This window comes from Zosterops lateralis, assembly GCF_965231275.1.
Source record: "Zosterops lateralis genome assembly, chromosome: 12".
NCBI classification, from domain to species: Eukaryota; Metazoa; Chordata; class Aves; order Passeriformes; family Zosteropidae; genus Zosterops; species Zosterops lateralis.
The window spans coordinates 18,345,336-18,417,424 of record NC_139772.1 but is presented as its reverse complement, the minus strand read 5'-3'; the positions used below and the strand labels follow the sequence as shown (position 1 = coordinate 18,417,424).

The window sequence follows — 72,089 nt, the reverse complement described above, 5'->3', positions numbered from 1 at the left end:
CTGGAGCAACTTTAAACAGAGAAGCAAGACTATAGTAGCTTTCACCTGAATTTTGCTAACTATGACATTTTAGAAATCCAGAACCAGCTGTTATTAAGGTCCCTCAATGCATGTTAGGGCAGCACAACTTTTGATATTCTACATTTAATTAGAACTTTAGCTGAAATATATTGAGACAATAGTCAGGATAAAAGGTCTCCCTCTCCATTCAAAAGAAATTATACTCTCCAACATACATGTTAAAGTTATATTGTTGCAAATTCTAATTAGGAAAAAAATAGAAAAACAATTTAATTACCTCACAAGTACTCCAGTAAGTTACTCATACAGAGCACATGAATGCTGTATCTCCATTACAAATAGTACAGACATGCATTTATTCCTAGTATACCAACAATTGCAGTAGATGATGTAACATGTACAAAGCAGACTGCTAAGAGGAGACACTCATTTGGTTGGTTTACCTGGAAATAGGAAAAAGTGCACTAACCCAAGATACTCCCATTAACTTCAGCAGGCTTTGGATCAGGCTCTACTTGCCTGCCTAATTAGGGCTCTTCTGGCTTCCTGGCAGCGAATTTCCCATTGGCCACCCTGCCAAGAGCTCTCCTACTTGCTGCTGACTCTACTACTCCCCCTCCCCAAGGAGGTGGGGGGTTCTGCAGCACAGAAACCAAATACATCCTTTACTAACTGCCAAAACATGTACGAATCCAAATGTGCAATCCAAAATTCGGTTCAGTTTAACAGTATTTCCTTTGTCATATGGAAATTATTGCATGTTCTAGTCCAAGGAAAATACAGATATCCCAAAATCTTACTCCGAGGTCCAGCTCTCAGCACTTTGAAGTAAGCTACAAGAGCCGAAAGCACTGGCGTTACCAGTCGTTTTATCCAGTGGGGTTTAATTGCCATCTAGCGGGAATAACGCGCAACTCCGTCTCTTGGCTTTTCTCAGGTTACAGCCCTTCACAGCGAAGTCCTTCCCTCTCCATCCCAGAAGAATTTGTATATTTACAGGACATAACTACCCAGAATGTATTTCCGCTGGCTCGGCTCACCTGGACAGACACCTTTTTTTCCTGGCCCATGGTGTGTCTATCAAAACAAAGTGGAAGTGAAGCCCTTTTGTCCTCAAAGACAAAGCTATACCTAATCCAAGTAAGCCGCACACTTTTCTGAGGTCTGAGGAACAAGCTATTCCTGTATGCCATTCCCAATGTGAGGTTTCCAAAACTATGGAAAGACTTAAACTTAAATACCCAAAGCCTAGGCTAAGGCATTGGTAAGGAGATACTGCAGTGCTTGGGAATTATCATTAAATTCCAAGTATTTATAGGGAAAGAAAAGACACAAATTTTCACTTGTATGTTTTTAAATCCTTAGGACTAACTCAACAAGCAGGCTAACCCTACTTTACAAACATGTAATCAAAAATATTTTCTTATTTTCCAAGTGTAAAGCACTGAGACTACCAGCAAAATCATTAAGCAAAAGCAATTTCCATTTATAAGAGCTTAGATTCAGCTTTCCAAATACCTCATTTCTATTCTTCCAATTAGCATGCCACATATGGAAGATATTATACCAGCTACCCTTCACCTTTTGTCCTCAAAACTATGAGAAGGACTAAGTGTTCCTTATTTCCTGATGAATCCTTAATTACCTGCAATATGACATATTCCTCCTTTTTTCTTTTTGATCTCCTAAAATCTAAAAGGCAAAGCCAACAAGGGAGAGTATCTTTCTCTGACCCTTTCATTTTATATATTTCCCAGTAACCTACTTTAAATAATAAACACTGGCAAATGCATGGTACCCATGTGCATTTCCTTTCAGTCTGTCAGTGTCTTCACAGACCTGGCAGTCTCTTTGTTAATGGCTCAGCTAAGTTCATGTCCATGACCAGATATTCCTCAAAGGGCAACAGAGATGTGCCAGACAGCAAACTGCTGTCTGCCCAGTGTGGTGTCAGACCCATCAGATCCCAGGCATCCAAGTGGTCATCAGGCATTATAGCACAGTCAGCACTTAGTTTGTTATGTGACTTCAGGTCTCAAATCCCATGTGTTAACATGGGCATCACAGGCTGACAGACACAGGAAGGGGGAAACAAGGAAGTGCTGGTGTCGTCAAATGTACCTTTGCCTAATCCTCACATTATGAATGTTCCAGTACCATAACACTCCTGATAATAGCAAATTATGTCAAATGACATTTTCTATCTAACGAACCCTACAAAACGCATACGCTTTTTCATTTAGCATCCTGTCTTACATTTACACAAGTTGCCAGGTAAACTAAAGATGCCTACTTGCAAAAGAATAGCCAACTAGATGTGGCTTTTAGCTGTCAGCCTGGAGTTCCCATGTTAATGTACCTTAATTAGGGCTGGATTAGCCTTTAAGATACACGTTTTGTGTAAGTTTGGAATCTTGAAGTTACTCTCTGGTCTACGCTGGCAAGGAACTCTTGCATAAAGTTGATAAAGCTCACATTGGCCAATATTATTCTACACCTGTAAGAATTATCAAATACTACTTTATACTTAGGGCAGTGGAGACAATGACACCAGTAAGACTACCACTCTGAAGGGCTTTGCTTCACAGTGGTGTTATTAAAGGAGAATAAAAGTGCAGCCTCAGTGGATGAATTGGGTCTGCATTTTGCTTAGATATTATTGTGGTATGCATCTGCATTCCATATTTAGAAAGTGTAAGAATAGCATAAAGTTATTCGTTTGCTTTTTATCTTTTTGCTCTAACCTCCTTTGGAATAGGATGGCACCAAAGCTGCTCAAGCAGTTTTCCAATAAGTGTGTCTATAAGCAAGGTAAGTTGGTTACACCAGTGATCTTGACTGGCAGAGACTGTCTCTCCAGACACACTTATCTAATTGCAATTAACACAGAAGTCCTGTGTGTTAAAGTCATACTTTATAGTACATGGCAAGTGAGGACAAAAAGAATGTGACCTGCCGATAAAACAATAACCTTATTGAAAGAAGTTCATTATCCCCAAACGATCTGATCTCATTTGTTAATACTGCCTTTCTACTTCAGGCTCCTGAACTCTCAGCTACAAGAAAAGCCCAATCACATGCTCAAATCCATGTTAAAGTACAAGAACAGTTTATAACTCAACATTTTCTGATTTATTATGTCCTTGGGATGTGGAGTTGCTGCTACAGTCAGTTATTTTTACTTCTCGTGTAGCCACGATTCCTTCTGGAAACAGCACGATTACCCCATGTCCACCAAGACAGTGAGCTTCCATGTGCTTCCTGTCATCCTCTGGTGTCTGGGCTTTCCCTGGACTGCAGTGCTGCAGTCGAAAAAAAAAAAAGGAGAAACAGGAGCGGGCTGTTGCTCAGGTATGCCCAGCTCCCCACAGGACTGGCAAAGCTGAGGCGGCACCGGGCACTGATTACTGGAACAATTCTCTGAACCATTGCTCCATGATGCTGTCTGGGTCAGGCCTGACCCGCTACAAGGGAGCCATCAACAGAGACTTCTCAGGCTGTTATTGCTGAGCTAATTCACTACATTTAGAAGCAATATGACCCTCTTACACCTAAGTGAATGATTAAAGGTGCTCAAAGAATCCAAACAGCCAGACATTTTGTGACAATCTGCTAATAGTCATTAACATCCTCAAATAAAACCACCTCACATCTCAATCCGAGTATTACTTTAATTATTTACTGTGCTCCTGGGGACTAACTTTATACCATACAAACTAAACTGAAATGCAGCAAATATAGTGGTTTTGGTGGGTTTTTTCCCAAAACATGGTGAATAAAACAGTAATAATGTATCAGAAAAACACAGACACAACATAATAATTATCCTTCACACTTGAATAGCACATTTCATCTGAGAAAGACAAGGTACTTGAAAGACTAAATTAATTCTAATTAAACCTCGCAGCATCCTGTGTAGTTACATGACATTTACAGAGTGGTAAGTGAAAAGACTCAGAGGTTTGGTAAGTTGCATAGGATGATACAGTTTGTCATAGGTGGAGTCAGAACAAAAATCAAGATCCTGGCTTCAAGTTCTATTTTAACTGCTAAGCTACTCTTCCTCTTTTGTCCAGCACCAAAATTTCTGCTATAGTAAAATGACAGATGAGGCAAAGGGAAGAGCAACCTATTTATATTCCAAAAGTTGAGATTTAATGACGAGCTAAATTGTTTTAATAACTGACTATTTTCTTCAGGCTTTATATATGCTTCTCCATTCCCCAGGTTTTCATCTCATACATAGTCTAAGCATGTTGAATCAAGCACTGTGAGGATAGAAATTACTTCTGGGAGGGAAAGGCTTTGTCTGTCCACACAAGATGCATTTTCCAAATCTAGAAAATTTTCAAAATACACATAATAGCAGCCGTCATTACAAGCAGTGCTTCCCATTAGAAATATTTGTTAAAACATGCATATTTAACTAACTGTATTTTAATGAGACTTTTAATAATTTTCAGTTCTCAGGAAAAAAAAGACAGAAACTGAAGAATCCAGACAAGAGAAAAGATAGTGGGAGATGAAAAAGAAAGAAGGTGCCAATCAGATAATTGCTTAGACTGAAGATAAACACTTTTTAAAGCATAAGAATAACATTTCACATTAAGAGATGTAACATCTGCAAAAGATTTTTTTGTCATTTTTTTCTTAGCTTATAGTTATTTAAACTATAAGGTAGAAAAAAGTGCCTTTTTAAACTAGTGAATCTTGTTAAATATCCCTCAAATCTATTATTTGAAAAATATTAGCCAACTTAATAATTACAGCAATTATTTGAAGGTCATCAAGGAAAAGATTTCCATCTGCAAGAACCAAATATTCTGGATGCTTAGTTTCATCAGTGTAATTCAAAATGTCATTGATTTTCATTAAAAATATGATACATAGCATGGATATTTGAGAAATGAAGAGAAAACTATTACTAACTCCCAAAGAAAATTCAATTTTCGTGGTCCTATATCCTACATAATTCCCACTGGCCAAACAACTGAAGCTGAAAGCATTTACTTGCAGTTTAACACTACTGGTCCTTTCTACATGAAGGAAAGCAGGACAGAAAATTACAGATCTGATTGCAGCCAAGGACAAGATCAAGGAAATGACAATAGAGAGGACAAATCATTATACTTAAAATTACTAAAATACAAAACATGGGCTTAAGTCTATTTCAAAGTGTGTCTGCTGAATTTGTGCTTTTTTTAATAATAAAAAAAACCTTTTCTGACCAGTAGAAAATCATCTATTAATTTTGTGTCACAGTACTTAAAAATCTGGTCTATAATAAGTCATTTCTGGAACTAAGATATGCAGAATGAGATACAGATCACAGAACAGCTGAGGCTGGAAGGGACTTTTGGAGGCCCCTAGTCCAACCCCCCTGCTCAGCACAAATCCAGCTACAGCAGATTGGTCAAGGCTCAGCTTTTGAACATCCCAAGAGCAGTGATTGGCATCTCTTTGGGTAGCCTGTTCTAGTGTTGGAACACCACCCTAGTGAAAAAAAATTCTCATATCTGGTAGAAACATCTCCTGTGACCATTGACCTTGTGTTTTGTTGCATCCCTCTGAGTAGAAAGAGGTATTAAACAATTTCTTACTGAGGCTCCTTTTTCACAATGACATGACTAGTGTTCGGTATCTGAAATCCTGGATCTTGTTCATATAACCCACAAGAGTAAGGATATTTGGGGTTTTTTCTTTCTTCCTAAGTTTTTTTGAGTTGAAGACTAGGTAATTCATGTGGCTTATGAGCAAACTATAATCAACTGGAATCACCAACAGAAAAATCTTAGCATGCACTTCAGCATGAACAAGTAAACTAATACACAAAAAACCAGATGGCAAAATACTGCACCAATAAGAGGTCACTAATATCAAATACTTTGCTGCTACAGAACCCTCAGTTACTCTGCAGACCATCATATAGAATTCCATTCTTCGCTTTTATTGTTTGGGCTCTAGCTACATAAGGTACACAGAAAAACTGTGATCCTGGAAGAACTGTGTTTTGGGATGGGGGGAGGTGAGAGATGAAAGCTGCTATATTGCAGTAGCAGATCACCTTGCCTCACATCTACCAATCTTTTCCTGAGGAAAACATCTCTCAGATGAACTTACACTTCCTAATTTAGCAATAAAACCTTCCTCTTTCTTTTACTCTACCAGCAATGTTTCCCGTTTAAAATACATTTCGCAATTTTCCCAAGTCTTTACATCAAGGGGGAGGGGGTGGGGATGTATTTATTTTTTAAGTGTAGAGTTTTCAACAGAATTCATAGTGTTATGATGGTACCGGACACTATAAGGAGTAGGATAGGATACCATTCAACAAAGGTGAGAAAATTGCTTGTTTGCTACTTGTGCTTGCTACACCTGAACACTTGCATGACAGAGCTAATCCTATTTAATAAGCTGACACTCGTTTTATGAGAGTTCTGCTTTTACAATCCTCAGTTTGTCAGAGTCTATAATCCAATTTTTATTCACTTCCATCTACAAAATAATTGAAACTTCCACACACTGGTTTTTTGTTTGGCTTAGTTTAGTTTTTTTTTCATGGAGAGACAAGGAAAAAGTAGCACAAAAATTGAATTCACTCCACTTGAAAAATCCTAGTTTCACTGACCAATGCTTCTGAGAGAAATCAAGATACAAAAAGCTTTTTTTCTTTTCACTGTCAAAACTCAGGGGATCAGAAAGGAAATTGTGTGATAAGCTTCTGTTCTGCCACAAGGGCCTGGTTTATTACTTTCCATGTAGCCATTAACCTCTGAAGAAATGGACTGGCATGTCAATCATTGGAGCAACACTAGGAGAATGACTCTATGGTTAGCACAGAGCACGGAAAGGCAAAGAGAAAAGTTCCTGTTCATGTCTGATACATCAACAGTCTGTAAGAATCACGGGTAAATTTCATCAGGGTGAGGCTAAGATCCACAGAAGTGTTTCTTCATGGTATCCTGCCCAAGACATCTTGGCTCTCGGAGATACTATGCACCAATAGTTCCTGTGGAGAAGACTGTGTTCCTGATTGTCCATCATAGTCATCACCATTCAAAGCTAGGCATTCAAATCTTATACTTGCAAATATAAAGGCCTCAGTCTTTAGAACTTAAAATGTGTGCTTGAAATGTTTACATGACTCTCAAGTTGATTTAATGCCACTGTGATGCTAGGATGCAAACTGTGTGATAGGATCAGAGGCCATTGGCTAAGTAATCCAGCAATATAGATAAACATGCTTCCTATAAACACCTTGGCTTGGCTCTCAAGATGCTTGCAAATATTAAAAAAAAAAAAAAAATTAAAAAGTGTTATGAAATAAAAATAACCAAGCTCACTACAATAGACATTTGCAGATTCTATTTGTGAAACAATACAGTGTAAGGCCCAAGGAATACACATAAGAGAGCATGGTGTATATTTATATATATCACATGGGTGCAACTGACAATATTGTGCAAGAAAACGATCTAGGTGGTTTTGATCTTTGTGCTGGTTTGGGGTGAGGTAGAGTTAATTTTCTCCACAATGGTATGGGGCTATGTTTTAAGTTTGTGCTAAACACAGTGTTGACAATATAGAGATATTTTTGTTATTGCAGAGCAGGGCTTATACAGAGCCAAGGCCTTTTCTGATTTTTGTACTGCCACATTAGCAAGGACATTGAGGGTGCATGGTAGGCTGGGAGGAGACACAGCTGGGACAGATGACCCAAATGCTCAGTGTATAAAGTGGCGGGGGGGAAGAAGGAGGAAAGGGGGATGTTGGGAATGATGGAGTTTCTCTTCCCAAGTCACCATGGACGTGGCCGTGCTCTCCTGGAGATGGCTGAATACCTGCCTGCCCATGGGAAGCAGTCAATTAATTCCTTGTTTTGCTTTGCTTTTGTGTGAAGTTTTTGCTTTCCTTATTAAACTGTCTTTCCCTCAACCCACAAGTTTTCCAGATTTACAGTTCCAATACTCTCTCAGTTCCTACTGGTAAGAGAGTGAGCGAGTGGCTGCATGAGGCTTGGTTGCTGGCTGGGGTTAAACCACAACAACCTTCTATTTTAACTCTTAGAATTTTGTAAACAACCACAGATCATCTGTTACCAATTGCTTTTGTACCAGTTCCCACTTTCCTATTGTGTAAAACACCATTTATTTAGTATATTTTTTTACAGGAATACTAACCTTAGTTCAATGAGGTCTCAAATACCCTTGTAGCATCAAACACTGAGTTGTTGCCCAGCCCTCCACACACCTACACACTGCATGGCCAAGAGTGTCCCATTTCTGCTGCAGGGTGCAGTGGAGCAGGTGGTTAGAGAGAGATAGTTACTGAAAGCCTAACAAGATTGTTTTTTCCAAGCTGCCAAGGTGTTTAAAAATAACAGTGCTGGTCTGAGAACAAAAAGCAAGAAGATGAATAGAAGCAGGCAAAGATAAAGATCCACTAAAAAAAACCGCTCAGGATTTGAAGAATCACCCTGTCCAGGCTGCTCAGATAGGAGCTCTCCCTTTCTTTACAGGCCTAGACTCTTACTATTACTTTTTTTTAATTCAGTGACAACACAAAAATACTTTTTTCTGGAGTTGAATTAGCAGAAGTAGATTTGTTTTGGAATTTTTTTAACATGAAAACCATTTGTTGACCACGAAGATATCCAACAGCTTTTTCCTTTTTCAGCTTTTCTTAAAACCAGATTTTGCAACATAATAGGATATCTCTGAATAAATAGCATGAACCCTAGTGCAGGGCTAGAGCACCCAGACACTGCATCAACAAAGAACTCACTGTTGAAAAGCCTTCACTAGATTCCAAGAACTGGCTAATTAATATTGCCATTTTGTTTTCAAATGGTTGGTCTCACAAATCTGCTCTCCATACATCCCACCATAGCGACAGTTTTCTTCAGAAAGTTCAAGTTTCTGACAATTTACTTCTTCCCTTACCACAGGTCTGTCCAACTCTCCACTCTTGTCAGAGTTTCACCTTAGAAAATGCACCAGACTAGAACTATTTGAACTCCGGAGTTCAGAACACACCAGAATCCATGGTCCACATGGGCCTTTTTAGAATCCCATTTTTGCTCACATCCTCTCCATTAGAACAGAAAAATGTTATACACAATTTCCACACAAAATCATGAGTTCTTGCCTAACTCATCAGATGACTCATTTAGAATTTATTAGCACTTTTTTGATACCAAGTTGCAAAAAATTATCAGGTGGCAAGAAAAAAATTGCAAGAGCACAAGGCATTAAGCTTAGTTTCACATTTAAGATATATCTGGATTACAAACTCAGAACCATCTCACTGATCTCGTTCAGAAAGCTCATTGTCAGATCCTAGAGCAGACTTACAAGATTGGACCCTGAAGAAGACACATCTGAAAACAAACAAACAGGGTACTGTTGCTGAGCCCTTCTATCCCATCAGTTCAGTGCACCAAAAATTTATCTGCAATGTAAGACATCTGGCACGTGTATCCTAAGCTGTGCAAGGGCCTGAGCTAGAAATACCTTTAAAGGCATAAGGTCCATTAGATTCCACTGGACATCCACAAGATGATGCTCACAATATGATGAGTAAGAAAAGAGAATGAACCCTTAGCCAGTGGTTGCAGCATTAAATTGTCGAGAACAGCAAAGTGAATGACTGCAGCAAAAGAAACCAGCAGTGACAGTGTGTCCTTGGCAAGGTAGCCAGGAGAGCACTGCTGAGCACACTGCCCTTGCTGAATCATTCATCCCTTTCCCAGGGTGAAGGCCCCAATACGTAAGGCAGGGCTATGGGGTTTCCAGCACAGGCACCGGAGGAGGAGACTGTCTTAGTTTATGGTTATGCACAGGACCACAGGTGTGCAGAGGGCCTTTCCCAAGGTGTCAATACAGGTTGCACATCACATCACAGGCCAGGCACCCTACCCCATGTACTGCAGCCCTTCATGAGTGCAGTAAATCAGAGCTGCCACAGAACCTGTGGAGCACAGCCACAGCACAGCATGGGCAGTGGTCCCCAGTTACACATATAAAGACAGAGCAATTTTTGCAGACTTCATTCCAAGATTCTGAAAACACTGAATTAGGTTCAACCTATGTGAGATAAACCAGTGCCTGGATCTGAACTTTTATTCAGAAGCATTCCAACTCTGTCTGTTCTGTCTATGTAACATAAGATCACTGGTCATGCCTCATCACCCAAAAGCAGCTGATGGTTAAATATATAGCATATAGAATACCAGAATGGATCCTGTCATTCCAAAATATTGCCACTTGTTCTCTTCATCTCTGTTCTGGTTGTTTTTTGTCCCAGAATAGAAGTGAGCAGAAATTTAAACAAAACCAGATAATTGGAGAATTTCAGGGAGAAACCTGTCCTATATGGAGTATACATGTGTTTATGAGTACCAGAGTGATCTTCTTTATCCTTGGAGGCATAGGAGAAAATGAGGTTTTATTTTCTTCTAGTGCTGGCCTCCCTGATTCATGTTACCTTTTCACCCCAGTTAACATTCTTGTTGCAAGGAGCACACAAAAATCAAAGAAACACCATGTACAACTAAGGCTAGGGCCCTGTTTTACAACACAAAGGAGACAGCTGTAGGCATTCTTCAAAATTGAAAAGCTAGGAAAAAAGGGTGTGTTGGGGTATATGAATTTTAACTTCATAATTACCCTGTTAATTAAAGCTAATGAATAATTACTACAGCAACCTTGCTGTCATACAGCATACACCTATTCACCCACAGCTCAAGATGAAACCAGAGAATGACATTTGGGGCCCCAATCCTCCAAATACATCTTATTGAGTTTAACACCTGGTTTGCCAACACCTCATGGCATTACCCTCCATTTATTGAATCAGGTCCTCCAGCGGTCTCAAAACAATTTCATATCAGAAATCACATCAGGGGCATTATACTTCAAAATTCTTGACATTCATGTTTACATTCGTTTTTCAATTCTGCTTTGGAATTACTTCTAGCATTTAAAACTTTTTAAGTACTGAACTTCCCCTCAGAGGTGCTGCTGACAAGGAAAGAACAAACCCAAACCCCTTCATTCAGTACTTGCGATCCACAGTAACTGAGAAATCCCAAAAGTGAATAAAAATCCAAGCAAGCTGCAATGAGAACTTTTGCAACTCATATAACACTAGAACTTTGAAAAATTAAGGCACTAGAGATCTATATTCTCCTCTGCAAATCCTCCAATAGGGCCAGTCCCAAGAGAATTAAAATGGCTCTCCCATAAGCAAGCTTTATCTGCATTTGCCATTAAGTAAAACAGATTTTCTGACTACTGTGGGCTCCTATATGGGAATCAGAGTAAAAACAATGTTTGAAGAATAAAAAGATAGAAAATACTAACCTCAATTATGCTTTTCCCCTACTATCCCCTCTGCAAGGAAAGTACAGTAGAGAGCCTGATTCTGGTAAAGAGTGGTGCAAAAGCAGATGAAATCCCACTACAACTCTGGCTTACCAGGACAGAATAAATACTGTATTACCCTAATGGAAAGCAGGTAGACTTAATTCAGCTGCCTTATCAACAGTGAGATCATTGTTTTATACACCACAAAACCAGCTTTAGGCAAATGTGGGGTTTTGTAGGAGGAAGGGTTGGGGTTTTGTTTCAGGTTGGTTGGGGGTTTTTGTTTGTTTGAAAGACAACCATGGAAGAGTGCAGGAAAAGAATGCAAGCTGTCTCACATAGCAAAGTAGTGACCCTAGCTCACTTCTGAGTAGAGGGAAAATAATGTGTGCAATGTCTCTCTTGTCAGAAGATAGGAATAGGCCCGCCCTTCTCTTACCAGCACAGCAAGAGATGCACAGAGACATAGTAAGGAGCAGAACCCAGCATAGAGACTTAAATTCACCCCATCTTTTATGGTTCCTGTCATCACAGTTCCAGAGTTCTGGCAAAATATGCCTATTTGTGCATTATCATACAAAATAATCAGGGTGATGTAATTGTTATTACCACTAAAATTGAAATGTGGATATTAACTAGGACTACCTATACTGTAAAAGAACGTAAGACTAATTCTTAACACCTACAGCTTAAAATCTATGTTCAGCACTCATCCTTCTCCTCATCAATACAGTTTTGATGATATTTTTCAACTAGTTACTGTCTGTTGGTACAGTGTAAAAGAAAAATGATCAGCCATATATATGCTGTATCAACATAAAGCAGAATCAGTGAAAAGATACGAGATGATATTGTTTTCTCAGTCAATCTCAGAAGTATTTTGATATTTCTAATGTAACAAGCTCTTACAGAAGATTTGCAAATATAGCCATTACGGGCATCATAGCAGCCTGCATCACCTGCGGGTCATCATTTCCAAGGTGGCCGGCTTATTTTTAGCAATCTTTCTAGAATCACCTTGACACAGATGTCAAATTTTACACAAAAAATAGTTACATATGATCCCCATTTTAATGCTGAAAAAGAGACCTGAGATTTCCAGTGATCAGAAAGAGAACAAACAAAAATTGGGCAAAGTTCCTGGACTACATTACTACCATTAAAACAATTCCCTTTAACCACCAAATGTAGATCCAAACATCCTCAGTTTTATTTCTCTAACCATGTGAAGTACAGGATAAATGCATGTAAATGTTTGCCATCTTTGGAACTAAAACACTAGCATGATTTGCTTTGGACATGGAATTTATTTGGTTCTCATAAAATCTCAGCCATAAGAAAACTTTACCCTCAGAAGGAATTTCTTACCTGAAAGGTAAACTTATTATTATTTTAAACACCAGAAGAATGTTTGACACTAAGCAGAGTACATGAAGACAGGCAATACATGCATATTGTTAAATCAACTGTCAGTTGAAACCTTTATTTTCTTAACCTCTGTGTTAGGGACTTCTAGTTCTCCACAATAACCTGACTATTCAGTGCTTTGCAGGTCTGAGCCCCAGGACAGGATTAGCCAGAATCAGCTGGACAGATACAAGCCTAAACCACTAAGGAATGAGATGTATATGATATTTCCAGAATGCATAGCAATAATTCTAAGTGGAAACATTTGCTCTAGCTGTCCTTCATTGACAGCTTCATAAAGAGCATGAGCTGTATCCCATCATCAGTTCTCAGTTATACAGACTAAAATAAACCAAATGCCCTCTTTGTTGATGTAAACCAAGCAACTGAAAATTCAGGAAAGGATTGAAGTCCCATCCCTTTACCTGATATCACTTGTGATATGCTGAGGATGGCAGGCAGGTGCTAGCATGGAGGTAGGCAAGAAATCAGTCTAAGCCAAGCAACTTCACTTGTGAGCAGCAAAAGAGCACAAAAACTTCCACATAGGCCTTGGACACTGCTCTAGTCAGGCCCTCTGGGTCACAGAACAGAAATTCATTCTCATGAACACAGCAGACTACATAGGCCACAAAAACAAACAAACAAACAAACACCAACACCACCCCCCCCCAAAACAACAACAACAACAACAACAACAAACCACCCAAAAAAAAAAAAAAAAAAAAAAAAAAAAAAAAAAAAAAAAAAAAAAAAACAACCACAGGAGGAGAGGTCAGGGTGTTTTCTCAGGGGAACACAGTGAGGTAAGTTTACTACTCCAAGCTGTTTTGCTTTTCAGAGAGCAATAAGTCATTATTAGAGTGGCAACTGTTCTGCTCTTGGCCCACTTTTAGGACTGCTTTTCCCCCTAGTCTAAGCACCATGCAGATGAGCAACAGGTCCAAATAAGAGTCTATCACACCACAGATCTTCTCTGCTGGGTTCTGTGCTACTCTTCCCTGGAAACTGTTGCAAAAAAATGCTTGTTGTGCTGCAATAGGACAGTGGAGTAACAAAAGAAAGTCCCTGATAGTTGTCCTACTGTGGACTTCAGGAGGGAAAACACTATCTCTTCATATGCAACTGATTTATCACAGTGTTAGCCCCCCCTGGGTTTTACCACCTCCTCCTTGTCCCTTCCTTGTCAGGAAGAGGATGGAAATTATGAAGAAGAGAATAATAAATGTAAGTCACAAAGACCACAAGAGAGCCTTTTCCACTGAAAAGGATGGAGGAGAAAGAACAGCCTGGGGGTGTAAGGAGCAGCCCAGAGCTTGTTTGCAGGGGAAGAAGAGTGAAGTAAATGGAGAGAGTCAGACCATAGCTACCACTGACCATCAGATGCCTGTTTGAGGTTCTGTCTCAGGAACAAAACAGCACTGGCGTTTGTCACCTTACAACACACATTTGGCTACCTTGCTTCCATTTGCTTTGGGCCCTGACACCATTTTGCACACTCAATTCTCAGTGTTAGTTGCCTTACACACTAGGCTCTCCTGAGATACCCTGTGGAGACATGGGGAAAGACAGGCAAAGAAAGACCAGGGAAGACAGTGATTGTGCATCACAAGCTCTGGTTCTCAATTCACTTACAAAGGAAAAAAATATACAGTTGGATGGCATAAATATTACTGAATCTTTGCTATTAAATGAAACTAACTTTCATTATTCCTGCACCTGCCTTGTAATTGTGACAAGCAGGGTAAATGCAAATGTATACTAGTTAATTTTAGTTTTCTGAAACCACATAAAAATGAAAGAAAATTTGGATTTGGAATATCCTCCATGTTGAAGCAAAGCTTTATAACACCTTTTGAAACAGCTATAAAGCTGTCGCTGAATATCAAAACAATAAAAAGACATCCCAGTGTGTGTTAATGTGGCAGTATTACAGTACATTACACCTCTTAGCTATTTTTATAGATTTATAAGAACTGAATTTCCCAGTTGTTCTCTCTTCCCACAGGCCCCACTGTCATGGATATAAGTCATTCACCCATTCACTGTATGCAAAATGTTAGATACTGAATGCCCAGGACCAGACCAATTACTCACATAAAAAAAGGACCATGAACAGCTTCCCTGTGGGTAAACACCCAGATTCAAAGCTATCATTTTCTTCCCTTAATACACTTCTTCTCAGAAGGCAGAAGCTCTGACAAACCACAGAAACAGAAAGAATGAAGCAGCAAGTATTTCAGTTTCGTAATATGTCCTACAATAACTCAGTACCAAAAAAGGTGGGCATTGGAGCTTGGATGCACAGTTTCAGAATGCCAGTAAGTGGAAGGGGCCTGTAACAAGTCTTGTTTGTACAGTGAACAAACCCATTACTCAATATCCTTCACAGAATATGCTAGATTTCTCTCAACTCATGGATTAGGAGTTTTTATGAAGTCTTTGTAACGTGCTTCCCTCAGCTCTAATTCTATCATCAGTTTTTGTTTCCATGGGAGCTCTCCAGATATTAGCCTTAGAAAAGTCACCTGAATTACTGAGAAACAGGGAATAAAATACCAGCAGGGATTTCACAACTGTGTCCAGAGATTTAAACCATCATGTACATTATTTTTAGATGACTGTCAGTTTCCAGGCATTTAGTCCACATGGGGGTATCCTGTTGATCCATTGTCTCTTTCAAGAGCCAGTTCCTTGGTCTGTTGGGTCTTTTAATTACCTGACAGGAACTTCTATTTATTTCCTAGCAGTGAAGCAGAAAATGTCTCATGATTTAATGAGTCTATGGGTTAAATAATTTTAAAATACATGCCATCCTTGGAGATCAAGTAGACTTGCCACAGTTTAAGATCCTGCATGGTTTATTAAGCGGAGAATAATACATGTCTCAAAAGACATTCAGTAAATCAGAAGAACACTACTGAAATGATTTGTGGATGGTCCATCAGGGAACATCTAATGCATTTCTGATGATGGACCATTATTTAATCCATGTTCAGAAGCAGACAAAGATAGATATATAAAAAATCTACTGGGAAGTCATCCACCACCACAAGTCCTCACCAACTGTTGGATGTTCTATGAACAGAGAGTTGGGTGGCAGCAGAATTTTAGAGTAACAGAAGCCCATGTCATTAAAATATCTTTTTTAATATGGCCTCTATAAGAAAATTCCAGGAAAAAAGCTACAGCAAATCTGTAATAAAGATTTTAGCATCCTCTCCCCACTGAGTAAATAGGAAGACCTTCAGGCTGTAGTCTCTGAAGCACCTGTTCTTTGAAAAGCCAAAAGAAATTAAGATGGCTTGGATAAATGTGTGACAAGAATGGCAGAAAGTCCTGCAACAGAGGCAGATCTTGAATACCAGAGTATAACTAGAGCACAGGCTAAGACTTGTGTTATTATCTGAGAAAGCAGAGACAAAGAGAAGAGAAGAGAAGAGAAGAGAAGAGAAGAGAAGAGAAGAGAAGAGAAGAGAAGAGAAAAGAAAAAAGAAAAGAAAAGAAAAGAAAAGAAAAGAAAAGAAAAGAAAAGAAAAGAAAAGAAAAGAAAAGAAAAGAAAAGAAAAGAAAAGAAAAGAAAAGAAAAGAAAAGAAAAGAAAAGAAAAGAAAAGAAAAGAAAAGAAAAGAAAAGAAGTTGGAAACTGTAGCCAGAGGTGCACAAAGGAATTCTTCAGGTGTGATGCCAGTGGAGTATTGGTTCAGGGCTCTGTTTCTGTGCATTCACCTACATCTAAGGGTGAGACAAAATGGCACAGATTACATGCTGTATTTTGAGCAAGGGGTTCCTGGTACTGGTGTGACCAATAAGTATGATCTAAAATTGAAGATGAAAAGGAATTTCTCAAGCTTCAGTCAAGATACAAACACCTTCATTTACAAAGCCCAAGAAAGAAAAGAGCTCCACACATTTCTCCAATCTACAGAGACAAAATACTTAACAAAAACATGGTCTTGTAGAGTATTCCTTTTTAAATGGAAACAATCTACTTTTCTAATTAGTAAATATAAACAAGCCTTCTGCCTTTTACTTTCTTTTTCTTTCCTTCCCCCAAATCTCATCTTCTACCTCTTTGTGACTGAGGAAAACTTCTCACTTTGCTGGGGCAAAGCTGAAAATTGTTTATTTGCTTGAAAAAGGACAGTAGCTGCAACAGCAGTACCTGGAAAAACAGGCCAGAAGCTAGATATGGGACTTAAAGAGAACTTGATCTGCCTCCTTCTTCTGAGTTGTCTTCTGCAAACCTGCCTTGTCAATCCTCTCTGTAACCCAGCCTGCCCCAGAAGGCCCTTGTACAGCAGCTGTGGTGAAGACTGAGGAATACTGAGGACAAGGGGATGGATGCCAGCAAGCAACTGTTCTTCTGTCTGTGCACTCTGTTCCTTTCCCTTCAAGTTAATAGGGACTGGAGCAAACCCTTTTGTAATGAACATAACTAAAGATGATGAGTTAGCCTTAAAGCAGTAATAAAATAAAAAAAGAACTCTTATAATAAAAAATGCATTCATATAACTGGGTTTTATTATTTCCCACAGTTTTATTTTAATGTATGACTCAGGGTGTGGAGATGAAGGTGTGATTCAGAGCAATAATGGGACTTTAAAAGCTTGTGCCACAGGGGTGGGCTAGGCCCTCTGGTTGCTGTTCACAGGAAGCCTCTAGTCAAACAAAACTACTACCCAGGTCCACTCATACTTTGTCCATGTAAGATAAAATGCACATAAGGCATGGTGGGTATACTGGGAGGAAGAGACAGGAGATATGTATATGAAGATAGAAAATAATGTGGCTAGAAACTAGCAGAAATGAAAGCACCAGCCTTTAGGTGATGTTAAGTATTGGTAGCACTTAACATCAGAGACCAGAAAGAAGTTGATCCTCAGATCTTACAAAGTGTTTATCCATGCCCTTTAGATTTTAGGAGCTGAGCCCCCTGAAATCCTGCAACACAAGGTGCCATCAACGATCACTGATGGGTAACCAAAGAGAAGGAGGTAAAGCATGCAGGTGTTCATCTTGGCTCTGGCCGTCTGCACACACCTGTGACTGCTCCATTGAGAACCTCCAGCACAGCAGAAAATTATGCTTGCTCCCTTACCTTCAAGAGGTCATCTCAGGAATTGTCAGTGGAAAGAAGCAGATGTTTTTGAATTAAAGCCTCAGAAGCAAGTGCAGCATTCAGCCACAACCAATTTAAACAAGATTCTTTGACTTGTCACTGGCTTCCCCAAAGCCCTAAAGATTTGGTTTAAGTTCAGCTTGAATGGCCAACAACTCAGGTAGAAAAACACCATTTTGTCTGATTTGTCAGCAGCTTCCTAAGCTATTCCTAAAACACTACAGGACTTCACTCAATAATTTGAGACTTTCCAGCTGAAAAGGTTCCATATGCCACAGTATGGACCATGGTTCCAGTTCAAGAAAGCACTTAAGCACATTTCATTAGCAGCAGTTGCTGTACAGCAAGTGTCCTGTAGTACCACAGGTGATACAAGGTCTATATTATCAATATTTCCAACACTATGTATCATGTAGTGCCAGATTCCTGCACCTCAGTACTTTCGCAGTAGCTACTCTTGAATACTTTTGAGCAAGATTTCCCAGAAAAATGAGAATTTGTAGTCATGGTATGTGTATGCCTGTCTGTCCACATATTCCAAGTTTGAAAGGAGTATGAAGATGGTCAGGAGGCATGTAAGCATATATGCAGGGTATCAGGAAAGGAGTACTAAAGGCAGAATACTGAAGAAAGGCAGAAAGAAGACACTGAAATGACAGTGGAAAAGCAGTAGCCTTTGCTCTGTTAACGCACAGAATACTACCTTAAGACAGATCCATGAGATTACCAGTAAAAGATGATCTCTAGATTCTGGTCCTCCTTCCCATTAGGGACAAAACCTTTCATAGTTTACAAACTCCCCTTCTCTTTCCTTACTGTGATGTGCCACAGCATGTGAGTACCAACATCCAGCCGAAACTGCGTACTTCCATGAGGCTGATGTGATCACACCAAGGATCATTAGTCAAATGCACAGGCACAGAATATCCCAGCTGCTTCCAACACAATCTTCTCTATTGGCGAGTTGCTCCAGAAAGAAGAAATGTGCTGCCTTGGAGAATCTTCTGCTTCTACTTGCATTTGTGCAGGCTGCTCCCTATTTGGATTGAGGGCCCCCTGCACTCTCAGTAACTCCACAGAGAGGTGCAGCCAAAAATCTCAGTGCACCCACCCACCTCCTGGATTTCATCAGGCAACACCCAAAGAGCCTAACCTCTTCCAAAGGAAAAGGGCAAGCAGAAGAAAAATCTGATGCTATCATCAAAAATGTTTGTGCTGATGCACTCCCCAGCAAGTCCCCTATCCCTGCAATGAAACTGTCAAAGCCTAACACAAAGAAAAGGCATCTTGTGCCTCCTCTTTTTGCAAAGGTCCACCAGTGATAATGTAATACAAGGATAATGTAATACATAGAAGTATCTAGGCAGATTGCAACAGGAAGGAAACATCTGGTTTAGAGGCAGGCAACCAAGTCCAGAGAGGTAAGAAACTTGTCCTAGATCATATTACATACCAGTATCAGAGCTTCATTCACTGTTTTCTGGGTTGGTGCACATAGCAGATGTGAATGAATGGGCTCACTGGCAGTCCTACCTACCCATAGCATCCCTCCTTCCATGCAGCTTTTCCTTAAACACAAATCCTTCCTACTGAGAAACACTCACACTCAAGACTCACAGTTTAAAAATGGCCACCTAGAACTGACAGAAAACCAATAGTGCTGCAGTACTCTTACAGTCCATACTCTTCAAGCTGTGTGAGGAAAAATAGATCTGGTGGTGCTGCTCTAGTGCTCTTGAATGGGACAGGTGCATAGCACTATCTACATCTCACTCCTGCTCTGCTTTATGTGTTGGCAAAAAAGAGCAACAAAAAAAGCTCAAAAGGAACCAATCCTTTTTGTCTGGGTGCACCTGTACCCTGCAGCAACCAGAAAGGAGGGGCAGGTGGATGACCCAATGTACTTGCGAGAGCCTGTCATCTCTGTCTCAGCAAATTTTGGGGCCTGAGTTTGTCATTAGTGGGGAAGCCAAGCCCAGGTTTTAACTTCCTTGCAGCTCTGTTTTCCCTCTTTACCAGAGAAAACTATTTCATAAAAATTATTCCAGCAGGTTTACAGCGTAGTTTCTGTGAACTCATTTAATAAGTAAGGACTGGAGGGGACATGTGTGAACTCTAAGCACAATGCACTTGTTACAATCCGATTTAAACCCAGAGGAGCAAAGAAAACTAAGTCTCTACATATAAACCAGAAAGAACTTTAAAGATTCAAAATATTCCCAAAAACGAGATTAAAATCAAACAAGATTAAACGTTGATGGGAAAACATTGATATACTTTTATTTAATAGTAAGGGAAGCAAAGAGAAAGAAAGAGAAAAGTAGAGAAAAGTTTAGAAAAAGCCAAGGTTACCTTAAAAGATAGGTCACTATCACACTGTACTACCTTTGGTGCTGCTAAGAAGGCATGGGGGGAAGCAGATCAGTTTTTGCCTTTTTTGTCAGGGATTCTGCCCCTCACGTTCCTCTCCATATTTTGCACCAGTTTCTCCTTCCTTTTTATGGGCCTCAAGGTGGGCTATCAAGGTGGGTTCATAATGCAAATAGTTTTCAGGAGTTCAAGAGTGATTATGATAAGCAGACATAATGACAAAGCATTTTTGGAAGCCTTTTAGGTGTTGAGCAGTCATAATGATGAAGCACTTCTTGGAGCCTTTCTCTTATTATTTGGTTGTTACATCACTTAAACCAAATACAGATTTCTGTCTATAAGACAATTTCATCTTGGAGACAGATTTGCTCCTGGACAGCAGGGGAATCTACTTTAGTTGTGGTTTTCTGTGCACATACTCACCAATACATTAAGAGTGTGATACATGTTCTAACTTTTTTATTCTTCTCAAAGATTATAATGTTGTACAGATAAAAAATGCTATAATTTCCTTGATATTCCATGATCCAATAGATGCACCAGCTTATCAACAGAAGCAAGAACAAAAAGCTTTTTTGTATTTCAGAGTCTGTTAGAAAACTTTGTGTGCCAAACTGCCTTCCCCACTCTCTGAAGTACACAACAAAATAAGGTTCTTACAACAGAGCCTCCACCACAAGCAGCCCTTTAAAGCACATGGTGTGGATCCACTGGACTCTTTAGGTACAGGAATCTCACCTGTGCTGCACAGGTAAGGAACACACCTTTGCAGGAAAGGTACAGCTGAGACATGACAGCTTTTTTATTGAATTCCTCTGGTGGAACGGGCCATAGAAGCACACCTAATCTCCTCAAGGGAAAATGAACAGGCTAATATAAAGCCTCTCACCTAGGGCACACACACAGTTCACAGGCCTTTTAAAAAGCTGTTACTTTCCGTTTCTCTGCTGTTAACATCTTACAGCTAAGTCCCAGTAACTGGCTGTGTAAGCACTTCTAGTCAGTTCTAGGGCAAAATCAAACAAGTTCGTTCAAACCACTGTCAGGTGGCTCAGCTAACTTGTTTTATTTTGTCCTGGAAGACTCAGGAGTGTTCATAGGTCAGGAAGAGTTGAGAGGGAGCTCTAAAATCCTCGATGAATGAAGTTAACTTGGCATCCTAAGCATTGCCCTTTGAAGGCAAAGCCAAGACAGGTAAGTTAAGCACCACTGACAGCACAGCTTTTGTTTTTGCCTTAACAAAATCAACTATCAAGAAGACAATATTTCAAGAAAATCAACTATCAGGAAGACAGTATTCAAAAAAGCAGGAGACAGCAGTGTACTCCCTCATGTCTCAGTGGTAAATCACTGATGTAGCAGTCTGGAGATTTCTTCTGGCAGCTGAGTTGTCCCCTACATGCAGAAAGCTGCCCTGCCCCAGCATCCTGATTACACACCCACAGCACACCCACACATGCTTTGGACCCCAGAGAAAGCAGGATCTAAACTCCACTTCCCAAACCATTGTAGGAGCCTGCAGAGTACCCAGCATGAGCTGGGTCAATAGATCCAAGCTGTGGTCACACGATGCTATCAAAATTAGGCAGTAGGTATGGTTTCAGGCAACTTAAATACAACCAGAAACAGAATTTCAGAGCTAATGTCATTAGCAAAACTAACGTTACTTGAAGTCTTTAGCACAGACTCTACCTTTTCTATAGACCTATGGATAATGGTAATAATACTTAGTCTTCATGCCTTCATTGAAATTACATCTGAGCCATGCTCAGACTGAGAGAACACATGGAAGAATGATCCCCATCTTCTGCTCCTCCTATTTTGCTTCTTCATGCATCAAATATGGATACACGAGTGCATTGCACAGCCAACACTGGAACATGTCCCAGTTGCCCTCACAGAGCTGGATTAGTCCCTCAATGGCATACCTAAAATTGTGCTTTACAAATACATGCTGAAGGATTATTGTGGGGAGGAGGTAGAGGAAGTTAATAACAATATGAACCCAAACACCAGACTCTTACTGCTACAGTAATTTTAATCTTAAACTTAGATGCCCAACTTCAAAAAGCAAGTATTTACAATAACCATCAGAGAAGGCAACTGAGATCACATTTACTGTAAAATGCAGATCCAGAGTGCCATCTAGTGCACTTCTGTGACAAGAGTTTGCAGAGAGAGAGCATTATGTGAGTTGTGGCTTTCATGTCTGATAGGGAACTTTCAGTAGATAAACAGGAAGTGGTAGAGATGAACTAGCTTCCTTTGAACTACAGCTTTTAACTCTGCAAAAAGTGTTATGTCCATAAGCAAGAAGATATGAAAACAGAGCCAAGTTTTAATTGTCATGTTATCTGTGTAACTAGTTTTAAAAAAAATAATAATAAAAAACTGTGCCCCTCTTGATTTAATTATTCAAAATGCACTGGAGAGCCAGAAAGAAATTTCTAAGTGATTCCCCTGGAATCTATACAGGGACCAATATAATTCACTTTGAGTGAACAGAGACTAAAAATTCATGGGTTCACCAAATGCAGAAGTGAGGGATAAAGTTCAGGACGATGTCAGCTGATTGGTGAAATGGTGTAAAGTTAGGATGCTGATGTTTAGCTGAAAAAGTGGTGCAGGAAGAAATAAAGGATCTAGCATACATATGCAGAATAGAGCAGGACAGGGTAGGAAACAATGAAGAAGAAAAGGACCTGGTGGTTCTCTTCCTTCTGTAAAGGATATGGAAAGTTCCAGCAAGCTTCAACTCAAATGCCTGAGTCAACAGGCACAATTTAGATTGGTGATTTAAGAAAATCTCTTTGCTTTTGATAGTGATGAAATGTTGAAATACCACAGTGTTATCAGGGAGCTTTAAAAAGATGCATAAAACAAGTGCTTTTTCTGAAACTGATCATCCTTTCATTCCCTTTCACCCTGCATTTCAAGGTACTCTCATAATGCACCAAAAGAACCAATGGTTAATTCAAACTAAGTTCTTTCAATAACTCTCCCTCCAGAAACCTTGTTCATCAACAACCCACAAATAGCTCTTCACATAATTTACTAACCCTCATCTACTTATGAGTTGTCATGAAATGCCTTTGATGGGAGGATAGAATTTGAACATTAAATGACCCATTTCATGTAGATGGAAATTTAGAAATAGAGTTTTTGCATAGATACCTATGTGTCTAATGGTATCTAAGTATCTGAGCAGTTCATACCTGATGAATTATCTACCTAAAAGAGAGCAAACACTCCAATCACCAGAATCTACAGATAAAAGCATGCTGTTCAAAGGATGTGAAGCAGCTGGCCCTGAATTTTCTGTATGTTGTCAAAATACTGTCCTTCACAGAAGCTACAGAGTTATCAACAGTAGGCAAGCCCCTGCTGTGTATACAACCCACAGTCCTGCTAGAGGAGCACAAAACACAGTGACACTGCCTGCAGAATCTCCTGAGATTCCTAAATTATGGAATGAAAGTTCCCAGATCCTGCAGAGGCTCATGGAACCATCACATCAGTCAGTGCAAACAGTCAACCTCACCCATGCCTCCTCCCAATGCCCAACAAATGCAACACAGGGTAGAATTCAGGTGTACACCATTGCCTGCCAGAGTCCAAGAAGCATTTGGACAATGCTCTCAGGCACATGGTGTGATTCTTGGAGGTGTCCTGTGCAAGGCCAGGAGCTGGACTTCAATGATCCTTTGGAGTCCCTTCCAACTCAGGACAGCCTATGATTCATGAGCCTCTTTAACATAATGCCAGAACCACAGTTGAGGGAACCTCTCTCCATTGCCCTTATTACAGAGAAGAGTAGCTACCTGCAATAAAAGCTACTCTGGACATTTTCCTACTTTACTGAATTAGAAAAAAAAATCTGCCTTTCCTTTTCAAACTTACATCCCCCATTTCCTTCTACTTGGGTAGTACATTTTCTGGTACTGGGGAGTCACACAGGAGTCACATAGTCATGCATCTCTCTCTACTACAGCTTTTTGAAAAGAGACATACAAGAGAAAATAGTCCTAGAAATACAAAAGACACCATTTCCCACCTTTGTCTTAGAGACTGAACATAATAAAGAAAGGTGATGGAGAGTAGGATGCTTTCAACAAGTAACTGATCCACCTGCACCTGGACTCGATTTAGAGTTACCTGTTGGGACTCATCCACATTAAAGTGGAAAGGTTTCCTATGGGTCCCTCCCATGGATGTCACTTCCCACTAATGGGTGGCCTTCTCTTGTTTGTATTCTTGTTTAATCCTAATGCTCTACAAGTTTCTGTCCTGCTAGAAAAGCCTCATGGAACACAGAGCAACAGCAGCCCCATTGCAGTGGGACCCCAAAGGCCCAAATCAGCTGTAAGGGTGCCCAAACCCCTCTAACATTCATTTGTGCAAGGAACATCCAAAGGACAGTTAAGATCAGCCTCCCACATTTTGTATGAGTTTTCCACAGACACTATACAGCTGGAAAACCTTATTCACAAGTTTATTAGCAATTAAGAAACACTTTACAATCCCATTACTCTCCAAATTTCCTTTTGCTAAACCAGCCAGCCCACTGTTTTATTTAACAACGCACAACAAACAAGTTATTCTTCCAAGTTACTATTTCCCAGCTGCTGTTCATGGACTCCATTAAATTCAAAGTTGAATTATGTTTTAATAACTGCTGCAAGTTTTGGGTTTTGTAAGGTTGGTTATATTTTAGGACAACAGCAATTTGTTTAGATGGATACAAAAACAGAATGAGACTGGGAAAAATATCTGCTATCATGGCAAATCTTTATATTTATTTAACCTTGCTTCCTTTCCATATATCAAAGATCACATTAATTTGAAAACTCAGTCACAGCATCCCTTCTCTAATAGTGTATTAAATTCCTTTTTTCTTCCCAAAATACAAAACTCAAGCTGCATTATTTGCTTCTTTTTTATTTTAGAGCGTAAGCAGCAATGAATGAAATAACTCATTCCAACAACTTCAATAATTTCTGTACATTTCAGAATATGAAGAAGAAAAGAACAAAAATAGCAACAAAAGAGAATACATGCAAGCTTCACTGCATCTGCTCTATGCAGTTGCTATGCAGCAATTGCCTTCTGACAAAGAACTTTGGCTTTTTTGCTTTCTAACGTTTTGTCACTCAAGTAGATACAGTATGTTCAGATCCAAAACAATTTAAAGGAGATTTTTGCTCTGAGAGTTGCCTCAGATAACTACTAATTAGAACCTATATGCCCTCTGACTTGCTCATTTTGAAACTATTTTAACAATAGGACAAAATACACAACCTAAATAAGCCAACACTACCACAAACGGAGAAAAGTCCTCCCTTCACCCTCATGCAAAAAACACAGTGTAGCAGGCAGGCACTCAGCCTGAAAAAAAAAAAAAAAAAAAAAAAAAAAAAAAAAAAAAAAAGGAAGAAAATAAAGAAAGAGCGTTTTTTGGCAGTTAATGTGGGCAACCTTTGTCACTGCTGTCTTTTCCAACAGGTTTCTGGCTCACTGCTGTTTTACACTCCAGTGTTCTGCTATGGATGTGGGCATATTGAAAACTTGTGTTGCAAACAGCCACCTGCTTAATCCTTCAGCAATAGTAAAACACTTAAAACTTGAAAAAGGAAAGTAAATTATTATGCACACCCCGGGAAAAGAATCAGTAAATCAGTGTTCTTTATATGGATTTAGGGAAAGAATTTGCCCAAAGACAAATGAGAAAAATCAAGTTCTCTGCAGGGGTCCAGGACTACAGTCCTAAATTAAGTTAGTAGCACAGATTTCTTGGCTGCACCCCCTTGCCCATAACCTTTAGTCCATATGGCATGAAGTCAGTCTTACGTGGCAGGAAGGGACTGTGCTGCTGCTGCACAGCCACCATCTTCCTTCATCACCAACACAGCTGCACCCAAAACTCCGTGGCCCACCAAAGAACCAGGCTAAACTGCTCACAAGCTTATGACCTGCATTAGGAAGTACATTCTGGCAGAGATGCCACAAAGAAGAACTTATGAAAGCGTTTTAAGGAAAAGGCAAGGGTATACCTTTAATTTCAATTCCCAGGCAAGGGTACAGGTCCCTTCAAGGGGACATTTTTGAGGTCCCTGCTTGGGCAGGCAGCTGAGCCTTGGGGTCTGCTGTGTCAGAAGCCCACGGAAGCACACCCTGCCCAGCCACAAAAGCTGCCTTTCCTTCTGGGAGTAGCCCCACACAAAGGCAAGGGCACAGTGCTGCCTTCAAGGATCAAACAAACCAGGATCTGGTGCTGAAACTGTAAGGTGTCACAGACAATATCCTGCCATTCTAAGCTACAGTGACATGTGGCAGCTCATTAATGGTTTTGCTGCAAAAGGTTTTACTAGGACTAAGCTGAGATTTCACCCCACAGTCCTCCAGTGCCAGCTGTTTTAGCCTTGTTCAAAACGCACCCGATGCAAAACAGCAAGATAAAATGCTTTAAGGTTCCTCTGCTTTTCACAGCTTTAATGGTTTGTTGACTACCTCTCCTAAGGAGAGATTTCTGGTGCTTTTCTGTTAGGTTTTTCCTTCTTATTACCTGTTAAATCTATATAGTCACTTAGCTTGGCTTTCAGTAAGAGAAAACAGTTACAGAACAAAATATTTGTATTGGCAGGCAGAGTACACACAGGTACAAATATCTAGCATTTTCCCTGGCAAAGCTCTCTAAACTGGCCAGAATATTAAAAAAAAAAAAAAACCTGCAGCTACTGATCAGTTGATCTGAAGAAGATTATTAGAGTTAATTGAGTTCTAGTATTCATTTTCATCACCCCATAGCCAGCATGCTCTGTTGCTCACTAATCAGTAGAAGAGGGTTGGCTGGGATTTCTGTGTTCCTCACAATACCACAAAGATTATACACATATTTCAGTGCAAACCAACATTTTTACCACAGCCAAAATAAACAAGCAGTGTTATCCTTCTGAGTGTCATTCATTTAGGAAACTGTGGTTTCTCTGTAAAGGTTAATTGAGCCTAAATTTCATTAGGTTCTCGAAACTCAGTAGAGTTAGAAGCACCATTCATTCACATATTTCTTGACTTTTGTACTTTTTTTGTCTTTACAAAAGAAATAGACTATCATAGAAAACTTACCCAAAATATATTATAATGTCTGTATAAGACTAACATGTAGAGATTCTCAGAGGTACCTACTACAATATAGATGACGAATGAAAAACAAAGCTATGAAGTAATCAATTCATGCACTCAGAAGAAACACCTAATACATTAGGTTACTTTTGAACACCTGAAACTTTGTTTCCAGTCTTTGCATATATTTCCTAGTCTTTAAACAAGAACAGTAGTACCTGTTATATAGTTTATATAGTCAATAAGTAACTCTTCTTGTAAACTTTCTTATAAAATTAGATAGTAATTCAACAACAGGACGTTTTAGGAGTGGTTAGTGAGGCAGTTCGTTCAGAAACAGAGTAGTAGATCGACTTAGGAAAAAAGCCTCAGCCTCTGAAAATCAGTAAGCCTTTCTACTAAAGCAGCAGTATAAAGTAAAATCACCTATAATTATCAGCTTTCTAAGAATAGTTCACAGACCTTCTCAAAAGGTTTAGCAGTTGTCAGGTCATACTTTTCATTCTAAAGTCGAAGAAAATCAGATTGCTGTCACCACAGAAACTTCCTAACTTCCTTCACTGAGGTGAAAAACCAGACATTCATTGTTCCACCCCACCACAACCAATTTCCACTGCCTCACTGTTTGCCCCTGCTGCACGTTGTCAGTTACCACAAAATCTTCTTATAAAAATGTTATACCTATGCTCTTTCAGAATGGGTCACCTACACGGTCTCAGGAAGATGTTCTCTTATAAACAAGTAAGGAACTGGGCATTGCCATCAACAAACCCTTGCCTGTCACAACTTGAAGGAAGAGCCCAGGTTCCCAAGCAACTCTTTAGGTTTTTTATGTCATATGAGAGCAGAGGAGATCTCATTCACTGACATTCTCGTGAAGACAATTTGCTCACAGAGAAAAGGATGTGCAAACAGACACAGATCCCAACGTTTAAGCTCCATCCCCTGCGTGAGGAAAGAGAACATTTCATTGCTGAGGCTCCCCGGCCGGTGACCCCCGCAGGGAGCGGCGCGGGGAGCCCGCGGGGCTGTGGGGACACGGGGCGGCCCCTCAGCCCCGGCCCTGGCGCGAAGGAGCCGCGGCGGGCACGGGCTGGGGCTGGATCGCTTCACGAGTGCGGGACAGCGCGGGGACAAACTGGCGTTAAAAGCACGGAAACCAGCCGATCTTGGGCATTACCGTCTCGGTTTAAACTCTGGCAGTACTGATGACAAGCAATAAAAAGTTTATTCTTTACGTTATCGCGCTACTTCAACTAAGAGAGCCCCTCAGGAGGCGGTGGCCGGGAGCCCGCGCGGGGCCGGCTCTGGCAGGGTCGGCGCCAGGCCGGCTCGTGGCGCCGGGCAGGACCCGCCGCCCGACACGCCGAATGCCCGAGCCCAGCGCCCGGCGTTTAGCCCTGGCCGCACAGCGCTGTGCCTGCGGCTCCCGGGGACAGAGCCGCGGTGCCCGCGGGCGGCCGTGCCTGAGGGCGGCCCGTCACCGGGGCACGGCCGCCCTGAGGGGTCCCGGGCACCCCCCGCCACCCCCGGCGCCGAGCGGCCCCCCCGCCCCCGGCCCGCGGGGCGGCGCATGCGCGCGGGGCGCGGGGCAGAGCAGCGCGGGCAGCGATGGCCGGCGGGGAGCAGCGCGCGCCCGGCGGCCCCGAGCGGGTGGCGCTGAAGAAGGAGATCGGGCTGGTGAGCGCCTGTGCCATCATCATCGGTAAGGCCACCGCGACCCGCCCCTGCGCGCCCGCGGCACTCCCACCGGGCCGGGACCGGGGCTCGGCACCGGCCGGCTCGGGGACAGGCGGCGGTGGGGCGATGCGCGGCTCCGCGGGCAGGTGTGCGGGACCGGCGAGGTGACAGCGCGCTGCGGCATGGTCAGGCCATGGTCAGGCCATGGTCACGGTCACGGTCACGGTCACGGTCACGGCGCGGCGAGTGCTGTCGCTGTAAGGCGCGGTCCGTGCGGAGGTGCCGGTCGGAGAAAGCCCCTCTGCCCCGTCGTTCGGCTGAACGCAAAATCCTGAGGTTTCCTAAAGACTTTTCCTGATGACCGGTGAGCTGTTGAGGCGTCTGCGGCGCTTGTTGGTAAGGCTGAAGCAGATTGATTCGTTCATCTGAGATGGGGGTTATTGGAGCCGGGCGGCAGCGCGGGCTGTCCGGAGCCACTGGCGGGGTGTCCGGGACCCGCGGCGGCCGCTGCAGGTGCTGTCCCCGCAGCCACCACGGCCGGCAGGTGCTGTCCCCGCAGCCACCACGGCCGGCAGGTGCTGTCCCCACAGCCACCACGGCCGGCAGGTGCTGTCCCCATAGCCAGGCACGGCCGGCAGGTGCTGTCCCCATAGCCAGGCACGGCTGGCAGGTGCTGTCCCCATAGCCAGGCACGGCTGGCAGGTGCTGTCCCCACAGCCACCTGTGGCTGGCAGGTGCTGTCCCCACAGCCACCATGGCTGGCAGCGCGGTTCCCCGGCGGGCTCAGCCTGCTGCTCATCACAGCCAGAACGGGGAGATTGGGGCAGCTCAGCGCTGCCGCTCGGCGTGCTCCATCCCTGGGGCCTTCGGGCTGGAGATGTGGGGGCAAGCGTGGGGGAGATTTGCCCAGGTGAATAAAAGCAGCCTGTACTAACCCAGTGAGCCTCAAAACCCCCTAGGAAGACCCAGTCGTTACCTTCAGCAGGACGTGTGGACAAGACTTGCAGTGACAGTTGTGTCAAGGTCCGTGGCAGCACAGAGAGGTAACAGCGGGCACAGCAGGATCTGCAGCATCCAGGGGATTACACTGTATTCAGTAGCAGAATTGGCTGGGACGCCCCGATGTGTCTCTGTGATTGATGTCACCAAGCTTGAGGAAGGAGACTTACTGCATGCTTCCTATAAGTGATCATCATGCTCTCCTGCAAATTTGTGCTCTTAGTCATGTATTCATGTATGCCTTTATGTCCAATGTAGGTGACTATGGTCTTGCAGAAAAAAAAAAAAAATAAATTTCAATGCCATCAACAGGATCATTGTGAGCAAGGTTGTTACATGAAAAGAAAATATTTCGGTCCATTCCCACAGCGAAACACTAAAATCTGTATCTGCAGTTTGTGGGAAGATGTGTTTGTGTATACAAAGATACCTTTATTTTGAATCCCTCAGCACACTTAAGAGGGAGAATCTAGGTTCTGGATCTCAGTGGAGCACAGATGACCTTGTGCTAGAATGAAGTACTGAGTGCTGCACATTGCTGTAGGTAAGGCACTTCCATAGTTAGGTATTCCCCAACTTGCTGTTGGCCATAGGGAAGATTTATGGCATCTATATCATTTGTTAGGTATTAGAGAATGGTATCTTGAGACTGCTACCCTTCTCTCCCAGTCAACCTTTCATTAACCTTATTTGCAATATCTTGCAAGCAACATTCATATATGTCATGCCTGTCCAAAATAAATCTTGTGAAATAGCCTCTCATCTAATCAAGGATATTTGACCAGGGAAAAGCACTGACATTTATGATAAACTGTAGTATTCCCAAATGGTTTAAGTATTAGAGAAGATTATCTGCTTTGTCACATAAAACCTAAAATTTTTTCTACAAATTCCCCCATATTTTCATAGAAGACATTTGAAATACAACCCTAAGATCCTGTTTTTTAATTTGATTTGTTTGCGTGCAGATGCATGAAATAACATCACGTATTAAAGTCTTCTGTAACAAAGTGGTATGTAGTAGGAATGTAGTCTAGCTTTGTTCTGATTTAGCTGACTCTTCTACAATTCTAATCAGCTGCAGGATGGATATAGAGAATTATAATCGTCTAGTAATTAAGAAGAGGAAACATGAGGGAGTATTTGAAAAGTACTGTAAATATGTGATTAATAAGCTTGTGGTTGCCTTCTATACACTAATCCTGCTTGCTTAAAATAAGGCATTCTATGAATTGCAGAGCTGGGGAGTCAGATTGTGCTAGGGAGCACTCAGAAAGTGATGACATGAAGTGAAGGAGAAGGCTTGGGAATGAGAGAACCTTTGTCACCATTACACCTTATTTGAGAGAATTCCAAAAATTGCCAGATCTGTCGGTATTTTGTAGTCTGTTAGTACTCCATCACAGTAGCAACCAAGAGAATAAAAACGACCTCTACAGGTACATCACATCCAGGTTAAACACACCATGCCTCTGGCTGTTAGAGCTAAGGAGGGGCTCAGCCTGCCCTGTGAGTACGGGGCACATTCTGGTCCAGGGAGCAGGGAGGGCACGGACAGCCTCTATCTTGCCAGTTGTCCTGAAGCTCCCATACCCTATGCTAGTTCCCTGGAAAACAGGTCTTCCTTTTCAATCTTCTTGCCATGTTTTGAATTGTAGGGCAATTATGTTACTACTTTTACAGCCAAGGTATTCAACACAATAAATTGCTATGCTTAATGCACTCACAAAATTCATCCCTTTTTATTCTCTTTTTATAGAGATTTGAAAGGTTTTGCCATAAGAGTTACCAGTTCATCAAACTATGCAGAAAAAAACCATAATAAATAAACTTCATCAAATTAGGAATATGCCTCTCCTATATCCACCCCATAGAACAGTCTCCTGATCTCTTCCAGCAGCCTGGCTTTCATGCAATGTAGATCTGTCCTTCATGACTTCATTTATATTTTTTAACTGTTTACAAACAAGCCTGATTAGAGAAGAAGGCTATTTCCAAAGTTTATATCACTCTGAGGCAGCTCTTCTGAGTATCCTAGTGTAAATGCAGGTACTAAATACAAAACCTCTTAACTCTAAAAAGAGACAGGTAGTTAATGACTGCAAAACTGAAGTGTTTAGTAGTAGTAACAAATCTTTCTGGTAATTCATCTTTGTCACAGAAAGAGCACTTTTGGAAAGTGCTTGACACATGCTGTAGAAGCACCCAAACTGCTCCATCTCAAACGTGGTTATGTACAGTGAAAACAAATCTCTCATGGGCTCCAGACATTAATAATCTAATGCACTCAAATGCACTGCAAATCAAGCTTGCCAATGCTTAGATGAAGTGATACAGCTTAAAAAGTAGTGACATACATGTGTTATTGACTTAGAGATAGTATATAATTGTTTGAAATCCACACTAGATTTTATTTAGCACACACAGAAATCAACTTGATGTATTTCATTGAACAGTTAATTCGTGCACATACACATAGCTGGCTTTACATCTCATTTGTAGAACTGTGTATGTAGTTAAGATTTTTGCATGTGTATTTTCTTTGAGCACAGGCATCTTAGCTATACAGTGTCTTCCTTGGGGTTTTGTCTGTGTAGGTAAAAAGCTAAGTAAGAAGTTTTATGACTTGTCTTTGCGTAATTTCTACCACGTTCCATTGTTCTTTAGAAAAGTACAAGAACTAGAAAGTGCAGACTGATGAATGTCTGATAGCATCCTGGTTCTTTGGGGCTGAACAACAAAATTCACTGTTCTTACATTAGAAATGTATATTTAAGTAAATACACAAATTGCATATATAATGCACTTTAAAAAGGTTGTTTGACTGTTTAATATAGATCAAGTAACATTATGTAAAACAAACAGTTAAACATCTCTTAAAATCTTTATTTATGTGGTTGTAAAACTGTATGAAAGTAGCCATAGGGTCATACTAGCATTATGATGAAATCTGTTGTATACTCATTAATGATTTAGTATCAGTTTATATGAGACCTACTAGAAGACTTACAAATTCATCTACAATAAAATATGTCAGCTGAAGCTAAATACATCTCCTTATTTTGCTGAGCACAGGCAGTCAAGTTATCTGCATCAGCTGACCTGGCGTTGCTTAAAAAATACTTGTGGTACTTACTGTACTCACACACGAGTTTGATGTAAGACCCCTTATAAACTGGTTCCTGATTCAGGTCCAGTGATAGTAACAAAACTGTGTTCAACTGACCAGTGAGCAATATGTTCAGTTTTTGCAAGTTCTGAAAGTAACTTTCTGGAATTTATCTGTCCACATTGCCCAGACAACAGCACACACTTACTTTAATCCATAGCTGACATCAGTCAGCCACCCAGTGATGGTCTCAGCAGAATGGCTACAAGCTGAAAAGCCTCCTTCCATCAGACATACTTCCTTAGTCAGGGTTGTCCTAGTGTGTAGTGCAGTTTACTGTCCACACCATGATAATCCATCAAGGGAACAACTGAGTTGCCTTGATTGTCATTATATTTGCCTGTCATCATACTTGCATACAAATAATTGCATGTGCATATACATGAAATTTTTATTTGCATAAATATCACTTTCAGGTCCAGCACTCCAATGTGATTTTTCCTCCTTGTCAGTAACAAAAAACTATTTGCCAGCCTTCCTGTGTGTCAGTTCGCTGTCTCCTCACTGCTGTGCCTCTTGCCATTCTAACATCCCTTAAATCCCACAGATAGTCTTTATTGGCAGAAACCCCGTACAGGATCAGCAAGCTGCTAGCTTAACACTGGGGGAAGAGAACACATGGGAATAGCCTTCACATTCCTCTTTTTCAAGTGGAAATGGATAGGTATTAATGCACAGTGCCTGCTCTGTCCTCTCTGGTCATGTTCCATGTGCCACCATTGTGTAAGTGGCCTGGGTTTGTCATTGAATCAGAGCCATCTGTTAATCAAGTAACGTGTCAAATCATTAGGAGATCATTCCTAGTCAGACCCCATGGACTTCACTGGAGTAGAACCCAAGTTGCAGCAGAAAGATGTATGAAAAAACCAGCAAAAAACCACCACCCACATCACTGGATGATTTTTCCTGATTTCTGTGATCCTGCCTGGAGTCATAGAAAACAGTGTCATTGCAGCAAGAATTTCTCCCTCTCTGAATCCGTGTGAGAGCATTTCACTATTACAGCTAACTGAAGTTTCAGGACACACTTTTGTTTGGTGACTTGTGAGAGTAATACAGATTATACTTCAATGTAAAAAAACACTCGCTCAAAAAAAAAAAGTTTCTTAACACTTCAGAAAGGAGTCATGCTTCCTTATCTGTTACACACCTTGCTAACTAATATTTTGAGTGTTTAGTTCCACATGGCACTTACTAATGTAACACACAAAGTATTTAAAAATGCACAACTGTTTCTTTTTCAGGGCAATGGTTCAGGATCTAACTCTGGACTGTAGAGAACTGTAATTCAGTATCTTGTCCTCTCATAAATGCAAATTATGGTTTAGTAAAGTCAGCAGTCAATTTTTGTTTGAGATGAATGGCACATATTCCTTACTAATGAGAAACCACAAAGACACTTTTGAGGGACTTGTTGATGTTTTTTTCCATATAGCCCAGAGGTTTAGACTCGGATTCAAAACTACAGAAAATTACATATCCAGGTTCCATATGTACATTTAAGCTGATAGGTATCCATAATTTGGCATGGTACCCAATAGGAAAAAAGGTTCATACTACAGAGAAAAATCCAGTTCTGCATTTGGAAAAAAAGAAACCTAAAGATCACAAAATCGCTGGCTTGGAAGAGACTTCAAGATCATTGAGTCCAACTCATCCCTAACACCTCAACTAAATATAGCACCAAGTGCCACATCCAGTCTTTCTTTAAACACACCCAGGGATGGTGACTCCACCACCTCCCCAGGCAGACCATTCCAGTACTTTATCACTCTTGCCATGAAAAACTTTTTCCTAATATCCAACCCGTATTTCCCTTGGTGCAGCAGATGCCCATCCAAAATGCAAGTTACATTTACGGCATGATATTTTAGGGGTGATACCATGTTCCCATGTTTAGGGATGTTCCCCGTTCCCAGGTCTTCAAGCCTGTTCCAACATACAGTTCTCCATCAGAATTATTTGGGATAGCCTTTTGCTTGAGTTTAGGGAGCTGAAAACAAGCTGCAGTTTCACTTGAAAGTAAAAATCATGGCAAAGTTCAAATTAAGCTTGGTAAAATTTCAGGGAGATTCTGCAGCTTCTCTGGGCTAGCAGTTTACCTCTGAGACTAAACTTACTGACAGAGGAAGTCTGAAAAGGAGCTGTAATTAGAAATTCCTGGCAGAGGAGGCGGGGGGAAAAGAGCCTTAAAGGCATTAAATTTATATTTTTGTTTACTGAATATTTCTGGAAAAGGAAAATAGTTTTATTTGTCCACAGGTGTGCCTTTCTGCTGCAGTCTATATCAAGGAGAATTCAGCACCTGAAATCCCACCTGTACAATATTAAGAGTTTAAAAAAAAAAAAAAAAAAAAAAAAAAAGCTAAATTTGTACTTTTCTGCAACAAATGCCACACAATTCTGTTTCTGAGTCATCAGCTGTCAAGTATTCCTTGACTGGTGGTTTGAGCGGGTTTAGTTTGGGTGAGTTTTGCTAGTTTTGGGGTTTTTTTACCTTCCTACCTTCTAAAAAAAAAGTAGAAAATTGTGGTTGAGACATAGTGACTGCTCACAAGGCTGAAGTGATGAGCTCTCTGCAATGAATGCCAGTAGTTCAGATACCCTGCCACAGAAACTCCTTCCTTGACAGATGAACTAACAAAGGTAGCATCCTTTGGTAAGTGTCTCACTCCTGATCTGGCAGTACAGTGCCTGCTTTCAGCAGTGCCATAAATCTCCACTCGTGTTCCCTTTTCCTGTGCCTTGCAGCTCATTTCCTTCTAGCATAATGTAGCCTTTTCTGTTGAGAAAGTCTGTTCTGCTTTGGCAGGCTCACAGCAAGCAGAAATGGTTTGGTGGAGGTTTAGCTTTTTTTTGTTTGCAGCTTTTCATGTGCCAAACTTTTCCTTTTGAGACCCTGTTTTCAGTTGTGCTGTGGGGGGAGTTTCTACTGCCTGCCACACTTTTTTGTCATCCTGATTGCAGCATGGTAAAATGAGAAGGCATTTATCAGTACTGAAGTGCCCCAAATATAAAACATCCTAACAGTGTTGTGTTATTCTGCTGGTCCTTAAAAACCCAGAAGTGTCCCAAAGAGTTCTTTAGCAGATGTTCCATGGCAAAAAGCAGGGAGCCAGCAATCCAACAGTGACTGAGCATCTCAACACCCTAATTCCTTTTTAAATGCTTGTGTTTCTCTCTGTATAGTGAGAAAGCATAGAGAATATGCAAGCCCTGTTGTCCTGCAGAGGAAAGACATGTACAGTGGTAAATCCATTTATTCATGTCAGCCTCCACAAAATCTTTTCATGCAGTATTAGTTTGTTCTCCTGAGGTTTTCTTCTAGCACTGGCCTTTCCAAGTCAGGGGTGAAAACAAAGATTTGAAGAGTGATTGCCTACAAGTTGTTCCCATCTTCAGGAGCTTGTAGATGCTGTTTTTCTGATAGCAGGGCAATGTGTGAACCAATCTGGTGTTAGGGTGAGCTGTTTAAATTCTTGCTCCTAGATATGGTTCATCATCCCTTTCAGGCAATAGAGACAAATTCCACTGGATCTCAGAGCAAGAAAAGTGGCGAGGACTATACTAGTGATGTTTGAGCCTGAGGAATTTCTGTATCATTGAGTAATGGAATAACCCCGGGGGCTGAATTGCTCTGATTCATTTAACACTTTCTTTAGAATAGTACCAAAACTTACAAAAAACTAAAATCTTCTTGCATCTGAAAATCAAGTTGAATTTTTTTAATCTGATCCTTAAATAATGGTGTAATCGCACTCAGATGTGGGGCTAAAATGTCAGTAGTGTAAAACATACCATTTAAAATCAGTAAAACTTTAGAAAGGTTACTTCTAACTCCAGAAATAGGTCAGTGATCTGGATGAGTGGCAGTTTTTCTGCTGTGAAAAACAATAGCTCTTTCATCAGTTATATGAAGCTGCTTAATCTAGATCAGGCAAAACATCTTAATATAGTATACCACAAAAAATTATGTTTGAACAATATAAGGGCCTTATTTACATCCACGAATAGCAGGAGAAATCAAGTTAAGGAAGAATCTCATTCTGTTGAATATACTAGGTCAGAGAGCTAAAATCCACAATATTAATGTGATCTGTGGCAGTGAATGTCACAAGGCTTCCTATCACAAAATTTCTAATTCACATATAGCACTGGTCAGGCACATTAATTATTGTACATTAACTCTGGTTAGAAAATCATACAGGAATGAGCAGCTAGTATAAAAAGTTGATCTCTTGTAGAGATGCATCCAGACAGTGGAGGACAAAAGTTGAGGTCTGAATGTTGAAACCCCTTCTCTGTAACACCAGGAGTTTTGTGCAAAGGCCAATGCACTTGCGTACACGTTCAGGACATTATAAGCTACAGGTCAGACATGAAAAAACATCCTTACTTGGCTTGTCTCCCAGATCCTCAGTGTCTTCCATCTTTTTGCTGTTAAATTGTGCAGCCACCCTGAGAGAAGGAGAAATAACTATTAACAGGTGCCATATTATTATAGGTTTTTAGTAGTATTGTGCTGTGAGATTGCTCCTGGCCAGGCCCCACAAAGAAGGCTGATGAATTCAGAATAATGTTTCTTGCCTCCCTGCCCACCTGTGCCTTGGGAAGGATCAATATGTGTTTCTCCATAAACCTGAAGATAATGACTGCCAAGGAATGAGGACTTAGAGCTTTAAAGTATGTGCTTTTATATCATAAAAATTCACCCTTTTGTACAAAACACACAAGGGATCATTTTTTATTAGGGAGTTGCAAGAAAAGGACTGACAAGAATGAAAGTATGGGGTTGAGTTCCTTGTCTGGATTATTTCAAAATTCTTTAGCAGCTCTCCTGAGAGCTTAATAGGACAGGATTTACTTGTTTGTTTTGAGGGAGGTCACTTCAGACTATATTTTGTTTCGATTTCCCCATGGCTTATTTTTTTCTCTGCTCAGGTTTTGTCCTGTTTTGATAGTAGATTCATTCTTTAGTATTGGGGTTTCAAGCCTTGTTTAATCACTAATTTAAAACAATGCTGAGAGTTCTGATGTCCTGAAAGAGATAAGAAACTGCATCAGAAATGTCATTCTAGGTCTCCATAAATACAGGTTTCTTATTTCTGATACTTTTAAATTCAGTCTGGTAACTTGAAAAGCCATACATTTTGGAAACATACATAATCAAGTCTTTTTATAAGAGTCTTGAAAACAGTAATAGCCTTAATTTGTACAAAAGAGCAGAGAGTATCCAAGCTTGTTAAGCTTCCAAACACTATACTTTGACTCAAGTAAATTTAAAAATAGCTGAATCAGTATTTTAAAGAATAAAGGAAAGAAGTGTTTGATTCTGGTGGTGTCCTCACATGCCTAGCCTTCAGCCTGAAAGGGATTTCCATGTGTGTGATAGAATTAAAATATTTGTAATTAAAAGAAAAAGCTGACAAAAAAGCTGACAAATCACATTTTTTGTACTCCTGCTAGTAGATCTTGTTGCAATTAAGCCATTTCTTATGGTAAACTCTGCCAGAAACCAGTAGGACACAATGTCTCCATGTTTTTGGTTGTGGACAGGGCCCGTTTCCTAGCAACACAGTAAGATTTAAGCAGACTATTACAAAAAGTTCCCAATCCTGTACATATTACAAGTGTGTACAGAAGGAATAGTTCTCCTTCACATGCTTGTGCTCCTGACAGAAAATTAAAGACCCTTTTCTTAACTGGTCCCAAGTCCCTCAAATCCTACTGAGGGCAACAAGAGTGGAGGATTTCATTGCCTCATAGGATCAGGCTTTAAATTAAATTAAAGCAGCGAGATGCAAACACTTTAATCCTTTATTGCCCCCATACCTGAGCAAGGCTGGCACTCTCACTGCAGTGAAGCAGTTGAGAATGAACCTTAATGTTCAGGTTGCACAGCAGAGAGCAATGCCAACAAGTGTAATCTGTTCTCGTTAATTGAAGTTACAGGGGCCAGTCCCATTCACTCATTTTACTACAAACCTGCAAATGAACAGACTTGTCATTGACCAAACACAGCCAGGGACAGGAGCAGCATCCTGGCTGCCCTTTGCAGCAGGTGGGGACCGTCCTCTCTGTTTCAGACAGAGAAAGGGGCACACAAAGGCCAAAAGGAGCAAATTCACTTTTAGCCATCCACTCACAGAACCCCCCTGAATGGTCTGTGACTATATCATCTTAACAAAATCCCTTTGTTTCCCTTTGAGGCCTTCTGAAATAGTCCAAGGAATTCATGGCTGAGCTTTAGCTGCTCAGAAACACTAGAGCTGAAAAACCCCAAACCAAGGAGAAAACGTCTGTAAAGTGACATGTATAAAGAATGTGCTTCAGACATGAGTCTGTTACCTTAGGAAACTAGGAAAGAAGAAAACAAGACAGATCTCCAATCTGTTGGAAAACTAGAACAGAAAGTGTTGATTATAACCAGAGTCCCATACTCTGTGATCCAGGGATGTTCAAGTCTGTGTTAACATCTGTTTTGCGGGATTAGCTAATTTAATTCCATGTTTCCGTGTACTCAAACTACTCTATGAACAAGTTTTTCTATTCAGGGGGAAGGAGTGACATTCTTTTGATGAATTTTTTTACACACCTGGTAAACTTCTTAGATAAACCTGATATATAAAGACATCGGTGAGCAACATGAAGTCTCATAATTCTGAAGATACTTAAATTTCAAAAGATAGTTGTGGTATTTGCAAATACAAGATTCACACATGCATAAGGGTACTATATAGCAATATTGCTAACTCATGATCATATTACAACAGGTCCTTGAATTCCGTGATCATAGGTATTTAAGAACTGCAAGAAAAGCTGCCATTTCTTTTGGAAACCCAGGAGTTTCTAGTTCTCCTCAGTAAAATTGTCTAAACATGTTCTTTAAAATAAATTATAAATTTAAAAATAAAGTTAAGATACAAGTCAGCACAGTTATAAATACATGGACAGTGTAGATCATAAATACATCATAAATACATGTGTAAATCATAAATACATGTATAAATACATCATAAGTGGTATCTGTTAAAGTGTATGCTGAGCTGATAGGTGTTTGTAAATCTCGTTTAAACTCAGGTTGAGCTGTTTACCAAAGTGCACTTTGAGTTAAATACAAGCTTTAAGTCAAATATCATTGTGCAATACTTGTACACACCCCAGGAAGCATAAATACCTTTTTTTTTTTGCTTTTAAATTCCATCTCAGTTCATTGACTGTAGCCTTTGTATTCTTTGATAAAACAGAGAGAAAGCCACCTAGAGATGTAAATGAGAGATATAATTGCTGAGATTACCATGCTAAGAGGTAAAACTAACTATACAGAATACACCAACACAGATTTACAGCCAGAAGAATGTAAACTTGAGAGATTGAATGACTTCTATTCAAGGAGATGTGAAACCTGCAATTACCCTAAGCTTTGCTAAGAAGTTCATGTCTCATTTCCATCTGCATCCAAAATAAGGTTGTGTAAGATCCTAGACAATGGCAGTGAACCTTATAGGAAATTCCAAATCAATCTTTCTTCTCAGTAACATAACCTGAGCTATAAAACAACAGTTGATGTATTTGGATGATTTTTACTGCCATTTTCATATAGCTTTGTTTTAAATATGTATTGCCAGGGATTTCAATTCAGGAAGGCACTTTGAACATTTTAGCCTTTTACTATTCAGGGTAATATTGAAGAGTAAGCTTTACCTTAAAAGTTTAGCATACTGAAGTTCCCATTATACCCCCTCAGAAATGAAGGATTAAGTGATGCCTAGTTTAGAGGTGCTCCTAATGGATGCCAAGTTTGCAGAAGCTGTGTAAGCACAGTCAAATGTCCATCAGCTAGCCTGAGTCTGAGGACACTTGCAGGGCTCACCCTGGTGAGATCAGAGCAGAAGCCATAAACCCCAATAGTTTGAGAGAAAATCAGAGGCAAGAGTGGGAATTAGGTTTTGGTTTATTTGCAGTTGAGCAATCAAGTCCAGGCTGTGTCTTTTCTCCAGACCTGCTCATTCCTGTAGTGCTGCTCCATAAGTCCCACACTGCCCCTTGGCTGATGCAGAGCACACATGGGTTTTTGGTATCCTGAGGGTTGCAAGGACACCAATACATGCAAATGAAGTTTTTAATTCTGAAGGGGGAACATTTTTCACAGCAAAAAGCTGCAGAGATGCTGTATGAGGTAAGGAGGGGGGGTGAAGCAGTGTGGGGTTCAGAGAGACATTCCAACTTCCAGGCTGGTTTCTTCTGCTAGAGCCTAGACTTGTCTAACAAAAAAATCCTTCTGTGTGCTGTGTAACTCAGAAATTGCATACTGATGTTTTATTTAATCTTTCTGATTTGGCCAATGACACATCCATGAGGACTGACAGCTTTCAGGAATGGACAGCAAGAGGCTTTCCCACTGGGCAGCAGATGCTGATTAATTTCCCAGACTGAATAATCTGTTCACCATGATCAATCACAATGAGCAAAAAGAAAGGAGGGCAAGAAAAAAAGGGAAAAAAAAATCCAGCATTTTCCATTAAAAAAATGATGCTTCAAAGATGGTGCAGGGGTCTTTACCGTTGGCATGAGTAGGGCTAAAGAGTGGGCTGTAAAAAGCTGTATCTGTCATATTGTCCTTGTCTGAGCCAGAGCACTCCCTGACACAGCTGAACTCTGGCTGTTTTTATAGCTGAGTTGGTGAGCTTTACAACAGCATTTTGTAATTGCTTTTCTTCTTGGTAAATACTGAAAATCATTGCAGGTGAAGAGAGTCCTGTGAGAGCACTCCCAGAGATGTAGCTGTCACTTTAGAAAGGGATGTCTCAGCCAAGGGACAAACACTAAATCAGCTGAATGGGCTGGCATCTGCCCCTTTAGCCACTGCAGAAGGACCAACCTCCATTATCAGTTGCTTTCCTTAAAATCAGAATTTATCAGTTAGTAATCAGTCACACAGTGTCCTAGGGAAGATCCCCATGTCCTCCAGCATGCTTGCAGGGCAGAGCTTTACACCCTGCCCATTTCTACATCAGGGGATTTAACACATTTCTGCCACTTGCAGGTAAAATTCCAGGTCAGGATATTGAGATCCAGAGAGCAGAGAAACCAGATGTTGGGCAGATAACAAGGACCAAAAGAATATAAAGCTGCACTATTTATAGAGAGCAGTCAGTGTCCAATGCTGCACTTTCTTACCAGGGTGATCCAGGCGTTTTAGGAACATCACAGGGGGTTTCCTCCACATCCCTCTTACAACATCAAGGTAGGTTTGGCATTCAGTTTCTCTTTGGAAATTTGTAGGAGGGGTGAAGCTTTCTCTCCTTTGCTTCAAGGGTCACAGTAGCTCCTTTATATGCTGAAGTCCCACAGTCAGGGGGCAAGTTTGAGCCTCTGTTCAGTGGGGATGCAGTGGGAACGCAGTGGGAACCACCAAAAAGAACTGTTATGCAGCTGTCTGTGGGCTTCCCTCACCTGGCAGCACTGCCCTGCAATAAACCCTGCTGAAGGTCCCTGATGTCAAGGAATAAGGCAGAAGAGGAAGGTGCAATGTGAGGCTCAGCAAGAGTAGCAGGTTGTGTGTAATCCCCTCCTGGACACAGCTGTGCTGCTGCACAGGCTGCTGAGTGTGGAGTGTGTGGGAGCTCACGTCGAGAATATCCCACTGAAAACATCACCTGGGCCCTAGGACAAGGCTTTTCCTGATATTTCTGCCTTATCGTTGCAGTGTACAGAGAAGGGCAAGGGAGGCTGAGGTTTCCTCTTCATGGTAATGAAATGCAGCCCACATATCCCAACGCTGGCAAGAGAAGAGGAGAACAAGTCAGAAGTTAAGGAAGTAGAGAAGTCAGACCGAGTACAAGAGTCAGAACAGAGGAGCAGGAAAATAAAGCAGTGGACTGTGTGCCTGAAAAGAGGAGACAGAGCCTGCAGCATGTGAAAGGATTAGCAGAATAAAAGGAGTTTCAGTTTAGAGCAACAACAAAATCCTATCTTAGAGGCTTTAACTTCTTTGAAAAAAGCACACTGTGACAATGTTACTCAAATAAAATTAAATAAAACCATGTACTAGCAGACATCTATCATCTTTATTATTTCACATGCTCCTAAGCATGGCCTGATCCCCAGCACCTCCTGGCCATTTATCTGCCTTAGTGCAGATTTCTCCTTTGAGCACATCACCTAAATGTTTGGTCTGCAGCAGGTCAGGACCAGCACTGACTGATGGGGACAACCAGGCTTCCTTCTCAGTTAGGCCCTGCAATTTTGGACAAAAGGATTTCTAAATTCATCTATCATACCTAGTGTAAGCCCACATACATACTCAGGAGAGCATGATGCTTGCAAGCCAGAGAACTGGATCAGAGGTTCCAATGCTGGTTTTGGTTATTGGGACATTTGCATTTGACTCAAGTACTGTAATGAGAATATCAGCACATCCTATCTCCTTTATGGTATGAGTCTTTATGGTACAGATGTGCCCTTCCTACAAGCAGTCAACACATGCCAAAGGAATGAACCTCCTTTGAATGATGTTGAAGCTGCAGATTATTTTGTGAACACCATGTTACCAAAACAGAGTCTTAAAGCTTTCCTGATGAAGTTTCTCTTGGTTAACCTGCTCCTGTAGAAGAAAAGTAATTGACAAATTGTCACCAATTTTAGAGAAAGGTAGAAACTTTAAACCACCATGTTTTTGTGGGTTTAAGCTGTTTGGAACTTTAGCAGAGGTTGGACTGCTAATAGCCTGAGCATGGTCAGTCTCCTGTGGCAAGCAGCAGACTTCAGCTGAATAGCAAAGCACTGCAGTCCCGTAAATGTGTCTTGCAGTATTAGAGTACTGCTTTCCTTTAAAGCTGCCTTCCACTGCTGGTGGAAAGGGAATCCAAGCAAACCATCATCATTAAGCAGTTTATATATCTTAAGCCAGAGCCAAATGTGCAGCTTACTGCTTTTAAAGAACTATTCAAATGGCCCCAGATATATTAAAGATCCTGTGAAGACTGAGGTAAGCACATATTTGCCTTGATTGCTCTTCTTTAGATTGGGATTTTTTTCATCTAATTGCAACATGGCTGCCTAACACACTCCCAAAATCACACAATGCAGCTGGCAAGTATCCACTTGCTAGTTCTGTTTATCAGTGGTCTTTGAAATTTAGTAAGTCTTGTATTTTCTTAAAATAGCAGATGAGAAGGCAGAGGGTATTCTCCCTCTGGGGAAGGATACATGCCATCATCCTGCAGACTAGTTGATTACTAGGGAGAACAGCAAACCAAAAATTTGGCACCCACAGTAACATTCACTAAAATTCAGGATAAGAATGATATTCTATCCTTGCCAAAGCTCTTCAGGTTCACCAGATAACAGATATTTCCAGCCCATTTCCCACCAGCTGGGCAAGTCTGATTTTTCCCTGTCCTTCGTGCAGCTGGGCAGGGCAGAGCTGTGCCCTGCTGAGCAGGTATTGATTTTTAATATATAGAAATTTTAATTAGTTACAGATCTCCACAGTACCTCATGCAATAGCAAAATCTAACCCTTCTCACTGGAACAGACTGTTGCACACCTTGTAAAGCTGCATCAGGTATTATTAGTGAAGCTATGCCTGAAACTTTTACTTTCCTTAACTCAGTTTTCTGTTCTATCCACACCTTCATTGTTAGAAAACTTTGGTTCTTCAAGTCCTCATGGACTACACCTGCATATTAGTGCTCAGAAGGCAAATAATCTTTTTTATACACCTATCAGAAGTTAAGGAAAATACTTTTGTTGGTATTTGAAGCAGCCTGATTTTTAAAATCTTTAAAGTTGTGTGTAGTCTAATCAGATTATAAATTCTTAACACAGTAAAATCCAGTTGGAATGCTGGAATAGCAGTTTATAATGGCTGGTCATGTTCTTACTTGCTAGGAATTTTAACATAAATATTTGAAGTCAGGTTTTAAGTTTGTTTAATTTTGTTAAATACTAATCCCTGTAGACATGAAATTATCACTGTTATTTTTACAGGCATTTTTGAGGGAGGGACGGGTTACAAGCATATTAGCAGACCAGCCATAATTCATTTTCCACTGATACAGAGGTTCCATTTTTTTTACTTGCGTATGAAGTGAAATGGCTATTATTTTAATGCCAGGCTTTATGGATCCTTTTGTTCTTCATCCCTTTTTCATTAAGTTTTCTCAATGCTATTTAAAAGCAAAAAGCTCCAAGAAATTGCATTAAGTACTTACCTACCACATAGCCTAAATTCATGTTTGACTAGAGGTTAAGAAAATGCACTTGAAGTGTTTGATAGTTTTAATTGAGTCCCTACAGCCTAGTAATTTTTTAGACCTGTTTTCTTGATTCAGAATTTCTTTGAGTCTTTGTATTTTAGTAGGGGAGGAGGGGCACTTAAAATCTCTTGCATTAGGTGCTACACTTGTGTCAATAAGCTGGAGAAGAGCAGGGCAAAGCCTGAGCAGCACCTTGAGCCTGGCCCTGAGTCACTGGGAGCCTCAGCAGAGCTGTGGTGTGTGGCAGACACCTCTCCTGGCACGGGGCTGAGCCAGAGCTTCAGCTCAGCCAGGCCGGACAGCAGCAAGTTCATTTACTGTGAATAAACTGAGTCCTTGGGGCTGTCTGTGCTGCCACCAAATTTCCAGTTCGCACCAAAATTACGAGCTGTGTGTTTTACTCCTTGACTGGTTCTGTAGCTGAGTTCACAGACAGGCAGTGGCAGTCAAAACCAGTCACTGACATCTTCAGTTGGGAGGGTTTAACTCCTGGGAGCCAATTAACTGGCAATTAGCTGCATCAGAAGCTACTTCATTTAGCAGATTTCTGCTAAATACATACATAAATAGGTATCCATGATGAGTTACATCATCACCATTATTGACATATTCCACCTCATATTTAATTTGGATTTAAACAGTTTACAAAGCACAATTCCTTTTGATTGAGCTTTTTTGTTGCTGTTGCCAAACAGGATTTTCAATTCTTTACAATATTTTCTACTGAAAAAAGGATACATTTATTTATAATTCCTAGGCAGGATGCAAAGCTTCAGCATTTGTTTATAAGAAAATGTTTTTAAGCAGTGACACAGACTGTCATCCTGTTGGCCTGAGCAATGTCTACCGAGATGTGAGAGTCCTGAGAGGATGGGAGAACTTTTTGATTATTATTCTATTCTCAGTGAAAACTGCCTTTATCTGCTGATGAGGATACAATATACCAATATATCAAGAGAGAGCTGTACCTCAAGTCGGGTTGGTCTCAAACATTTACTTCAAAAGAAAAAAAATCCCATTTCCTACAGCTTGCACACATTGACACTGAGAAGCAGGTGCCAGACTTGCCCTTCATAATAAATATCCCCAGACACATACTCAGACCATCTGTCACAACTGTAGCAATTGAACATACACTCTACAGTTGGGAATATAATCTTTGATGATGCTGGCTACTGTGATTGACTACTCTTACCAGCTCCTGTTCTGGTTGGATAAACATGGGATACACCTCCACAACAAGGCTGAAGGAAGCAGGACACCCAGTTCTCACAGGGATTCCTCTGCCTGCCTCTGAACATCACAGCTCCCACCTCCTCACCTGCAGTGTGCACTGAGTGACCCACCCTGAGTGTGCAGTGCCATCTTCTGAGGACACCAAACAGCACTCGAGGAAAGCAGGAGTCTGTCAGGACTCATATTCATGGAGCACGAACAATTTTTTAGGAATGTTGCCTGCTATAATCCTTCACTGAACAACTAGTCACAAACTGATTTACCTGACTGCAGAAAAAAAAAAAAACAAACAAAAAAAAAAAACACCAACTTTAAAGGCACAGAATTTTCTTGTTAATACTTCACTTTGTCAGGGAAAGAGCTGCTTAGACAAATTACTGATCCATTCAGAATTTCAGATGTACAACATATCTTTAAAGAAATTTGCATTCAATAAACAGGCATGAGTGATATTTTTCTTTGCTAACTCTACAGGAAATTGCTTGGTTTTATCCAAGCAAGACCAAATATGGTCTCTACATATAATAAGTCCATTCTTACAGAACTGATGGGTACTTTCAACAGGCTGCAACATCCTTTATTTTTGTAGTCTGTGCGGATTGTGTACTGCAGATAAATAAAAAATTTGGCATTCTCTTCACAGAAAAACAGGTTTGAGACCCAGTTCCACTAAGTCAGAGATGGAGCATGGCTGATATGAGAGGCTGGGCCCACTTCACACCCATGTTGCAACATCTGGTTTGAGTTCACCCGACCCAGGACCCAGCAAATTTGGCCACTTGGGCTGAGCATGCAGCTCACAGAGGACAGGCTGAGCTCCCTGTCTGCAACTCTGTCTGAGCTGGAAACAGCCAGAACTTTGTTTAAGGAGAATACTTTCTCCTTAAACAAAGTATTCCCTAAAGAATACTTTAGGGTGCAGCTATCTTAAGGAGCAGGACAAGGATCAGACAACCTTCTGGATGGTTCTTCCATGCAAATATTCTGTTAATTTTACTACCAGCATTACTCAATGTGTTTGTTACTTGATTGGAGAGATAAAAAGACACAGACATTTCTTAATTTTTTTTAATTATTATTTTTTATTCTCCTCCCCCATTTCCTATTTTTCTAGGATGTAGAAACTGCTGTCAATGTTGTCCAAAAAAAAAAAAAAATAATCATGACCCTGGATAAGATCTCAGAAGTGATATATATATTTCGGTATATTTTTCTTGCCTTCTGACTCATAAGGATTAGTAACATAATTTTTAAACAAAAGCTGAGGATGTCATGGTATTTTTGTACCAACTCTTTCATATTATTGTGAAAAGGAGAAAAAAAGGCAACAAACACCAAGAAACAAGATATAACAAAATATCATGCTATGTATGGGAAAGAGTGCATATTGCATTTTCTCACCCCTAATGACCTGCTGACCAAGACCTCCTGGAAATTGCTTCTCATCAGGCAGTTTCTGACATCTTATTTTCTGAAGCACTTAAATATGTCCACCATACCTATTTTTAAACATGTCCTACACCAAGTGAAGTGAAGGTACTTTTTGGGCACCTTTGCCACATTCATGGCAGACTTTCATAAGAACATTTTGTTATCAGAAGGGGTGTAGCACTTCCACCCCATCAGGTTTGGTCCCGGTTTTGGAGGAGGCACACAACTGAGCACGTTGAGGTCATGCGACCACAGCCAGTGTTTATTGATGGATGTCCCTTTTATGGGGGGCTCAAAATTCCCACCTGAACACCTGATTGGTCGGGGTCTCTGCCCCGCCCAGCTCACTGGCCAATGAGGTGTCTGCATTCAGGATTGAATGGGATTGGCTGGGGTCCCCGTTTGAGGTCAAGTCCAACCTATCATTGTTCACCCAGGGGCTTGATTACCTCTACTCTTTAATGAACTAGGCTAGCCTAATTGGGGTTCTGTTATGGGCAAAATTATCTGTCCAGCTACACACCAGCTGTGGCTGTCACACCACTCCTACTGATACGGCTTTTGCACATGTTGTGAGTGCAAAGTAATACATAATGAATTTGGAAGGTAATTTTTCTTTATTCTTTATTCATGCATGAAGGATATTACATTTTCTAAAATATGATTCACTACTTAATTTACTAAAAAACAAAATTAATGGAATGTTTATATGAAAGAAATATCCAGAAGGCTGTCTGGTCCTTGTCCTGCTTCTTCAGATAGTTGCACCCAGAAAGTATTCTCCTTAAACAAAGAACGTTCTGCCTGTTTCCAGCTCAGACAGAGTTGCAGATGAGGAGGACTGCTTTGGCAGTCTTACCATAAAAGGAGACCGTCATTCTGAGCCACGGACACCTCCCTGCAGCCATTTGGATTTGAGAAAGAGCCCTGCTGCCAATGCCCCTCACTTGCCCATCACTCAGGCTGCCAGGGACGAGCCATGCCCCTTCCTGGAGGCAGAAACATGAAACAGAGAGAGATTCAGAGCTTTGACAAGGCCAAGTGCAAGCATTCAAAAAACACATCAGCAACTGTTTATTTAGACTGCACTCTGGCCCTGCTGTGCCACGTCACTGCCACCACCTTCTTCCTGCAGTTACACCTCACCAGGACTCAGCTCTCTTCCCTGGGTCCATCACAACTGTTCCTGTGGTGCTGCTGATGCTTCTCTCCACTTTCCCACCCTTCCCACCCCACCACAGGTCTGTCCATCACCCCACAGCAGCTGAGTGGGTACAGAGAGCCCGGAGTGCCATCAGCTCACCCCTGCCAGTGCAAAGCCACGGCAGAGCTCAGGAAAACACTCTGCCAGCCCCACACAGCACAGCTCTGCAGGGACACGCTGTAACATTGGATTTCTTGTCCATGACCAGTTTGAGAGATGCCATGCTGTGTTTGGATTGCATCCTTTCTTCATGTGTGGACAACAGGGAAAGGTGACCCAAGGGATAGAAGTGGAAACCTGCTGGAGGATGAGCATTTGCATCTGCTCAGCAAACCTGAGCTAAAGTGAAAAAGGGTAGTGAGCAAGAGGAGATGGCATGAAAGGAGCCAGTGGACCCATTTAGAGGTTATTCTGTCTCTGGGCATTTGTTCAGTACTGGAGTGGCCAGAAAAGAATATGGTTCTATCTCAATGAGGCAATGGAAATCTTTGGCATGCTCCCCAAAATACCACCAGCTCCTCTCAAAAGTGCAGAGTGTTCAGGTACATTGATCTGTGAAAAATGCAGATACACAGGTGTGTATACTGGCAGGTAGCAGATCATTTTTAAGGGCTTTTATAACTTAAGGCCTTTCTCCATATGGATGAGTACAGCTGTTAAAACTGTGGCACAGCAGTACCAAAGGCTCATAAGGCTTTCCCTCCTGACCCTTCCCTATTCCTCTGGCCTCATTTGGATGCTGTCTTACAGCATAATGTCTTTTTCATATTGTGGTGCCCAAAACTGCCCCCAGCACTCAAGGTGAGGCCAGCCCAGCCCAGCCCAGCCCAGAGCAGAACAATCCCTTCCTGGCCTGGCAGTGCTGAGCTGGTGCCCCAGGACAGGGATGTCCCTCCTGGCTGCCAGGGCACTGCTGGCTCAGCTCCAACTTGCCACTGAGCAGGACCCCCAGGGCCCTTCCTGCAGCTGCTCTCCAGCCTCTCATTGCCCAGGCCATGCCCCAGCCAGGGGTGCCCTGTCCCAGGTGCAGAACCAGCTCTTGCCTGTGTTAAACTTCACATGGCTGGGGAGTGTCCATCTCTCTCATTGCTCCGGATCTCTCTGCCCTCAAAGGAGCCAACAGCTCCTCCTAATTCAGCGTCATCAGCAAACCTCCCTCGTGTTCCTTTGAGCCCTGGGTCCAAATCATTAATGGAGGTGTTGAAAGCACAGGGCTGAGGATGGAGCCCTGCAGAGCCCACTGGTGACAGGCCCCCAGTCTGATGTCACCCCAGTCAGTGTCACCCTTTGTGCCTGACCATGAGCCATCATGTAACACTCTCTGGCCCCACATGAAAGAAGAGCACCAGGTGGTATCCAGCACTCTTTTTCTGTATCCAGCACTGCTTCAGCTCACATTGTCTCAATTGTCTCATATTGTCCAATATTTTAGTCATGCCACATTATAACTTTAGATTTTATGTCTGATTACTAAGCGGCACAGGTATTGCAAGTACAAAATGCCTATGGAGTTTTAGTATTTCAGACTTTGAGATGACTTTTTCAAGCACAATCATAAATCCATCCTTGGTGGCAAGCACACCTTTTGGGCCCATCGTTACAGACAATGCTACTCTTTTCTTTTTTGATCTCCCAAACTCCCTGGAAATGGACTTTAACTTGTTCAGATTCCTCTTAGAAATGGATGAAAAAAATCTTCCTTACAAAGTCCCTTCTAACTCCTTTCAGTAATAGATGTGGGCATGGCAGGTGAGAGCAGGCACCTTTGCAAGCTGAAGGATCCTCAGCTGAGACTCACCATGCTTCAGCAGAACTGAGCACACACTTACTACCTTCGATTGCTGATAAATGGCAACACTTTAGCCAGGGCGTGATCAGAAACAGTGCAGTCATGCCAAATCTGAAAAGGGGGTGTGGGTATGGCACAGCTGTGGTTTTTTGTTTGTGGTTCTTGTGTAAGGTTGGGCTATGGGCTTCTTTACCTTCTTTTGAATAAATCAAAACAAGCTATTCACTTTCTTTTACCTGACTGCTGACGTCTTGTCTCTTCCAGGCAATATCATAGGCTCTGGGATCTTTATTTCGCCAAAAGGAGTCTTGGAGCACGCGGGCTCGGTGGGGCTGGCACTCATTGTCTGGGTGCTCGGCGGCGGAGTGGCCGCCCTGGGCTCGCTGTGCTACGCCGAGCTGGGAGTCACCATCCCCAAGTCGGGAGGGGATTACTCCTATGTCACAGAGATTTTTGGTGGCTTAGCTGGGTAAGTACCCTATCTCTATAAACTCATTTGAAAACACGTTTGTGTTGTGTGTTTGGTGTGGGAAGGCTGTCTGACTTGGAAGAGACAACATTTGTCAATAAAAATGCTTCAGCAAAACCAATCTTTCTGTTCTGTTAGAAATGCCAAACTGCCCCCACACAGACCTCCCAGTGCTGCTTTCTAAGGGAAGGTGACAGATCCTTTCACTTCCGTCACTGCCTCAAAGTCCATGACACAAAAGAGTGATGCTATGTCCAAGTGTGTACAAGTCATGAATGGTCAGTGCCTTGTATGGAAGAGCTTCACCCAGCAGGGAGGCCAGGCTGGATCTACTTACCAGAAATAAAGCAAAGCTGCTTCCCTCACTGCAGCTGTAGAGAATAACCAAGTGTTGTAAATACAGAGAGAGGGGGAATGGTGACTCAGGGAAGGATTTCTCTTTGAAAATATTACTAATGGAGTAATGTGGCTAAGTGAGGAAGGGACAAGTGAGAGAAGGTTATCTGTTTTATTTGAGTGTACACATTTTCATGTATTCAACACAATAAATTAGCCTGTCAGCCTGTACTCACAGACTACTAGAGGAGCACCAGAATGTTCTGAGCAGCTCTCTCACTGTGAGGAGAGAGGCCATACCACAAGCTGGAGGTTTAGTTAAGAAAAATAAGCACCAGTACAGAAAACTAGAGAAAGAGTAAGGAAAAAACCCACACCAAACCAGAATATTCCTTCTCGTGTGAGATGGAAAATGAGCTTATAACAGTTGAGCTGCTGAGCAAGGACAAATCAGTCTGTCACCCTATCCCAAAGGCTGTCCTCATGCCTGCCTCAGCTCAGTGCCACACAGGCACTGGGCACAGCCAGCACTACAGACATGCCTGGTCACAAGGTACATTTCAGATGCTGGTCAAATGAAGCCATTGCCTTATGCTGGTTCATGAAGTCTGTGTTCCTTTAATTCGTGGAATCTCTCCTCTGACTGCTTTGCATAGAAAATTACACTGACATCACAGAACAGACTGAGGTAACAACATTGGCTTGGTTAACCAGATCTCAGCTCCACTGAGGTTTGTTCTCTCATGGGGGCAGGAGCTGCACAGCAGAGCTCCTGCTTCCCCAGGGCACTGCAGCAGGCAGGCAGCAGCTTCCCTGTTGCCTGCTCACAGGAGCAGTGTCTGCAAGCAGGGACAAGGGGACTGAGAGCACAGAACCCCACAAACCATCACAAGTCCCATCCCTGGAACATCACTGTGGAGGAGGCCAGAAACATGGGAGTTCCACAAAACCAAAAGGTTGGTGCTTGCTAGGGGAGAAAATGAAACTACTTAGAAATCAAGTACAACTAAACCTGGCTTTAAATTGTTCCTCAGCTCCCTCTGCCACATTCAGAGAACTTGCCTGGTCCCTGCAAAGACCAAGCTCTGCAGTTGCTGTAACAAACCACACACCAGTTGATTGATCACCACCCAGCACCTACTTGGGGACGGTCTCAGCTCCCAAGGCAGGAAATTCTGCTTGGGCAGCACTTGCTTGGTGTCCAGGCTTGTAATGCACAAGCAATATCCAAAAAGCACAACCTGTCACCTGAAGGGAAGTAGTGCTCCTATTCTTCCTGTGTAGAGACTTTAGCTCTTCTCTCAAGAAAAGAAATCATCCCACTATTATGACAAACGATTGCCTTAGGAAAAAGCCATCGGGTAGGTTTTGATGTAAAAATGGGGGCTTTGGCCGTATTTTCCAGTAAAGCCAAGCTGGGATTGTGCCCTTTGCTGAGCACCACCCAAAGGCTGCAGCTTTGGGGAGCTCTGACAAGCACCTTCATCTTCCCACTTTGGGGAGTTCCCATTCACCACTGGCAGCTGCACAGGTGGTCTGAGCTTAAAGGGGCCTCCACCCTGCCTCCCCTGAGATAAAACCATTGCTTCTCTCTTATGATTTAATCCTTCTACAGCCAAGTACATCAAACTCAACACACCAAGTTTTAGTGCATCTGACTTCCCCAGTGACCAACTGGATGGTTTAGTCTATTCATAAAAAGATGTTTGTTATAAGAGCACATGCTGTACCCACCCAGACCACTACAACTCCACTTCTGTTGTCTTGTCCCTGTCTCCCAAAATCCCCCCATTTATTATGTTTTCCTTCATAGATATAAGGCACAAAGGAATACTATTTTATTGTAACAGCCATTGGAGCACATACCTCAGCTTCTGTGTCTGGCAGTGTTGATAGCTGGATCCATAACTTTTTATTTAAAAAGCCACATTGCTAGGTGTGATGTAAGTGGGTGAATAACAGAGGCAAGACAGGGCCCTCTCCCGAGCTCACAGGAGCTGTGGCAGCACAGCAGCAGCCTTGCTCTGAGTGCAGCTCAAGGACAGCATAGAACACTGCTGAGGAGTGGTGGTGATGGCAAATCTTGTATGGAGACAACGCTGAGCAGAGACACTCCCCAGCTCCTCTGGCCAGAGGAGAAGGAAAAGGTGAGCAAGGGTTCCAGAATTACTGAGCTCTGGTCTGGGACCAGAGAAAGACTTCTGCTTTTGTGTCTATTTAGAAATCATGTTGGTTTTCAATAGCATTTGTGTGTGATTGCACAAAGTGCAGGGAATGTCCCCAGCCTGTGCTGCAGGAGTCATCTGAGCACAGCTCTCCTGAACCGCATATGGGCTTGCAAGTCTGTTGGAGTCATGAAAAGAACATTACCCCAAAGGATAAATAAAAGGCTTAACAGATATCCTTGCAGAAGACAATGAATAAATTCAGCTTAATGAAAAACCCTCCAGTGTGTTTCTGATCAATACAACTCTTTCTGAATGCTCAGCAATAAGGATGCAGCTAACAGAGCTGCTTCACCAGCAGAGGCTGTGACTTTACATATGTCTTTATCAAAATCAGTCAGCAGACGGCTTTCAGCCAAAGCTTTGATAAGTATCACTCTAAACTGCAAGTATAACATGCTTCAAATATACTTCTGTGTTACTTTTTTGCTATTGCAACGTTTTGAATTTTCCAAAGGCAGTAAGTCTTTCAGCAATGTAGTATGGCATTAATAGTATTCAAACTGGCTCCAACTTAAACCAGCTCAGTTTTTCCTGAACTGTACTAAGGTGAGTTGTACTATAGCACCTGTTTCAAACTGTTTTCTTTTGCTAATGATGCACAGGTAGGGTACACTGGAATTTTATATTTTCACAGGCTGCTCTGAATCATTAACATACTTAATATGAGATCCTCATGGGAGTATAGGTACATCCCAAATTTGAGAACAAATTTCACCAAGTCCACTAGACTATTTAGGACCCAGATGAAACCATGTTGTTTATTTCTTTCCACAAGTGAGAAAATTAGTATACAGAGGTATCTGCAAAAAAAAAAAAAAAGAATTAGTTCAGATCCAGGGATGACTGGCACTTCACATGAATGCCACATCTTCCCAAGAGCAGCACATGGCACCACTCACTCCAGCCTCTTTCTGAGATGGGAATGGGCTCTAAGTAGACATTATCTCATTCATACACACACTGATGGGAGTGTGTGCCATTGGATCAGGCTCAACAAGCACACACAGCTGAGGCCATCCAGCCAGTAGCTAGAATACAGGCAGAGAGGCTATTTTACCAGCTCTTTCACCACCAACACATGCAGGAGCTCTGATTTCTCATGCAAACACTGGAGTTTGAAAACCACTGGAGAACTGAAACCAACCAGCTACATCTTCCCTTTTCTTTACATTCAGCTGTCTCAAGCCTATTACAAAGATTTGATCACTTCTCACTCAGCAACAAGAGAAGATTTAACTTCTCTTATTTTTGTAATGACAGCTACTGAGTAACTGTGAAAGGCTGTAGAGTCGAGTTCCATCTTCAGTGCCATAGCTCAGCCCTCAGGGCAATAATTCTGCCACTTTCCATCTGAAGAACAAATTCATTCCAGGTATGCCATGCTGTGTCATCTCCCTGCCTCAAGCAAACACCATCTCTCCACAAGCCATTTTACCCATTCCCAGTCAGTTCCAGGTCCTCATCCTGCCCTGGCAGCTGTGACAACGTGGCATGTGGCAGCACTGTCCCTGGCCCCCACAGGTGCCTGTTTAGGGATGTGAATGTGATCTGAGTGACCAGCGTGGAGATCTTTTTCTCAGAAATAGGTTTTAATTAAAACTTACCTGTGGAAATACAAGAAAACTGGGTCTACACCTTAGGCAAGCTTCCTTCTTGTTTTACTGGCATCTCTCTTTTGAGCTTCACATTTGACAGTGCAGCTTTGTCCCCCTCTGCTGAAATTATGCATTTGCTTTAATTTGTGTTATCAATTCTGCATTTCAATTCCATGACTGTCATAAACAATCCATCCCCATTGAACCATATTTACCCAATACCAGCTATACCACACTCCATATTCCAGCACAGAAACAAGGGTCAATTTTGCCTGAAATAGTGTTTTCAGAGTCATTCTCCCCACTGAATGTTTTACACCATTCTCAGTGTATGTAATTTGTGTGGGTGAAGATAAACATGAGAGGAAAGCCTGGTAGCCTCTGCAATCCTTGCCAGTCGACAGCCATACAAAACAGCTTGACCTCAGGCAGCACCATCAGTATCCTAATCATATTCAGCAAATGCTATTATAGTCTTTAGGTCCCATTTATCCTTCGGTGTGGATCAGCTGAGTTAACTCAGCAAGCAGAACCTGCAGAGGTGTCCTAAGCTGAGTACATCATCAACAACACCAAACAGCACAAAGCAATCACTGGAGAAAACTGTTCTGAACCACAATGAAAAACATTAGAAATGGGGAGGGGGAAGGACCCCAAAATTATTCACATAACAAAATCAAGAGAAAGAAAAAACCCTGCTGAATTTATTGTAAAAAATTACAGTGCCATTTGGGAAGGTACCCAGCTCTTAGATTGGTTTGGTTTACCAAATTAACCGTGGTAGCTCAAAATTGCCTCATACTGCTCAGAAACAAGAAGGCAAAGTAAAGGATGGGATTGAAAGACTTTTACCACCTCAGCTGAGGAGCACCCAGCACCAGTGCTCCCTCCAGGTTAATGACACAGCTCCCTCAGCTGTGCCACATTTACAGGGCTGGAAGAAGGGAACTGGGTGGGTGCAGACCCTTAAAGAGTAACCCATGTAATATAGAAGTTATACTGCTTTATTTGGAAATATAATTTCAAATCCTCATTTGTGTCATGCATCCCTGCACATTACATTTGTGCATGTATGTGAAGGAATGACTCTGTGTGTGTGTATCTGTGTGTGCATATACATGGCAAGAAAAACTTCACTTTCTTGCAGTGATTACTTCTTACTACAGAAATAATGATACTTCAAATATTTTTTAAGACTAACCTGATCCACTGCTGCCTTTAAAACTTTTTTTTCCTTTTGCACAGACTGAAAAACCAAAATATCTCACACTTTATATTGGCATGATACCTTGTTATGCAATCACCTTAAGCTGGAGGCAGCCAGCCCAGGTGTGTGATCCATCACAAAATACTGCAGCACTGATCTGCCCTGCCTGGGCCAGAGCGCCAACCCCAGTGGTGACAAGGAACCCCCCAGTGACCAGCAGGGAGCTGCTGGCAGCCCCAAGAGCACAGCTGCTGCCTGTGGCTGAGGGTCCTGCCAAAACCCTTTAGAGGTTCCCTCAGTGTAGGGACTGTTTGCTGTGGTGACATGTCAGTCCAGGAGCAGCAGAGCTCCTTTCATCTAAACACATAGTTAAACCCAAACATGCCCACTGGTCATAATTCTCACTCTTCCACACATTCCTAAACCATGCTTTGCTTTCCAGTGTTTCATTTAAAATACAGATTGTGCTGAGAACACGGGAAAAGGGATGAGGAGAGTCACAAGTGTGTGACTGTTATGTGTGACCAGGAGGAAGATGCTCAGCCCTGATGTGTTGTGCATAGCTGAGCTGCTGTGTGTTATCTCCTCCAGCACAGCCCCAGCACTGCTTTCTTGTGCTTTTCCTTGTCTTTCCAGGTTTCTGCTGCTGTGGAGCGCAGTGCTGATCATGTACCCAACTAGTCTGGCTGTCATTGCACTGACCTTCTCAAACTATGTCCTGCAGCCCATCTTCCCCAACTGTATTCCCCCCTATAATGCCTCTAGGATCCTCTCCATGGTGTGTTTACGTGAGTATTTGCTTCTTGCACACACACAAATCTTGCCCTGGTTTTACAAGACACCACTTGAGGGGCCATTCCAGTCAGGCTGGGGTCAGGGCCACAGCTCCGAAGGCCAGTGGGGAGGTCCCAGGAGAGGCACTGTGAATGGTGTGGGATATTCTGTCCCTTTCCACTTGCCTGCAGCAAGTACAGTGGCTTTGTGCCTCCCTCCAGGCCACTGGGGTGCAGGGAAAGTGGTGGCAGGTGAGCTATGTGGGATGGGACAGTGCTGTGCTCCCTGTGGAACCACGGGCACCTGGCACAGGTGACCCACCACCCTCTGAGCCCTTCCCCTTCCTGGTCTCCTCTCACATTCACAAATGTGAGTGTGCAGGAGGCAGCGTGCAGCCAGCTCTGCATTAGTTACTTCTGGAGCTTGCAGGAGTAAACCTGAGCTCCAGGACTGAAGACTTTCACTGTTTCTGTGAGGAGGCAAGGATCCTTGCACACTGGGCACTACTCAGGCAGTTTTGGAGCTGGGGAGAGCCCCAGCTGGCAGCACCCAAGGGGCTGGTGGCTGCCAGGGATGCCCCTGGAGCTGGGAAAGGCAGGGCTCCTCTGCACCCTCGTTACCAGCCATGCCAGAGCTCCCTGCAGGAACACATGTTCTATATTTTGACTGTATGTTCTTAAATAAACATAATTTCATTTCACTGAATTCAGTCTTTTGCTCTCCAGTCCTCCTGACCTGGGTGAACAGCTCCAGTGTGCGATGGGCAACGCGCATTCAGGATATATTTACAGCAGGAAAACTCTTAGCCCTGACCCTTATCATTATTGTGGGCTTCATACAGATCTTTAAAGGTACTCTGTGAGACAGCTCTAACATTGGTATGGTACTGCTGATAGACTTGATTATTCCCACTTACTGCAATGTTTCCTCCTTACAAACTGACCTGAAGGTGTGCTGGGTTTTGCCAAGCTGTAGAATTGCACACTGACACAGCTGAGGAAAGTATGACACAAGGGAGAAATCAGCTGTAGCCCCTTAAAAAAGTCCCTTTCCAGCTCATCTTGTAGAATTTGATAGTATAAAGAAGAACAGCTCACAATGTTTTGGAATAGTTACTTAAAATTTTTAATCTATTGTGCATTCCTTGAATCCGAAGTACTCTGGATGTAAAATGGGTAAGCAGTGCTTTGCCTAGGGCAGGAAAATATCTGCTTTATTTCAGGCACTAGTCCAATTTCCTACAAAAAGTCACATATAAGATTAAACATAGGTGAAAATGTCTCACTAATTCACCAGTTATTGGAAAGCCAAAAGCACAAAAGACTTATAATATTTTTATCATGCATATGATGAGTCATAAAAAGGACCAAGAAACATGACATTTACAGGGAGCAGAAAACTTGTTTTCTCAGTGGTACTAGTCCAAGAGTCTTGACAAATCTTTCAGGCCCATAGACATTTAATTTTCAAGAATTTCTACTAAAGAACACTATACTCTTGTAAAAGACAATTGCATTAAGAGCAGGTAGGAGTTCACACTGCCATGGATCCACCCTCAGACAGTGCAGGTTGACAACGGGTCTCATGAGTTGCTGCAGCACAGATGGAGGTGCCTGTAGAGCACGAGCTGCCTCACCAGGACACTGTCCTGCAGAAAGCACTGCAATTGCTACATCAGCCCATGGTGACATGAAAAGCATGAAGTCTCAGCTCCAATAAAGAATAAAAAGTGAAAGCTTACCTATTTCTAAGTGTGTGAGGTAGGTAGGCCTGGCCTAACATCTGGCTTGCACTCCCTATGCAGGAAACTACAAAGAGTTGACACCAAGCAGCGCATTCAAATTTTGGATGACTCCAACTGTGGGCCATTTAGCATTATCTTTTCTTCAAGGGTCCTTTGCATTCAGTGGCTGGAACTTCTTGAACTATGTAACAGAAGAGCTGGTTGATCCCCGCAGGCAAGTATCCATGTCCATGACACTCTTCTTGAAGTGCTGAGACACTGGAGCTATCTGGTAGTATTGCTCCTTTCATGAGATGCTGCAATGTATTTCCTTGTCTGTGGGACTGGTCTTTCTAAAGCAGAGTTTTGTTTAGAACAGAGAGCAGGCAAGTTACAGAAACACTGAAATTAAAAAAAATATTGCACAATATAAACCGAATCAAAGCAGCCCATAGACAAGGCAGTATCTTTATGTCACTATTCAATCATATTCAATCTTCCACAGCAGAAAATTAACCATAGATGAGATACCATACAAATATCTTCAGGGAGAATATTCTTTGTAATAAAAAAGTTGAATTATCCTGGAAGTTGCTTTACTTTTCACCCAAAGGTCTCCCACAAACAGCTGAAAGGGAAGATTAGTTGTGCAGTGACAGTGCAGTCTCTGCCCCAGCACAGCTGTGGGTGCCAGCCTGCCAAGGCAACTTACATTGGGTCACTGCTGACCCTGGGTATGGGAAGGGCTTGGAAAGGATTTATCACAGGCAGGCTGAGAAGGCTGGAGGAAAAGGGAATTTTAGTTCAGCAAAGCTCAAATATTTCAACATTTCTGAGTTAATAAAGTGGAATGACAAGTGTCAAGAGCAGCTCTTGGAGCATTAGTTTCTTCTCAGCATCCAATGCACACAGCAATTAAACAAAAAGAAATGTAAGTTATTACAGCTTGGATGAGAATGACTTAAAGCTACAGCCTTATGAGCATCTCTGCACACCAGTGAGTGGCAAAGTGTATGTCCAGAGATCTAGGCAGGAAAAAAGGAACTGTGCTAATGTGCTTCCTTAAGAAACAACAATATTTTAATGGACCACCACGATTTCAAAGTTGAATAATATAAAAGTTATTACTTAAATAAGGTAAATACAGCCTTAGTTGAGAAATAAAGAGAGGGTGGAGAAAATGGCCTTTTAAAAAAAAATTATTGTTGCAGCCACTTAGTGGAGAAATTAAAGTATTTTAAAAATTGGATAACCAAAACCACTTCCTACTTTTACTAAATCTATTCAAATTCACAGGGTTAAACATGCTTTCTAAAACCCTTTTTTCCAAATCTGACACACAGAGAAAAATGCATGGTTAGATACAGAACAGTTCAGGTGCGCACCTCTAAGATCTCTCGATTGGAGATCCAGTACATCTGTACTACTGCTAGTTGCCATTGTATGAGCAGAGCAGGTTTATGGTACACAATGGGCCAGGGCAGCAGCTGAACAACAGCATCCTTTACAGAGCAGGTGAAGGTGAAGCAAAGCAGGACATGTTATTCCACCACCGTGCCTGTGGCTCTTGGGAAACGGACGTTCCACTTTTCAGTGACAGTGTGTCCCAACCCCAACCAAGAGCCCAAAGGGAGCTGCTGGTATCTTTGTCCCAGGGAACTCCCTGCAGACACAGGATTTCACAGCACTTTCAGCCTTCTCTAACTTGCAGTGGGTCAGAGAGCTGATGGAAAACCAGCTTCCCCCAGAGGAGCAGCCAGTGAACCCCCCAGCTGAGTAACCATCCCAAGGCCATACACAGATGTTGTGCTCTTGCTGTGCATGATTGTAATTTCTTATCTACCCTCCTAATTCTTTTATTAGGAACCTACCTCGTGCCATATTCATATCCATCCCATTGGTGACATTTGTGTATACGTTCACCAACATTGCATATTTCACTGCCATGTCACCCCAAGAGCTCTTGTCCTCCAACGCTGTGGCGGTAGTAAGTAAACCATTCCCTGAATGTATAAAATACACTTTGATTTCGGTGCTGTGCTTTGCAGTGTGTTTCAGTTTCTCTGCCTTCTGTTGCTTTAGACATTTGGTGAAAAGTTACTGGGCTATTTTTCCTGGGTTATGCCAGTCTCAGTGGCTCTATCTACATTTGGAGGAATAAATGGATACCTTTTTACCTCATCAAGGTTAGATGGAGTACAATTTTATGAACGTTATCTAATTTGGGGAGGGACTGTTTTAATTGCATTTGCTAGAGAAATGCTAGCTAGACATTTTGGATGTGGTAGAGCATGAGTTTGTTGTTGGGTGTGTTGGATACAATCAATTATGAATTATTCTGTTTCAAATCAGTGAATGTAATATTGAATCATGAATTTTTTTGCAAATTAATCCTCATGAGTTATTGAGTGTTTGCAGATGTGGAATAATTCACAGTAAGAGCCAAACACAGCTTTAGCATGGAACCAAAGTAATTTTTTATCAATAAAATTCCAGTAGCTCACAGCTAAACTGTGCTTTGCTCAAAGGGGAGTTCTAGGGCCTGGTGCTGTACTCGGTTCTGAGCATTTTCATGCCCATGCTGGAAAATCACCTTTCAAGCAAGATGCTTTGGATGCATACTGCTGATAGTTAGGCCAGAATCTGTAAATTCTGTAAGACTGTAATCAATAAAGTCTGTTTATAATAACTGACCTGTCTGAATTTAATTTAGAAGTTATAAAGATTTGGAGGAAACAGCTGAAGTACCTGGGGAAAGTTATTTATCCCAGCCCTTTCATGGGCATGATGAAATGCAACAAATCAGAGTGCATATGTAACAGGCTATTCACTTGGAAGTGAAATGCTAAGACATGTTAAACTTTATCCAAACCCCTTTTGACACTGTAAATACCCACACAACCTTCAGAGTATTCATCCCCTACTGGGTAAAGAGACAATGCTGGCCAGCAGATAGTCCTTGGAGGTATTTGGACATGTCAGAGCAGGTCTTTTCCCAGGTGACATTAGCTGTTAAAGGCCTTGTGTACTGGAGAGTTTAGTTTAAATACCTTTCCCCTGGGGTCACAGTCTCTAGTTGTCTCTGCAGTTGCAGCCACAGCTCCCTTCCATGAGAAGACCAAAGCAGGTGGTTAAGAGGTGTTATATGACTAGGGACAGTGGATTCACACTTGCACACCCAGTGGAGTCATCATTTCTCTTCTCATTTCCAGGTTATGTTTCTCTGGTGCTCGAGAAGGCCATTTGCCAAGTTTGCTGGCCATGATCCACGTCAAGAACTGCACACCCATCCCTGCCCTTCTCATCTGTGTAAGTTACTGTCCCTGCTCTGTCACCTGCTTTTAGAAACACTGAACCACTTAGAAATGGGCTGGAAAAACCCTTGAGAAAAACCCCAGAAGAGGAGCAGTGGGTCACGCTGGATTGCAGCTGGTAGGTGCCAGCTGAGCAGCTCCAACTGCCCTGGAGAGAAGAAGCCTTCAGCCTCCTCCTCCCAATCCCCTCAACACCTGAAGGGTTTCCCTCAAACCCTGAGTTACTGTGTAAGCTCATTAACTCTTGTCCTGCAGCAAGGGACTGGGACTGGCTTCTGAAACAGAGATTCCTCATTTAAGGAAAGACAAGTAGCTTAGACCAACTTTGCCTGCTTCCCACAGGTGTTTGGAAATCTCCATGGTCACTGCTAATCCCACTCAGGCAAGTCTGTCTCAGGTCCTGCCACCAAAGCCAGAGATGTGGTGGGTCCAGGGAAAGGACAAAGGACTCCTAAAATTACTTTCAGCAACCAAGACATCTAGTGAGGGGTAGTCAGGCAGTTCTTTGAGGACCACAGGTATTTATTTCCACAGGCCAAAAAATTAAGTAGGGACAGTGATTACAGTGGCTCTGAGTGATGCATCTGCTAAATGTTACACCAGGGGTCACCTGCAAAGATCAGACAGCCATGGGCCAGCTGTGAGGAGTGTTGGGGGCTGGCCAAGGGTGTGCTCCCATGGGAAAAAGATTGCCCTCACTTTTTAGACAGTATAAATTTCCACAATACTAATGACTTGGGAAGTTATTATTTGAAACAAAGAGCTTCATATGCTTTTACCAATAGTGAAACAAGAATGTGTGATGGGGTTTACAGTGGCATAGAAGATGATAAAGAAGAAAATTATTCACACTGCTGCTGTCCATGGCCACAGGGCCCAAGCAAAGGAATTCCCCAAAGGGGATTTGCTCAAAATCTTGGCTGCACCAATGGCTGCCAACTGCAGATTTGCCACTATTTGCCACTGATATCAAAACCAGGAGGGTTTGACCCCAGATGCACCAGAAAGATGCATGTTTACATGTCTCCCAGCTCTAACAGCAATTCTGGCACAATACACACATACAAAATTTCACCAAATATGCTTCCTGTTCATTCCACTTTTATGACAAAATATGCATCTTACTGAGGTTTTACAGCATTTCTGGGGTTTAGTGGCCCACCACAAACATCTTGTGTGTTTTCCCATTGAAGGTTTGGGGTAAAGTGCCCTGGGCAGCCACCATGGGATCCTGTGTTCTACAGGGGCCCATGGGGCAGAACTCCTTTGTCCTTTAAAACACCTCAGCTGAAACAACACACTGAGTCTCAGAGGCTGCTCCTCTGTGGAACAGCTCCAACAAGAGCAAGCTGCCTGTGGAGCTGACTGATCCATGCCACACCATCCCCCTTGAATCACAGTGCATATCACAGAATGAGCCTGGCATATTAATTCATCATCTGAAAGTGTTTTAATGCAGCTCAGTGCACATCAAATGCTTCTAGGAAGTATTTATTTCTTAACAAATAGAAAGATAATAATAGTATAGTGCAGGCAGCTACAACAGCAAACAGGGCCACATTTTAGGCAAATCTAATTAATACATCAGGTTCCTTTTCTCCTCCACGGAATCACGCCTAGCTCTGCATGGAGAGAAGTTTGTACCTGAAGAATGGTTACTTCAACACTACCAATGAGACCTTTATTTTAAACTGATTTACTATTTTACTTCCAAAAATCAAGGGGCCAAGCTAAATGTAAAATTTAGACTGCAGATTTTTGCAGGATGGTGGGGAGCAGCTGGCGCCTCTGCCAGCCATGTGGCCACAGCCAGGCCAGCTGGAGGGGAGCACCCCTCTTTAGCCACGAGCCACTGGGGGTGACACCTGCACTGGGAGTACACCTGACACATCAGTGCCACCCAGACATGGAATCTTGCCACTCCAACTGATGCTTTGGGAAGGCTGACCTGGAACAGAGACTGGACAGAGCTAGAGAATAATAGAGATATTTATTGAAAGGCCTTTAAGGGTACAGTTTGGGCAGGACAGGAGCCTGGCCAGTGCTACACCCAAGGTGGACCCAAAACGGTCACAAGATGGCTGACAGGTCATGAAGTCTAGCACTTTTATTTTGGTCCATTTGCATTTTGGGGTTTAATTGTCCCATCACAGGTTGTGAGGTCCCATCCTTCTTGTTTTCTCTCTTCAGCACACCCTTGTTTGCGCTTTTGGGCTTGAAAGTTGTACCTGTTGTCCTTGGTATTCAGCAGGAAAAGGATTTGTTTTGTGTCCCTGCTCTGTGCAGAGCTGAGTGACACTGACTGTGAGGCTCAGAACTGCAGCCCTGGGCAGCACAGAGTCTGAAAAACATGAAAACTTAAGGCATCATTTCCCCCATTTAGAAGCTTGACAAGGCCTTTTCTTTGTTAAGTCTCTATTCTAAATATCTACTACTAATAAGTATCCAATAACAGATAAGTATCTAATAGTAAACAACTAGCAGTAATAAACACCTAACAACTGATAAATATCTAATAGCAAATAATTACCTAACACTAGATGAATATGTAGTCATGGCAAAACCCTCAGTGGAGGGTAGAGATTTGTACACACACATGGCACAGTGCACACTTCAGGGGAGAGAAGAGACCATGTTACATGACAGTGATACAAGATGGTTCCAAATTTAAATCCATTTTGTGGTGAGACAGTTCAAGGTGTTGAAATCCCCCTGCCAAGCCTGCAAGGCTTTGAATAGGGGAATGAAGGGACCAACAGGGTGTTTGGTTGTGGTAGTGCTTAATTCCTGGTGTTGGAGGTGCAGAAACCTTCCCTCCTGGGAGGAATTTACAATTGAAACAGCTAATTAAGAGAAAAGGGAGATAAGCACAAAGAGAGCCTGGATCAACACAAACCAAAATCTTGAGCACTCTCTGGCAGGATTTGGATATTTAGTTTCCCTCAGGCGCTGGGCTCCAGCAGCCAGTGCTCACTGGACAGGTGTATTGTACAGGTGAGTGCTCAGACACTGTGGTGCCAGGGTGGGGTGGGGGGCTCAAGGAGCAGTGCCCCGACGCCCTGGTCAGCTCTCCTGGGTCTACAGTATTGGTGCCTTTTTGCTGGTCCTGAAATCACAAGCTAGACACAGTTGGATGATAAAAAGGGGTTATCTTTATAAGGATTCTTAGGTACACAGATCACTAGGTGGAAAGTGACAAAGATGCACATGTAACATAAAGTGATACAATTTTTATATGTTTAGCAAATTAGCATAATTGACAAGAATCCCCAATTAGAGGCATAAATTATGAGGTAACTCCCCCTCAGCTCAACCCTTTCTGAATTCTCCCCCCTCCCCACTTAGACAGGAACTAAACTTTGTTAATGAAAATGTGTCTCAGAGAGCTAGTTTCAACATTGGCTTCCCAGATAATCTAAATTTGGAGCCCCAGCTTGAAGCCACTGGGGAATTTATTTTGTCTTTCTGTCTAATAGAGTAGGTAAAAAGCTAGCTACAAATACTATAATAGGCTACAGCGCCACAAAGGCATGTCTGCAGAATATAGAGAGCATATAAAAGCAAAAAAGGTGAAAATTAATTCAGTATCAGTAGAAAGCAGACACAGAGTTCAAAAAAGCAAGAAAAGGCATGGAAATTTCCACCATCCATCTGCCAGTCTCCAAACATTAGTAATGCTCATAAGATTGATGATGCTGATCAGCTGTGACATGAGCCAGCAGGAGAAAGGGCAAACCTCTAATTCTGTGTAATATACAGAGCACCTGCAACAACATAGTACCTGAAACACAACATGTTGAGTCAAGGAAACCCTTTCACCTGGAGTCCTCACTATAGGGTTCAATAGCTTTTAAAACCCTTAACAGAAAAAAGTGGAGTGGGGGCTTTGCCAACCTTCCCAGCCCTAGTCATGGGCAGCAGAGACACCTATGCCAGCACCCCAGGGTATTTATAAACAGACCCTATAGTCTCAGGCTTCACATTCCCAAAATCACCCTGAATACTCATTTAGCCCCAGCCCTGCTGGCACAGCTTGGGGATAAGGAACAGAACCACAGGAGGCAGCACAAGCCAAACAGTTGCCATAAACAAAAGAACTTGTAATGCCTTAATGGGATTTTTGCTTGATTGTGTTGTTTTTAAGCTACCTTTTCTAATAATGACTGAAGAAGGCTGTGCTCCTCTCTTTGCAGTGTTTGGCCACACTTATCATCATGCTTGTTGGAGACACATACACACTGATCAACTACGTGTCATTTATTAACTACCTCTGCTACGGAGTGACAATTCTGGGCCTGATTGTTTTACGCTGGAAGAAACCCAAAATCTTCAGACCTATCAAGGTGACACTGTTAAAGCTAAATTTCTTGGTTGCAATAGTGATGCAAAGGGTGGGATGGGAGCACCCCCCAAACCATGTCCCAACGTGCCATTAGTGTAAAAGGAGGATGCACAGGCAGATCTCTTGTGAACTTGTTAGGATGGGCAGAGGGAAGGGGGACACAAACCTGGGGGGGCTGAAGCTGCAGCCCAGCACAACCAGTCAGCCACTGCTGTTGCTCTGCACAGTCGTGCTCTGCTCTGCTCTCTCCTGCTAGGTGAACCTCCTCATCCCCATCACTTATCTGGCGTTTTGGGCATTTCTGCTGATCTTCAGCTTGTACTCTGAGCCGATCGTCTGTGGAGTTGGACTAATTATCATTTTAACTGGAGTGCCGGTGTTTTTCCTTGGAGTCTACTGGAGAAATAAACCAAAGTGTGTGAATAGGCTAATAGGTAAGCCAGCACTATGTGCCTCCCTGCCCTCCCTGCTTAAACTCTGACACACTGGCACCAATGACAGCCAGGAAATTGCCTGTGTGAGGCTGGCCACCACTCTCACCCCCTGGGCACAAGGTGGCCAGGCAGTGCTTTTCTTCGGGCAGATGTTTTGCTCACTCCTGGGTACATTTGCCTCCTCTCCTGCCTTTGTCCCATGCACTCAGCTTGATCCCAGCAGCCTGTCCTGTGGAAAACACACCGGGGTGTCACTTACACACGCAGATTAAATGAGCAATCACAACGGGACTGAGGATTTTGTCTGACCTTTGCCCACTTTCACTGCACCACCAGCACTGTGCACCAAGCCCTGTGTGACATGACCAACTGTCTCATACTCAAAAGTTCCTTATTAAGCCTTACATTATCCCTCATATAAAAAATCAAAACTGCAAACACTCTTTCATATTTTGGTTGTATTTGACTTTTAATCACTTTGCTCCAAGGTGAGGACTTTGAAACAAGCACACTGCAGCCCCCTGCTCTCACTGGAGGGTCTCCATCAGCTGCAGTTGGCTCTGCTGCCAGCAGCTCCCTATAGCCAGTGGTCATCGAGCCAGGCTGACACAGTGCCAGGAGGGCTGCCAGCCATCCCATCCCATCCCATCCCATCCCATCCCATCCCATCCCATCCCATCCCATCCCATCCTGCCATCCATGGGCAGCCACTGGCAGCTCTGTAAGGGGCTGGGGAAAGGTTTCCCTAAATCTGTCCCATCTCAATTTTCCCCTGCTTCACACACACTCTGATCAGAGCTGGAGTGGGGAGGGTTGGAGGGGGCAGTCAGTGGGGCAGCAGGGCTGTGCAGCCTCCTGCCCACATGGCATTCATTGCCCCAGCATCACATATTTGTCTAGAAGAGCTCAAGCATCCCCATTAATCACACTTTAACCTCTGTCATTTGCTCCTTGCAGAGTCCATGACGTGCTGGGGGCAGAAGCTGTGTTTTGTGGTGTACCCTCAGTGTGGGAGTGTTGAGGAGGAGGCCTCCTCAGCCCACTCCTGGCAGCTGGTGAACGAGGCAGCAGTGAGGAAATAACAGCAGCGTGGCCTTTGGGGCTGAAGTGGCTTCTTGTTTACATGCTGATTTTTGAAAAAAGTTTTTCTGGAAAAAAAATTTGTTTTAGAGCACCAATAGTGAAGCCCATTAAATGAGCTACATCCTTTATGGCCTCTGTAGCTTTTAGGTATTCCCTAAGGAAAAAAAAAAAAAAAAAAGAAAAAGAAAAAAAAATATAAAATAAAATAAAACATAAAATAAGGTGCTGGTTGGTTGGGTTTTTTTCTGGCAGTGTTCCTGCTCAGCAGGGGAAAGCAGCACAGACACAGCTCTGGAATACTGATTTTAGTCACCATGAGGGTCCACCAGAGACGTACAAATTTAAGCATTTCCAAACTAGGGCAGTTCCCAACACACAATCCAAGTATAGAAATCAAGAGAAAGCAAGGAGACTTCTTGCTGTCCCTAGGTGGGGTGAATGCCCACGTCACACGAGGCATCAAAGTTACATCCAAAGGATCAGCCCTTCACACACCTGGAGGAGCAGGGGAGGAGCAGGAGCATCTCCAGTGCAGCCAGGGCAGGGTGACTGCACTGAGCACACAGTAACAGCTACAACACCAACAACCATCTGCACCCTTCCAGCATCATTCTGTGATGGTGAAAGCAAAACGAGTGAGAGGCTCTAAGTCAGAGATACAATTTAATAAGAAGAAAGGTAAAAAGGTTAAAATAAAATAAAATAAATGCAATAACACAAAGGACCACTGACAGAGTCAGAATACAACCTGAGCAGGATGGTGGAAACAGTCCAGGTGAGGTGCTCTTCCTGAAGCAGTGATCCTGTAGAAAGGTCTGGGAGCTCTGCTCCTCTGGGAATCCAGTAGGTAAGGGCTTCTTGCACTGTTCCAAATCCCAGATTATATCCAGGTGAGAATGCTTGGCTCCTCCCCCTGGGCAGAGCATCTCACAATGGGAGGATGAGTTGTTAAGTGGGTCCTTGATGGCCCATTAAACAGAGATAACTCCTGGAGGGAGTTACCTGTGAGTCATGGGCAAGGTGTTGATGGGCCAGTAGCAGAAGACGGCCCAACACTAGAACACTGCCCCACTTGGTTTTAACAGTTCATGAAGATGGTGATAGAATAAATACTTTGTGTACATCCTACACTACAACCCAGGACAGATGGAGAAAATAAGATACAGTGATCTAAATCCCAAGTATCTCAGTACTGGAGTGATCTTAATGTCAAGTATCTCAGTTTTGCAGCACTGTTGTAAAGGTGGAGGGGGGTTCCTGCATCCCAATGGGATGGGGCTCACTGCACCACCCAGGAATTCCAGCACAAAGCTCAGCATGATCCAGGTGCCAGCTGGGGAGGATGGAGACGTGGAGAGGCTTGCAGTGGGCTCAGCAGTGCAGCTCAAAGGAAACACAGGAAAGGACCCTGATGTTCCTCCTATTGAGGTGTCAGGTGGTGTGACATTGCTTCAGAGAGCAACTCCCCATTTCAGCTGTGCTCAACCAAGTAACAAGCCTAAATTACTCACACATCAGATGCTCCCTAGAAAGTGTTTTGCATGCTTTATTTGGGCCATACACTGGGAAAAGGATCTCATTTGTGCACTTAATTAATATATAGAGATTTGCTGCTATAGCAATATGGCCACTTTCACACCAGGGAATCTTCTGAAAATGCAAAATGTGAGAACAGCTCTGAGCTACTATTCTTTCACAGTATTTGAAAACAAAACCTATGACATTCAGTAGCCTTGGTAACAGCCATCTGAATGTAATTTTTAAAGTATCTTCCCATGGCCCTGGCACAAAAACTATGGATTCATTTTTTCTTAATTATTCAGAAATACTTTTTAATAATTATATATACATATATATTAAAATTCTATTAATCTGTCCAAACTTTCAGATGGTAGACACTAAAAAAACCCACAGCTTACATTCTTCTCTTTGTATGAAGCTGTTAACTACAAGAGATTGAAATATATATTTAGCTAGGAAAAAAGGTTTGGTTTTGTGTGTATATATATGCATACATGTAAAGAAAGATTCCACATTTTAAATAATAGTGTATGAATATACAGTTTGCTAATGGAAATCATAAATCTTCAGCTTTTAAGAAGAAGTTCAGAGCAGACCTCCCTGTGGCTAAGCAGCACCTGAACCTTTAAGTAATGTCAGAGGCTCTCATGACTAAGTCTCCTTTTCAACAGCACAAAATCCACTTTCCAAGGTATAATTTCCAACATTGTAATTCTTTCCATACCTTTACTAGCCAGTGGGAAAACTAAATGCATTACAGTACCAGGAATACTGATTGCTTTCAGAACTGCTAAGTTTTGGCATGGGTTTATTTTTGTTTGTTTAAGCAATTAAGGTATGGAAATCAGCCAGCAATGAAACTCTGCAGCTCTTGGGACATGTCTGTATGGTAATGAGAAAGGTAATAGTAACAGTATTAAGTAAACAGTAATAGTAATAGTAGTAATGCTGCAACAGCTACCAAGGCTTTTCTTGGCTGTTATATAAGGAAATCAAAAGCAAAATTAAGAAACAGATTCCTCCTAACTGGTAATTCAGTTTGGCTCAAGTTTTCCCTGATTATACTGACATGCTTTAAAAGTAACAACGTTTGGCCTTAAATCAGAAGGCTTAATTTAGAACAGGATGATTTACTAGACCTCATCTCTGAATTACATACCAATAACCAAAAAGTGTTTCACAATGTTTCATTTTTAGGAACAGCTTCATCTCTGCTCCCAGCATCACATACATTAAAGGCTTTGCAAAGGTTAGTGCCCAATGTGCAGAATTTCTAACCATAGGAATTAATGTACAAAATTAGAAATATAAATTAATATGCATATGAAAATAAAAATTATTCAGTGTGCTGATAAATTCATATGAAACTTAGCAGCACACTCAATCCACATTAGAGATTGTTCCTAAAGACAAAGCAACTAGCCCCAAAGGAGACATAATTACTAGTATTTTAAAGCCCATGGAACAAAAAACCTTGAAACAGCTGACACTATCAGCATGTTGAAAGTACTGTGATACTTGATATAAAAAGGCAAGCTGTTTCCAACAGAAAAGAGTTTAAATAAAACTCGAATAGTAATGCAATACTATATAAGCCTATATATTATGTGCTATTACATTTATGTAGCACAAAATATTAGAGGCTGTAATGCAGAAAAATACTCTGTGGAGCATCACCTGTAAGTCGGCCTAAGGAAAAGTCAATAAAAAATGGATTGGATTATTCTTACCTGATTTATCACAGGACTGAAAATGGCAGCAAGAGATCTGTCATCACTGTGCTACATGCTTTGCAAGACAGAACTGGAGAAGATAAAATTCCAGGAGTTGAGTGGGTACTGTTGGGAAGCACACAGAGAGAGAGAGGCAGAGGTACTTCTGCTGCCTT

General features: G+C 42.1%; 1 protein-coding gene across 1 annotated transcript; it reads left to right on the top strand.

Moving 5' to 3' along the window:
- Positions 1 to 29,015: 29,015 nt before the first annotated feature.
- SLC7A10 (solute carrier family 7 member 10) lies at positions 29,016 to 69,044 on the top strand (the record flags this gene model as incomplete). Its single annotated transcript, XM_083869859.1, has 11 exons — positions 29,016 to 29,109; positions 51,440 to 51,644; positions 57,647 to 57,798; positions 58,510 to 58,635; positions 59,589 to 59,742; positions 61,371 to 61,494; positions 61,590 to 61,693; positions 62,720 to 62,816; positions 67,015 to 67,164; positions 67,420 to 67,597; positions 68,555 to 69,044. The coding sequence occupies 11 exons, from the start codon at positions 29,016 to 29,018 to the stop codon at positions 68,677 to 68,679; spliced, it is 1,509 nt and encodes a 502-aa protein (XP_083725985.1). The 3' UTR covers positions 68,680 to 69,044.
- Between the last annotated feature and the right edge of the window lie 3,045 nt (positions 69,045 to 72,089).